Source organism: Panthera leo, chromosome B4 (genome assembly GCF_018350215.1).
Source record: "Panthera leo isolate Ple1 chromosome B4, P.leo_Ple1_pat1.1, whole genome shotgun sequence".
In the NCBI taxonomy this organism is placed as follows: Eukaryota; Metazoa; Chordata; class Mammalia; order Carnivora; family Felidae; genus Panthera; species Panthera leo.
The window spans coordinates 81,433,548-81,505,636 of record NC_056685.1 but is presented as its reverse complement, the minus strand read 5'-3'; the positions used below and the strand labels follow the sequence as shown (position 1 = coordinate 81,505,636).

At 35.2% G+C, this 72,089-nt stretch overlaps 4 protein-coding genes and 2 pseudogenes across 4 annotated transcripts; 1 reads left to right on the top strand and 5 right to left on the bottom strand.

Moving 5' to 3' along the window:
• Positions 1-15,065: 15,065 nt before the first annotated feature.
• On the bottom strand, positions 15,066-16,004 carry LOC122223630 (olfactory receptor 6C2-like). Its single transcript, XM_042944606.1, has one exon. It carries the CDS (start codon positions 16,002-16,004, stop codon positions 15,066-15,068), a length of 939 nt encoding a protein of 312 aa, XP_042800540.1.
• A 15,829-nt stretch (positions 16,005-31,833) lies between these two features.
• Positions 31,834-32,755, bottom strand: LOC122224016 (annotated as a pseudogene).
• Positions 32,756-39,047: 6,292 nt separating this feature from the next.
• On the bottom strand, positions 39,048-39,995 carry LOC122225406 (olfactory receptor 6C2-like). The gene has a single exon (XM_042948315.1). The coding sequence runs from the start codon at positions 39,993-39,995 to the stop codon at positions 39,048-39,050; it is 948 nt and encodes a 315-aa protein (XP_042804249.1).
• An 891-nt stretch (positions 39,996-40,886) lies between these two features.
• Positions 40,887-40,981, bottom strand: LOC122225770 (annotated as a pseudogene).
• Positions 40,982-59,651: 18,670 nt separating this feature from the next.
• LOC122223629 (olfactory receptor 6C70-like) lies at positions 59,652-60,613 on the top strand. Its single transcript, XM_042944605.1, is given in 2 exon segments — positions 59,652-60,468; positions 60,471-60,613. Coding segments are annotated over 2 exon segments (933 nt in total). The 5' UTR covers positions 59,652-59,678.
• Positions 60,614-67,645: 7,032 nt separating this feature from the next.
• LOC122223628 (olfactory receptor 6C76-like) lies at positions 67,646-68,579 on the bottom strand. Its single transcript, XM_042944604.1, is given in 2 exon segments — positions 67,646-67,859; positions 67,861-68,579. Coding segments are annotated over 2 exon segments (933 nt in total).
• Between the last annotated feature and the right edge of the window lie 3,510 nt (positions 68,580-72,089).

Sequence of the window (72,089 nt, the reverse complement as noted above, 5' to 3'; positions counted from 1 at the left end):
TGAGTGTCTGTTTTTGTCACAGTACCAAACTGCGTTGATGATTACAGCTTTGTAATACAGCTTGAAGTCTGGGATTATTATGCCTCCAGCTTTGGTTTTCTTTTTCAAGATTGCTTTGGCTATTTGTGGTCTTTTCTGGTTCCATAAAAATTTTAGGATTATTTGTTGTAGCTCTGTGAAGAATGCTGGTGTTACTTTGATAGGGATTGCGTTGAATATGTAGATTGCTTTGGGTAGTATCGACATTTTAACAATATTCTTCTTATCCAGGAGCATGGAATCTTTTTCCATTTCTTTGTGTCATCTTCAATTTCTTTCATCAGCTTTCTAAAGTTTTCAGTGTATACATTTTTCAGCTCTTTGGTTAGATTTATTCCTAGGTATTTTAGGGTTTTTTGTGCAACTGTAAATGGGACCGATTCCTTGATTTCTCTTTCTGTTGCTTCATTGTTGGTGTAAGGGAATGCAACCGATTTCTGTGCATTGATTTTATATCCTGCAACTTTGCTGAACTCATGAATCAATTCTAGCAGTTTTTTGGTGGAATCTTTTGGGTTTTCCATATAGAGTATCATGTCATCTGCAAAGAGTGAAAGCTTGACCTCCTCTTGGCTGATTTGGATGCCTTTTATTTCTTTGTGTTGTCTGATTGCAGAGGCTAAGACTTCCAATACTATGTTGAATAACAGTGGTGAGAGTGGACATCCCTGTCTTGTTCCTGACCTTAGGGGGAAAGCTCTCAGTTTTTCCCCATTGTGGATGATATTAACGTTGGGTCATTCATATATGGGTTTTATGATCTCGAAGTATGCTCCTTCTATCCCTACTTTGTTGAGGGTTTTTATCAAGAAAAGATGCTGTATTTTGTCAAATGCTTTCTCTGCATCTATTGAGAGGATCATATGGTTCTTGTCCTTTCTTTTATTGATGTGATGAATCACGTTAATTGTTTTGCAGATATTGAACCAGCCCTACATCTCAGGTATAAACCCCGCTTGGTCGTGGTGAATAATTTTTTTAATGTATTGTTGGATCCTGGTGACATTTGCCTATCTTTTTTGGTGGGGTATTCGTGTATGTCCTTTGCCCATTCTTAGATTGGCTTCTTTTCCTATTATGGAGTTGTAACAGTTCTTTATATACTCTGGATATAGTCTCCTATCAAATATGATTTTTGAATATTTTCTTCCATCGAATGGGTTTTCCAGTTTCTGAATGATGTCCCTTCAACAACAGAAAAAATTAATTTGGATGTTGTCAAATTGATTTATGCTTTATTATATCAGTTGTGCTTTTGGTGTTATATCTAAGAAACCATTTTTAACACAAGGTCACAAGGATTTACTCTATGTTTTCTTCTAAGAGTTTTAAAATTTTAGCTTGCTTTACTTATTTATTTATTTGAGAGAGAGACAGCACAAGAATGGGAGAGGAGCAGAGGGAAGGAGGGAGGGAGGGAGAGAGACAGAGAGAGAATCCCAAGCAGGCTCCATGCTGAGTGTGGAGCCCAATGTGGGGATTGATCCCACGACCCTGGGATCATGACCTGAGCCGAAATCAGGAGGTGGACACTCAAATGAGTCACAAAGGTGCCCTTAGAATTTTAGCTTTTACATTTAATTCTATGACTCGTTTTGAGTAAATTTTATATATGCATGAGAAAGATGTCTGAATTCTTTTTTTTTTTTTTTTTTTGGCATATGGATATCCAGTTGTCTAGCATCATTTGTTGCAAATACTATTTTTTTTTTTAAATGATTTGTCATGGTACCTTGTTGTAAATCGGTTGACCATTATAGTGGATTGAATAGCGCCCCTGAAAAAGAGTTGTCCAATTCTAATCTGCAGAACCTGCAATTGTGACCTTCTTTGGAGAAAGCTCTTTGAAGATGCAATTAAGCTAGAAATTTTGACAAGACTCTAGTTCCAATGATTCCAATAATAAGAGAAGAATACACAAAGATACATAGGGAAGGAAGCCATGTGAAGATGGAGGCAGAGGTTAGAAACTATGCTGCTATAAGTCAAAGAATTCCAGGGGCTACTGGAAGCTGAAAGCAGTATGGAAGTATTCTCTCCTTTTTTTTTCTTCCTTGGGACACAGTCTTTGCATGGGGAGGTTTTTTTTGGTTATTAGACAGTATTTTAGAATAAATTAAATTTTGCATAAAGATACATTATGGGCAGAGCATGAAAGGAGTAGTACAAGAACACACAGGAAAGATATGATAGCCAGGATTCCTGCAGAATGTGTGCGGGGGACATTTAAGATATTTTTGGTGTCTATTTTACTTATGTTGCTTGAGGACAATCATTTCTTATTTGTTCTGGATCCCTGTTTTTGTCTTAACTTTTATATAATTTTATATTATTGTGGGGAAAAAATGGAAGCAAAGAAGGGCCAGGAACTCCTGGGAGGGGGAAATAGGCCATAGAACACTCTTTACTGCCGATTAAAGTAGGGCAAAAGGAAGAATATTTGCCAAACACCTGACATTTAGGAGTCACTTTTATTTGCCTTATAGATCTTTGGGAGCTTGACGTGATCTGACTAAATCACTTTCAATGTTAATGGTCTAATATATCAATAAAAGATAGAGATTGTAAGAGTGAATGAAAAAACACGACCCCTGTGAGAAACTTCAAAGTCTTCTGTTCCATTCTTTCTTCCCCTTCACATATTCCTATATGTTGTTTACAAGGAACCAACTGTACATATACATTCAGATGAAGAGTAGGGGGACAAAGAAAACTATATCATGCTACCACTAATCAAAAGTAAGCTGGAGTGGCTATATTAACTTCTGCCCTAATTATTATTATTTCCTTCCATTTGCTTGCTTTGGTTTTGGTTCTTAGAGTGGAAGTTTAGGTTGTTGATATGAGATCTTTCTTATTTTTTAGTATAGGTGTTTATTGCTACAAACTTCTCTGCAAGCCTGCTTGAACTATATCCTGTAAGTTTTGATATGTTGTGTTTTTGCTTTCATTCATCTCAAAAAGTATTTTCTCATTTCTCATGTGATTTATTCTTTAATCTATTGGCTATTTAGGGATGTGTTGTTTACTAATTGTAATTTTTTCAAATTTTCTTCATTTGTTGATTTATAATTTTATTACATTGTATTTGGAGAACATAATTTGTGTCATTTAAATCCTTTTTTTAATACAGTGATTCTTGTGATATTGCTTAGTATATGATCTGTCCTAGAGAATTTCCATATGTGTTTGAGAAGAACGTGTATCTTGATGTTTGGTGGGTGTTAGGTTTAGTTGTTGTATAGTGTTACTCATATCTTCGATTTACTTGATAATCTTTTGCCTAGTTCTATCCATTATTGAAAGTGGAGTATTGAGGTTTCTAACTATTATTTTTGAATTGTCGATTTCTTCTTTCATTTTGTGAGCTTTTGATTCATATATTTTGGGGCTTTTTTGCTTAAGATATGTTCATAAATATCATGTCTTTCTGAAAGGATTTTATCATTATGAAATGTCATTCTTTGACTCTAGTAATAATTTTCATCATAGAGCCTCTTTTGTTTGATATTTAATATAGCCATGCCAGCTCTCTTTCAGGTGGTATATGTTTTTTCAGTCTCTTACTAAGATCTTACTTGGGCTTTGAATCTAAAGTTTGTGTCTTGTAGACAGTATTGAGTTAGACAATTTTTAAAAATGCATTCTGTCAATTTCTGCCTGTTGATTGAGGCTTTATTCCATTATATTTAATATAATTAATGATAAGGCAGGATTTATGTTTATAATTTTACTATTATGTGTCTAGTGTCTTTTTTCTTAATTTGTTCATTAGTCCCTTTTTGCTTTAAATCAATATTTCTCTCTCTAAATATGTATATGTATATGTATATATATATGTATATATATGTATATCTATACATATATAATATGTATAGATATACATATATTATATATGTATATATGTATATATATTATATATGTATATGTATATACATATATATAATATATATACATATATACATATATGTATATTATACATATACATACATACATATATGTATATATTATATATTATATAATATATATTATACAGATATAATATGTATATCTATATGTATATGTGTGTGTGTGTGTGTATATATATATATATATATATATATATATATATATATATATATATATTTATATCTCACATCTTTATCCATTCATCAGTCAATGGACATTATTGTAGATATTGCTGCTGTAAACGTTAGGGTGCATGTATCCCTCCGAATTAGTATTTTTTTATTCTTTGGGCAAATGCCTAGTGCAATTGCTGGATCTATTTTTAGCTTTTTGATGAACCTCTATACTGTTTTCCAAAGTGGATTCACCAGTTTCATTCCTACCAACAGTGCAAGAGAGTTGCCCTTTCTCCACATCGTTACCAACACCTGTTGTTTCTTGTGTTGGTTGATTTTAGCCATTCTGACAGGTATGAGGTGATATTTCATTGTTTTTAAAAAATTTTTAATGTTTATTTTTGACAGAGAGAGAAATTGATTGATTCAGAGCATGAGTGGGGAAGGGCAGAGAGAGAGGGAGACACAGAATCCAAAGCAGGCTCCAGGCTCTGAGCTGTCAGCACAGAGTCCGACATGGGACTTGAACTCACGAATCGTGCGATCATGACCTGAGTTGAAGTCCTACGCTTAACTGAGCCACCCAGGCACCCCTCATTGTAGTTTTGATTTGTATTTCTCTGATGATCAGCCATAAAAAAGAATCAACTCTTGACATTTGCAATGACATGAATGGAGGTAGAGAGTATTATGCTAAATGAAATAAGTTAGTCAAAGACAAATAGCATACAATTTCACTCATGTGGAATTTAAGAAACAAAACAAATGAGCGTAGGGGAAAGAGAGAGAGAGAGAGGGAGAGCCAGGCAAACCAAGCAAAAGATTCTTAACCGTGGAGAACAAACTGATGGTTATCAGAGGGGAGGTGAGTGGGCGATGGGTTAAATGGATGATGGGGATTAAGAAGTATATTTGTTGTGATGAGCACTGGGTGTTGTATTGAAGGGTGAATCACTATATTGTACATTTGAAACTAATATGACACTTATGTTAACTGGACTTTGAATAAAAACTTAAAAAATAAATATTTTTCTAGTATTCCCTTTTAATTCTTTTTTTTCATTATATGTTTTAGATTTATTTTCTTAGTTGTCATCCTGGGAATTACAATGAGCATCTTAACTTTTGCACTCTAATTCCAATAAACCAAATTAATTTCAATAGTATGCAAAACTGTTCAATACATCTCAATACATCTTACCTCAGTACTACTATTATCCTAACATCATATCTTCAGTCATAAAAAGCTTAGAATGCAATTTCATTATTGCTTTATGCAATTGTCTTCATTAAGATAGAAAAGAACTATAAACAAACATAATTTATACTATCCTTTTTATTTCCCTATGTATTTACCATTACTAGTGCTCTTCATTTCTTTGGATTAGTTATTGTCTAATGTCTTCATTTCAACTGGAAGATTTCCTTTTAGTGTTTCTTTTGGGCAGTTCTGTTAGCTACAAATTTTCTGGTTCTGTTTATCTGGGAAATTTCTTTAGATTTGTTGGGAACACATCTCAGCTTTCCTTTGAGAATGTCTATACAGGAATTCAGAGTGTAATTACAGTATAATGTCTTTTGCTAATTTTGGGAAGTTTCCAGCCTTATTTCTTCAAGTACTCTTTCAGTTCTACACTCATTCTCCTCTTTTGGAAATCTGATTGTAGGGATATTAACTGTTTTATTATTACCCTAACAGTCCCTGAGACTCTCTTCAGTTATTTTTCTGTGTTTTCTTCCTATTTTTCAAATTGAGTAAATTATATCAGTCTGTCCTCAGATCTCCAGTTCTCACCTCTGTGATCACTACTCTAGAATTAAGCCCATCCCAGGAAGTTTTTCACCTTGACTATTTATTTATCATACTGTAATTTACATTTGATTTAAAGAGATTTAAAAAAAAAATTTTGTGTGTTTGGTTGTAGAGAATTTGTTATTGCTTGTTGAGGTAATTTCATGATGGCTTTTTAAAAATTATTGTCAGATAAATCCACATCTGACTCATTTCAATGTTAATATTTGCTGCCTCATCACATTTGTGTTGTAATTTTCCTGGTTGTTGGTATGACAAGTGATTTTCTTGTTATATCCTGGGCATATTGGGTATTGTATTATAAGACTCTGGAGCCATTTTATTCTTTTTTTTTTTTTTCAGGCAGTTTCCTTGTTGAAGTGTAGCGTGAGGGCTGGGTGGATGTTCATGTAGTTTCACATTAAGCCCTGCCAGCACCAACCTGGTAAAATTGGTGCATTGAGTCGTATTGCCTTATTGCTGACAAGTGGAGTGGAATCTCAGGTCCCATCTCAGCCCCACTGACACCTTCCCATTGGAAGAAGGGCAGTGACTCTCATAGCCTCATTGCCTGAGTAAGGGTTTATGATTGCCTCACTGCCACCAGGGAAGTGAATGGGAGGTATAGTTCATAACCACTTTGTTGCTATAGCCTGTGGAGAATCCGCTCTCAGTGGGGTTCTGCTGATCAGAGAAAGCTTTTTTTTTTTTTTTTTAAGTTTATTTATTTTGAGAGAGAGCAAGCAGGGGAGAGGCAGAGAGAGAGAGCAAGAGAGAGAATCCCAAACAGGCTCTACGTTGTTAGAGTGAAGACCAGTGCGCGGCTCCAACTCAAATTGTGAGATCATGACCTGAGCCCAAACCAAGAATCAGATGCTTAACTGGCTGAGCCACCAGGCACCTCCAGAGAAAGCTTTTTATAGGCGTTATCTCATAGCTCTATGCCACAGTTATAATTGTTATCACTGTTTGCAGATCAAGAAATCAAATTATAGTTGTGCAAATTGTGTAATGTCGTGCATCTAGAAATTGGTGAAGTTTGGTTTTTTTTTTGATAATTTTATTTTTTATTTTATTATTATTATTTTTTTTAATATATGAAATTTATTGTCAAATTGGTTTTCATACAACACCCAGTGCTCATCCCAAAAGGTGCCCTCCTCAATACCCATCACCCACCCTCCCCTCCCTCCCACCCCCCATCAACCCTCAGTTTGTTCTCAGTTTTTAACAGTCTCTTATGCTTTGGCTCTCTCCCACTCTAACCTCTCTTTTTTTTTTTTCCCTTCCCCTCCCCCATGGGTTTCTGTTACGTTTCTCAGGATCCACATAAGAGTGAAACCATATGGTATCTGTCTTTCTCTGTATGGCTTATTTCACTTAGCATCACACTCTCCAGTTCCATCCATGTTGCTACAAAGGGCCATATTTCATTCTTTCTCATTGCCATGTAGTACTCCATTGTGTATATAAACCACAATTTCTTTATCCATTCATCAGTTGATGGACATTTAGGCTCTTTCCATAATTTGGCTATTGTTGAGAGTGCTGCTATAAACATTGGGGTACAAGTGCCCCTATGCATCAGTACTCCTGTATCCCTTGGATAAATTCCTAGCAGTGCTATTGCTGGGTCATAGGGTAGGTCTATTTTTAATTTTCTGAGGAACCTCCACACTGCTTTCCAGAGCGGCTGCACCAATTTGCATTCCCACCAACAGTGCAAGAGGGTTCCCGTTTCTCCACATCCTCGCCAGCATCTATAGTCTCCTGATTTGTTCATTTTGGCCACTCTGACTGGCGTGAGGTGATATCTGAGTGTGGTTTTGATTTGTATTTCCCTGATAAGGAGCGACGTTGAACATCTTTTCATGTGCCTGTTGGCCATCTGGATGTCTTTTTAGAGAAGTGTCTATTCATGTTTTCTGCCCATCTCTTCACTGGGTTATTTGTTTTTCGGGTGTGGAGTTTGGTGAGCTCTTTATAGATTTTGGATACTAGCCCTTTGTCCGATATGTCATTGGCAAATATCTTTTCCCATTCCGTTGGTTGCCTTTTAGTTTTGTTGGTTGTTTCCTTTGCTGTGCAGAAGCTTTTTATCTTCATAAGGTCCCAGTAATTCACTTTTGCTTTTAATTCCCTTGCCTTTGGGGATGTGTCGAGTAAGAGATTGCTACAGCTGAGGTCAGAGAGGTCTTTTCCTGCTTTCTCCTCTAGGGTTTTGATGGTTTCCTGTCTCACATTCAGGTCCTTTATCCCTTTTGAGTTTATTTTTGTGAATGGTGTGAGAAAGTGGTCTAGTTTCAACCTTCTGCATATTGCTGTCCAGTTCTCCCAGCACCATTTGTTAAAGAGACTGTCTTTTTTCCATTGGATGTTCTTTCCTGCTTTGTTAAAGATGAGTTGGCCATACTTTTGTGGGTCTAGTTCTGGGGTTTCTATTCTATTCCATTGGTCTATGTGTCTGTTTTTGTGCCAATACCATGCTGTCTTGATGATGACAGCTTTGTAGTAATTGGTGAAGTTTGGATTGAAATTAAGGATCCCTGACTCTAGTGGTTGTGCTCTGGTTTTCATAATTGTATAGTTGTATTTCATGAGTGTATATGCAAGATGCTGAATGCAAATCCTGTGTGTTTTCTGACTGCTCTACCACTGGCCATTTCACCATCTATCTCCCTCTCCACTGCCCCTACCCCCAGTCCCTGAGACACAATATTGAAATAAACCAGTTAATAACCCTACAGTGGCCTCAAGGGGTTCAAGTAAAAGGAAGAGTCACACGTTTCGCTATGAATCAAAAGCTAAAAATGATTAAACTAAGTAAGGAAGGAATGTCAAAAGCCAAGATAAGCTGAAAGCTAAGCCTCTTGTACCAAATATTTAGTCACGCTGTGAAAGCAGAGAAAAGATCTTGAAGAAAACTAAAGTGCTATTCCAAATGAACATACAAATGATAAGAAAGAAACAGGTTTATAGCTGATATGGAGAAAGTTTTAGTGGTCTGGATAGAAGGTGAAACCAGCCACAACATTTCCTTAAACCAAAGCATAATCAGAGCAAGGCCCTAATTGTCTTCGATTCCTTGAAGGCTAAGAGGTGAGGAAGCTACAGAAGAAAATGTAGCTAGTTCACATTAGAAAATGTAGACGTTAGTTCATGAAGTTTAGGAAAAGAAGCCATTTCCATAACATAAAAGTGCAGGGTGAAGCAGCAACTACTGATGTGGAATCTTCAGCAAGTTATCCAGAAGGTCTAGCTAAGGTCATTAATGAAGGTGGCTACACTAAACATCAGATTTTCAATGTAGATGAAATAGCCTTATATTGAAAGAAGATACTGTCTAGGATTTTCATAACTAGAGAGGAGAAGCCAATGTCTGGATTTAAAACTTGAAAGGACAGGTTGACTTTCTCTTGTTAGGGGCTAATGTAGCTGGTGACTTGAAGGCTAAGTCAATGATCCATGACCATTCTGAAAATCCTAGGGCTTTTAAGGGTTATGCTAAATCTACTCTGCCTGTGCTCTATGAATGGAACAACAAAGCCTGGATGACGGCACATGTGTTTATTACATGGTTTATGGAATATTTTGAACCCCACTGTTGAGACCTAGGTCTCAGAAAAAAGTTTTCTTTCATAATATTATTGCTCATTGACAATGTATCCAAGAGTTCTGATGGAGATTTACTATAAGGTTAATATTGTTTTCATGCCTTCTAACACAACATACATTTTGAAACCCATGGAACAAGGAGTAATTTTGACTTTCAAGTTTTATCATTCAATACATTTCATAAGGCTTGAGCTGCCATAGAGGATGATTCTTTTTTTTAATTAAAATTTTTTAATGTTTATTTTTGAGAGAGAGTGAGAGTGAATGAGCATGAGCAGGGGAGGGGCAGACAGAGAGAGAGGGTGACACAGAATCTGAGGCAGGTTCCATGCTCTGAGCTGTCAGCACAGAGCCTGATGCAGCACTTGAACTCACAAATGGTGAGATCATGACCTGAGCCAAAGTTGGATGCTTAACTGACTGAACCACCCACCTGCCACGAGAATGATTCTTCTTATGGATCTGGGCAAATTGAAAACCTTCTGGATGGGGCGCGTGGGTGGCTCAGTCGGTTAAGCATCCGACTTCAGCTCAGGTCACGATCTCACGGTCCGTGAGTTTGAGCCCCACGTCGGGCTCTGGGCTGATGGCTCAGAGCCTGGAGGCTGCTTCCCATTCTGTGTCTCCCTCTCTCTCTGCCCCTCCCCCGTTCATGCTCTGTCTCTCTGTCTCAAAAATAAATAAACGTTTAAAAAAAAAAAAAAAAAGAAAACCTTCTGGAAAGGATTCACCATTCTAGATGCCATTAAGAACATTCATGATTCGTGGGAAGACGTCAAAATATCAACATGAATAGGAATTTGGATAAAGTTGATTCTAATCCTCATGGGTGTCTTTGAGAGGTATGAGACTTCAGAGACTTCAGTGGAGGAAGTAACTATAGTTGTAGTGGAAATAACAAGAAAACAAGAATAAGTAGAGCCTGAAGACATAACTAAGTTTCTGCAATCTCATGATAAAACTTTCCTGGATGTAGTTATTTCTTATGGATGAGCAAGGAAAGTGGTTTCTTGAGTGGTTTCTCCAACTCCTTAGAAAGATGCTGTGAAGATCATTGAAATAAAAAGATTTAGAATATTACATAAACTTATTGATAAAGCAGTGGCAAAGTTTGAGAGGATTGACTGTAGTTTTGAAAGTTATACTGTGGGTAAAGTGCTATCAAACAGCATCACATGCCACAGAGAATTGTTTGTGAAAAGAATTAACTGATGTGGCAAACCTCATTTCTTATTGTAAGGAATTGCAATAGTCACCCCAACCATCAGCAACCACCACCCCTATCAGTTAACAGTTATCAATATCAAGGTGAGGCCCTCCAGCAGCAAAAAGATTATAACTCGCTGAAAGCTTAGATGATGGTTAGCTTTTCTTAAAAGCAATAATGTATTTTTATTTATTAAATTTTTTATGAAAATATTTTATGTATATATAGTTGACATACAATATTATGTCAGTTTCAGGTGTACAACATAGTGATTCAATTATTTGAAATTCTTTGTTTGGGTCAATAAGTATTACATATTTGGTCCTCTCTCTGATCTGATTACTTACATAGCAGCTAGCTCAAATATTTCCTATCTTCAATCACTGCATCCTTTGTCATTTTCCAACATCGTTGAATTAAAAGGTTTTTGCTTTAGAGGTCCCAATTAGATGGTTACATGAAGTTTCACTTTGTTACTTTAAAAAGTTTCTTTCTTCATAATTAGGAAAGGCAGGTATCAGTTCCCACTTTGTATCTAGTCCTGCAGCTTAGTTTAAAGAATATAGAAAAGCAAAATAAGGGAAAGAACAGGTCACAGTTTGTCTAAAAGTTAACCTTGGCACTTCAATACCAGGTTAGGGGATGGAGGCACAACACGGCATTTCCAGTGGTGGTATAGAAAGGGATTGTGTTTGCAGCCTAGATATGTTTCCTCAGTTCCTGTCACTACAATTCCAAATAAATAACTCCTTCCAAGTCACCTCATTCAGCCTGCATGTCCTGAGGATGGTATCTTTTCTTCAAGAAATACCACTTTTTTCTCCCAGCTGTTAATATTTCACACTATTAAGAACACTTTCATGATATTGACATTGATATTATGATATAGAGATTAAAAATTGAATTTACATGAAAATGTGAGTTAGAGGGCAGGGTCACCCAATGATAAAACGTCAGCAAATAAGTCTCTCAATGGAGATAAAATTTACATGTTTTAGGCATAGTTTTTGTTTAAAATGAGGGTGAGATTGTGGTAGAGGATGCTTAGGAGGGTTGCCCCAAATTCTATGATGTGTAGATAATGTTCGTTGTCTTAATACATAAAAATAGGTTGTCAGTGACTGTCATATATTTGTCACTCATGTTGAAAGGCACACTTCGTAAATGGTTGTTGAAACCTTTCATAAAATTCACCTTCTGTGAATACAGACTCACACATAGAGCTCACCAGTGTTTCACCACCCACAGAAGATGAACATTTTTTCAGCAGAAAGCCTGTCTCCTCATGAGCCCAGGAAATATTTCTCTACCCTCCTAACCACAAAGCTTATAATAGTTTAAATGGGTAGGTAAAGATCTCTGTTTTGGAAAAATTGATATTCTGATATTTCTAGCAGAGATAAATTTTTCTAAATTGACAAAATTGACCTAATTTTCAGTTAAGTGAAAGAAACAAATATGTCCTTGGTAGTTCTGTCCTAAACATTACTAATAAATCTCTTATGTAAGACCGGGAATCTAGAGGGGGAAGAAACAGAACTGGGGAAAATGTCCTGAGAGACACATATACAAATAACGTTAACATCAGAGGTAGGCCATGTCTATACTAATAAGTAACAGATTGCAAGGCAAAAGTCAACTTTCTTTTATTTTATTTCAATATCATGTTAAATATTTATAAGATGATAAGGATAGTTTTTCTGATTTATTAATCCTGCAAAATGTGTAATTAATGCTTAGTGTAACATATTCAGATAATAAGAAAGAAAAATCTTCTAATGAAAGAAAAGGCAAAGTGATAACTATGTTGATAGTTTTAAGAAATACCTCTCAGATTTTTATGATTCTTTTGTTTTTATATCTCATGGGCCTTTCTATTTCTATTTTTATAATTAATTATTTTTTTGTATACATGTCTGGTTTTTTCCTGATATATTAGGAATAATTGGCAATAAAATTTATATGAAGTGCTTAACTTGATAATTTGATACATATGTATGTTGTAGACGGTTACCAAAATCAAGTTAATTAACACATCCATCACCTTATATAGTTAATCTTTGTGGTGAGAATGCTTAAGATCTACTCTCAGCCAATTTTAAGTGTATAATACAGTATTATTAAATATTATCTATACTATACATTAGATCCTCACAACTTATTTATCCTTTGTAAAATAATTGTTTTGAATTCTGTTTAACAGAACTCATAGATTTTCATTTCTTTGGTCTCAGTTACTGGAACATTACTGCGCTCCCTTGATGGTGTCCTATTTCTTTGCCTTTTCATGTTTCTACTGGCTTTGCACTGATGTCTACAAATCTGAGGGAGCAGCTGCCTCTTGGAACCTTTTAAACTGGCTTTGGTGGGAAAAGACTTGCTCCTCCAAATGGCCATGAGGGTGCCAGCTAGGTGTGTGCAGTGTTTCCACATCCAGGGAGGGTGCAGCAGTGCCTCATAGGGCTGGACACAGAGCAGTGACAATCTAGTCATAGCTGCATCTGAGGCCCCAGGGTGTGGGGTGCAGAGCAGTGACAATCTGACCTTGGTGGTGTTGGTTCACACTGTGACCTAGGACTCAGGGGGCAGAGCATGTGGTAGCAGAAAGGAAGACATGACCTGGTGAAGTCCTCTAAAAGGGATTAATTAAAGACAGACTTTCAGAGATACATACTTTTGAAGAGTAAGATGAAAAAGAGATCAATTATAGGATGTCCCTAAAGAATTAAGAGTGAAATATCAGTTGTAATGTGTGAGAAAGCTACTTTAACTACACATGCACATCTTAAAATACTCATTCAGTTTATTCAACTTATCCAAGCTTGTAAGCGTTTCAAATGTAGTGAGGGTTGTGACTTAGAATGGTAAATTTTTGTACAGGGGGCTAAATTTACTCCCTCAGTTAAGCTTATGGTCTCTGCAAGTGATTGAAGGACCAACATCTACTTGCACAATCCCTTGTAGGGTATCTTGAATATATTTCTTCTGATACAGTTACATTACTTCTACCAATGTACATAAAAAGTCAAGAAAAACAAAATATTACATAGACATATTATATTCCATAATGCCCTCAATGCAATGGACTCCTTGAAAATGGGAGACGGCAATTTAAACACCAGTCATTCAAAAAAAGTGCTTGACAAACATTAAAAGGCTGGAATTTTATTTAAATGATTGCCCCCTCACAGTAGGTATGAGAGGAAGTAACACAGGCACTTTGCTGGAAAGGTTTATAGGACCAGAAGATGTGAAAGAGGGGTGGGTAGTATTAAAACTTCACAACTTTGTATATATTATTTTTAATACTGTTTCCCTCGTATGGTTGTTTTGGGCTAGATTTGAGTTTATGAGTGTCTGAGGAGGAAGATGCCAATAGTCAAGATAGTATCTATACCATTAAATTTAACAGTACATACTTCTAATGGTACTTTAAGGTGGGTCATCATTTCACTCATTTAACCAGAATAGACCTAAGCTGTGAATATGGCCCCCTTGCTAAGTACCAGGGATATTTCTGTGATACTTTACCTGTCAAATCTAGTGACAACTGAGTGGAGGTGGGGGCAGAGGAAAAGATTTATCAGGGTTGCTGTGACTGTCTGTGCTTTGGATGGAGACTTATAGCTGAGATGGGGAATCAACCTCATTCATTACCAATGCAAAGCTTACAAAAGTCATTTAAACATGGGCATCTGACTGATAGGTGGGGAAAAGGCATGAATGGTGAATCACATATTGTATGTTTTACAGGCCAGGTCTAGAAATGGTGCTCATCACTTCCACAGCCATTCTGTTAACTATAACTTGGGTACCTAGAAACACCTAACAGTGTAGAACTATGGCAGAAAAATGTGGTCTACTGTGTTGCTAGGGATAACAACCAGCATGTTTGGCAAACATCAATTTATGTCAGATAGTAAGAGTAAATATCTTCAGAGTTTAGTTTTTATTTTTAATTTTTTAACGTTTATTAATTTTTGAGGGAGAGACAGAGCGTGAGCAGGGAAGGGGCAGAGAGAGAGGGAGACACATGATCTGAAGCAGGCTCCAGGCTCTGAGCTGTCAGCACAGAGCCCGAAATGGGGCTTGAACTCACAAGCCGTGAGATCATGACCTGAGCCGAAGTCACACGCTTAACTGACTGAGCCACCCAGGTGCCCCCAGAGTTTAGTTTTAGTGGAGAGTGAAAAATGGAATAGGGTTCACAGTTAGCAAGCTTAAAAAGAAAGTGAGAGTGTCAGTATGACTGGAGAATAAGTGATACAGAGACAAATAGTATATATATAAAGTTTCAGGTTTTGTGTGTATTCACCTTCCCTTTTGGATTCATTGGCTCATTTCTCCTTTACATCTTTGAGAGGAATGCAATTTTTTTAATTGAGTCATGAAAAGCTTGCTTCACTTGCTTGTTTCTCAGTGTGTAAATAAAGGGATTCAGCATTGGTGAGATAGAAGTAATAAGGAGTGAAATCCCTTTATTAATAGCCACCTCATCCTTGGCTGAAGGTTTGACATAAATGAAGATGCAGCTACCATAAGTAATGGAGACAACAATCATGTGAGAAGAACAAGTGGAAAAGGCCTTTTTTCTTTGCTGGGCAGAGGAAAACTTTAGAATGCTCCTGATGATATATATGTAGGAAAGAACTACACACATGAGGGTGATGATGAATGTCAACACAGCACATACGATAACCATCTGCTCTATCAACCATGTATCTGAGCAAGAGATCTTCAGGATAGGAGATGGATCACAGCAAAAATGATCAATGATGTTTGAATCACAGAATTCCAGGTCCAAACCTAGACTGAGTGGTGGGAGAATGATGATCAGTGCTGCTACCCAACAGAAGAGGATGAAGTTCTTGCAGACTCTGCTGTTCATAATGGTCATGTAATGCAGTGGTTTGCAGATGGCCACATAGCGATCATAGGACATGGTGGCCAGGAGAAAAAACTCTGTTACTGCAAAGAGGTCTGTAAACAACAGTTGACTGACACAAGCATTATAGGTAATGGACTTGTCACCAGATGATATGCTATATAAGAACCTGGGGATACAAGCAGTTGTGAATGAAATTTCTAAGAAGGAGAAATTTTGGAGGAAAAGATACATCTGTGTTTTAAGGTGAGAATCAATCAGAGTGAGGGTGATGATGGTTAGGTTTCCAGATGCACTCAATATGTAGGAAAGAAATAGAAAGACAAAAAGCAAAATTTTCAGTCGAGTGTCGTCTGTCAGTCCCAGCAAGATGAAAGTCGTAAGCGTGGTTTGGTTTCTCATCTTTGATTATTTCTTGTCTCTTGCCCAATCTTCTTGAAACAATAAAGAGGACTATATGAAGAGCTCCAAAGTCCTGGCCAACTTCTAACCTCAAGAGAAGTACATCTAAGAGTGATTCCTATACACTTGGTTAATGGAGAAGTGAGCACATAACACATGGTGATGTTTGAGTGCCTCTTTGTGTCACACAACTAACTATTCATATTTAAATCACATATTTCCTACTGCTGCTTCTAATAAATCTACAACTTAGCTAGACCTGGTGTCAGTTGAACATATCATCTTAAAAACATCATTAAAAAAATTCCTCTCATTATAAGTTGCTTTTGGATCAACAATTCTGCCCTCCCCATATTTTCCATCTGCAGACATGCATGCTTCTAGCAGAGAAGACTTAAAAACTAACAATGATCATTGGTCAAATAATCCCAGTACTAAAATTTACATATGTATTAGTTATTAAACTGGCAATGAATATTTATCACATAGTTTATCCTGTGTCAGCTTATTTAGTTCATCTTCTTGGAAGTGTGTTTTTGTTGGATATATTTTCTTAAGATTCATTTAAGTGTGTTAACAGTCCAATTTTTTTGAGGTTTTCCCCATAGAAATTTTACTTTAAATGTACATATTTAATATTTTTAATATTTACCTTTGGCTGTATTTTCTTTCTACTTTTAGAATATATTATCTACTTAATATATATTGTAGGATATCCTTGTTCTCCAAAGAATTTCTCCTCCAGTTACAAGCTGAAGTCTGGATTTGTATCATCTCATTCATTACTTCTAGGTTTCTTCAACAGTGATGGATGGCCCTAAAGCACTCAAGCTGCTACAGTTTCATATTCTCTAGATCTTGAGAACTTTTATTCCTCTTTCCCCATCAATGGTTTCTCATTTAGAGCAGATTCTTGTTATTAAAATTTGAAACTGAATTTCCACTGTTTCTTTCTAAACACATTTGACAGTGACAAATCACTCCTTGCATGTATTGAACGGTAATGTGTTTGATTCAAAATTATTACAGAGAAGTAAGGGAACATTAGGAGTATGTTTATAGAGCTGAAGAGCCATAGCCCCAACTTTTTTGTTTTTGCCTACCTTGTTTCAGCTAGAAATAACTTATGGTAAATCACATGTACCAATATCACATGTACAAAGAAGTTTTAGCCTTTTAATTATACTTCCACGTTGTCATTTAAATTTCACCTATGTGATGTCTCCTCTGTCTTATCAACCATTTATACATCAACTCATCTGATTTTTGCACCATTTAAACTACTCTAGTCAAGGTCAACACTAGCTTCCCTCTTGTTTCACTCATTAAACACAATTCAGCCTTCATTTAGCTCAAACTCTTTGCTGCATATGAGACTATAAACTGCTACCTTATGAAAGTCATTACAGCTTAATACCTGCCAACTCATATTTCCTTGAATTTCTTCCTACTACTTTGTCTATTCTTTTTCATTCTCTCTCATGGCTTCCTTTCCTTCTCCAATCCGTTTGGTTATTGATCCATCTGAAATCTCTTTTCTAGAAAATCCTTTCTCTCACTCTGTCTCTTATGAATAAGTTGAATCTTATAAAAAGGTGACTTCAAATAGACTGATGATTCCCAACTTTGTATCTGCAGGGAAAATATACCTTAGGTGTTCTGACTTCAACATTCAGTTTATTCTTGGACATCTAGATCAGATTTGGAGGGTTTGAATTTAGACTTTTTCTTTTTCCTTTTTGAGTATCCTTGAGTGATTTGCTTAACGTCTTTATCTTGTGCTTTTTTTTTTATGTGCAAAATTCAGGTAAAAATAATATTTACATCTTAGGGTTATACTGATAAATTTAGATACTATAGATAAAATATCTATAACTGCATTTGGAATATGGCAAATAGTCATTACTATTAACTATATTGAGCATTCTTATTTTGTTATTTTATTGTGTCTTATTGAGAGTCCTGTGGATGTGCACATTTCAAGATTTTAAATGTGCCTCTCACTATTGCATTTCCTTCCCTGTCAATCCTAAGTCTCATCCAAGGACAATCTTTATTGTTCCTTTTTTCTTTACTCCCATTTTCAGTTTATCACTAGGTCTTGCCATTTTGGCTATCTTCGGAATTTGTTTCTTTTATTCTTTCACTCACAATACTAATTTTACTCTGGGTGTTTTTATCTTATTGAAACATTGCAAAAGCATATTAATATATACTTAACATATATCTTTGCATTCAAAATTTAAAATCAATATAATTAGAATCATTTTTTAAAAATCCCAAATATGATTAATTCTCCCTTATGTGTTGTAGAAAAATGTTTCTGAAAGATTATTAACTGACATTAACCCTATACTAGATATTTCCTTAAAACTCTTGATCTGTCTCTCAATTATATGAAAGTTAATTTATTTTGGCTTTAGGTAAGAATTATGAAGAGTAGAAGAAGGAACATATTTAGGGATTTTGAGTTTCAAATGCATCAAGCATTTAGATTAATGGAATCTTTTCATGCAATAAAGATTTTATTCCATGGGTAATGAGTAAGGACAAGGCTTCTCATACTTAGAGAATTTAGGAAATTTGTTTAGCAGGGGATAAAAGAGTTAGGGGATAGGTTAGAGAATTTGATGGTTCTGAATGAGATCTCTATGTTTGGGGCTCTCTGCTATCTTCCACTGATATGGAGCCAGAATAACAGAAGGAAAGAAAATGAGATAGACTTCTGCAGGGTTTTTTCCTTGAAGAGCTCTCAGGAGGAAAATAATAGGAAATAATTAGTTGCTCCTTGAACACAGGCTATAAGGACTTTAGAAAGTCACATAGTATTCCCAGTCTCAAGATGGTGTAGAATTAGAAGAAGGGTGTTCATATGCTTAATAGTGGCAGGAAACTAAAAAAAAACGTTCAGTCCTTCATAAATTTTCCTGTATTGCAATTTGCTGTAGAGATATAAAAGTGTCTTAAGGCTTATACAGAGAACCACTGAACTGTAAGAGTTCTATGGGAAGAGGGACAAGAGATCCCACAGCAGAAAAGCACAGAATAGGTATTTGAGGATATGAAGAGATGATGGATATTTTGATAATGTCAACTCTGATGGATACTGACATTTCTTTACCTCTTAATACACTCAAAGTGCACAGATGTACCAGAATTAGGATGAAGCTGGGTTGAGGGCGACAGCACAGATATATGTTAATGATTCACTAGAATGAGGTGGTGGGGTTGTTAGGTAGGGAGGGAAGACACTGATGTTAAGTTGAATTAAAAAAATGAATTTTTATTTTTTTCAGAGTTTGCAAGTAGAATTTTTGTTATCTCAAATAATTAAAATTACTCAAGCCATAATTTTAATCCTTTCTATCACTCCCTTTTACCTTCATCATAAAATTTATGCTTCTCAGTGAGCATATGGAGATCTTTCTAATATTTCCAGTATTAATACAATTTATCTAATTTCTTCTATTCTAGTGTACTTTTACTGGATGCTATCTTACTCCCCATAGTATGTATATACCTCTATGATATACAATGGAATATTAGGCATAAAAATGAAATCTTGACATTTGCAGCAACATGGATGTACCTACAGGGTATAATGTTAAGTGAAATAAGTCAGTCACAGGAAAACAAATTACCATATGATTTCACTCATATGTGGAATTTAAGAAACAATAAGTGAATAAACAAAGAAAAAAGAAACAAAAAAACTCTTAAATACAGAGACCAAACTGGTGATTGCCAGAGGAAAGGTGGGTGAGGCCTGGGTGAAGTAGGTAAAAGGGATTAAGAGTACAGTTACCTTGATGGGCACTGAGAAATGTATAGAATTGTGGAATCATTATATTGTAAAACTGAAGCCAACATAGCACTGCTAATTATACTTTAATGAAAAAAAGGATAGTATATCATAGTGATAAAGAGTACAGTCTACAGAGTCAGGCTGCTGGTTTCACATTTCCTGATTCAATTAGCTTCACTTATTTACTAGCAGTTCCTATAAAAAGCCATGCTAAAAATTATCTGTGGAAAAACAAGGTATTTTCTTTAAACTGAGCAAGTTTTAAAATGATTTTATGTATAAGATCATTAACATATAAGCTGATTGGGGTAAAAATTAACTGATTTTTTTGAGACTGCCTTTAACATTATGCAGGTGTGACTGATTCTATTGTCTTCCTGTGGGCTAATGTCTAGTAAGAGGATGTTTGCTTCCTGTGCTTTATACACTGTCTTTGAAATAAGAGTATGCTGTTCCCCCTTCTCCTTTCCTTTATAGCATTAGTTTCCTCCATAATACCTACTTTCATGGAATTATTGTGCGTACTGATTGAGATAATTCATGCAGAGTGCCTGGCAGATAATAAGTTAAAGCCACTACCTCTTTTCTCTCCTTCATTTTCTTCCTCCTCCTCTTTTTTTTTTGTTCCATAACTTCCTCTAATACTTATGCGAATGTGTGAGGGCACTAATCAATGGCATTACAACTATTGTGTTTTCTTTTCTGAATTCTTTATAAAGCTTGTGAATTTTGGTGCCTCTGATAACCTGTTCAATGTTCTGTAAAGAAATACTAAGAGCAGAGTTCAGAGAGGCTGCAATTTTGGACATGAGGTAACAGGTATTTCACATTTCTTTCTCAACTATCATTAGGTAATTAATTAAATGAGCAGTTATTTTGTAAATAGAGTCTATATCTTTTGTTTTCCCTCTATTCCAAGGATGAAAAGGATTTCCTAGGTAAAAATTTGTTGATGAATGTTTTTACTTATTCTAGCAATCTGTACCCAATGAGAAACCTAGAGGTGTGCTTTTCTAAGGTCTGGTGAATTGAAGCATGGTATTTCTATTAAGACAGTAACAAATAACAGCATCAGACTCCTACAGATAGGAAATTACCTTGAATTATATGCATCTCTGCAGAAAAGGAGCACTAATCATGCTCAGGGGGAGAAATAACTGATAATCAAGTACCCTTTTAGACAGAATCATATAGGAACTGACCCTTTTGAACCAAACTGAGAACATTCTTAAAGCTCTCAGTGCTTCACTGTGGCGCTAACTCAGAGCATTGTCCCAGATTCCCAAACTCTCCTTTCATTCTAATCACCAATTTATTTTCTGTGATCTTGGAATATTAAGTGAGTGTTCTGGTAAACCGCTTTAATTTAGGTGTATTTTCAATTTAGTGTAGTTCAAAGAATATTTGTATTTAGAAATTTTTTTTCTTTCAATGTTTGTTTATTTTTGAGAGACAGAGCATGAGTGGGGGAGGAGCAGAGAGAGAGGGAGACAGAGAATCTGAAACAGGCTCCAGGCTCTGAGCTGCCAGCACAGAGCCCAATGCGGGGCTCAAACCCATGAACTGTGAGATCATGATCTGAGCCAAAGTTGGATGCTTAACCGACTGAGCCACCCAGGCACCCTGGAATATTTGTATTTATAATTAGCTCATTGATCACTATAGACAACATTGCTAATAATTTGGCACTGTGATGAAGGCACAATTACAACTTGGTATAATATATATTTGTTGGTAAGTGTGATGTTGTGGGTCAGGTCACTTCTGTTTGTTCCTACTGTTTTTATGACTACTCATGAATTAATTAAAAACATGTACTGAGAACCTATGGTATGATTGATACTGTTATAAGCACTAAGGCCAAAATGAGTGAAAAAGTACTGACTCATCTCTACTGATGTGTGTATTAAATATTTCCAGTGAGTTCAATCCCTTAAAATTTAATTTTTCTAAAATAAAATAATATTACAAATAACTACTTATAACATTATAAATAACTATTTGGTTTTTTTTCAGAGATATCCAAATTAATTTATTTCCATCTCATATTTCAATAGACAAGTCTGATTTTTTTGCAGAGACCAAGGAGCTAGAATGTTAATTGAAGAAAAACTGAAATTACCAAATAAAAATATACTTACTCTTTGTGGAAGGTAATCATGACTTTAGATGACTCTATGATCCTGATGGTTCCAAAGATGAAACTGAAATTATAAGTGGAGTCAAATATGTGCACAAATGCCCCTCTCATGGAGACATACACATTCACAGACAATGTTTTACTGCAGGTAGTATTCTCTGAGTTGCCCAGAAACTCTTGTTAAAAATTCTATTCCACTTTAGTGACACCTGGGTGACTCAGTCGGTTGAGCATCCTACTTTGGCTCAGGTCATGATCTTAAGGTTGGTGAGTTCAAGCCCCACATGGGGCTTGCTCTTGTCAGCACAGAGCCCACTTCAGATTCTCTGTCCACTTCTTTTTGCCTGTCCCCCACGTATTCTCTCTTAAAAATAAATAAAAACATTAAAAAAAAAGACCAAAAGAAAATATTCTATTCCACGTTAAACCTAGGAAAAAATTTCTTATATAGCAAACCCGAAAAAAAAGTCATTTATTTTAAATGATGAGAAATCTAAGGTGATTTTTAGAAGATTTTGGTGGATGATTTCTGATTTCTCTGGGCAAAAATAGACTTTTACACAGTGAAGTAACATAAATGTTTTATTATCTCAGACTCATTTGGATGTGCAGGAGCTCTCTATGTGGGTAAATAAAGGGTCCTAGGTAACCAAGGTTCAAATATGACTAATGATTATAATATATGCTGAATTTTGGCAAAATACCTAATAGAGGCAGCAGTGGGAATCATGTCCTTGGAGACAATAAGGTGAAACAATTTTATTAGATACATTCTGAGTGCAAAACAATACTTTTCTGATGAAACGGTATTTCTGGCTACTCTTCAACTCATAGATAACAAAATGTTAACAAAAGACAAAATTGCTTTAGGTCTGTACTTTAAGTGGAAAAATGTATAAATATACTTGAAAGTAGTATATATATAATCAATTTCTCAATTTATTGTAAATACTTTTGCATGGTAAAAATATAGATTTGCATCACAATATACTCTTTATGGACCAAGCTTTATTTGAAAAAGCTTCCCATATTTAACTATTATAAAGTTATATGTTAAAAATCTTATTTAAAAAAATAAAAATCTTATTGTATATAAATATCATCTATTTCTTTAATTACCAGCATTATTATCAGAAGAGGAATTTCTGAGGCAAAGGCCACTTATATTTTAGAATTTTGAGAGGCACCTGGGTTGCTCGGTTAAGTGTCCAGCTTTGGCTCAGGTCACGATCTCACGGTTTGTGGGTTCGAGCCTTGCATCGAGCTCTGTGCTGATAGCTCAGAGCCTGGAGCCTGCTTCAGATTCTGTGTCTCCCTCTCTCTCTGTCCCTCCCTGACTCACTCGCTGTCTCTCAAAAATGAATAAACATGAAACAAAATTAGAATTTTGAAGTGTATTGTCACACTTTGCTTCCAATGTGTAATGCCACATAACATTCACAAAAGTGTATGGGTCCCTCGCCACTGTTGGGATTGTAAGGGAATTCCATCCTTATTTGGTTGATTTCTGAGTCAATTAGAGAAAGTAGGCAATTAAATGGTTATTAAAGTATCAGTTTTGTTACAGATAGAGATGTTAAAAATATGACTTTGGACATTCCAATAAGAAATCACTGTTTAGTTTAGTCATATCTATCAGGTATTGCTAGATCCAAATCTGTCCCATCAACCAGCGTGGGTAACTTTTATCGAATGACTTCAAGCAGTCTGAAATCTAGTTGTAGAAAAGACAACTTAAAAGAGGAAAGGGAATAGGATAGATCTAGCATACCCAGATCCTTGTTCAAGATCTACTTGTCAGATAAGTCTTGTCAACAACAGGGGAAGGATAGGTATGAGACAGGCCAAGAGAATTGCACACATGAATTACTGAAAAAAATCTTCAAACTTTAGAAATAAAGCAGGAAAATGCCTGTCTTTGCAATGTCATTTTATAGACTCATCTAAAAATTATTTAATTATACAGGAAAATATACTTTGTTATTTACTCTTTGCTTAAAGTCCACATACCTTGAAATGACACATTGACTATAGATTTCTGTTCAGTGGAAAAGATATTCCAAAGATTGCAGTTTTATGGCACTATAGGATATTAATCTGTTCAGTATCTAGTAGATACTGAACAGTAGTCTTGATTATAGTGTTTATTCCTTTAAAATATTTTTTAATGTTTATTTATTTTGAGGGAGAGAGAGATACAAGCAGGGGAGGAGCAGAGAGGGAGACACAGAATCTGATGCAGGCTCCAGGTTCTGAGCTGTCAGCACAGAGCCTGATGTGGCGTGACAACTCACAAACTGTGAGATCATGACCTGAGCTTAAGTCGGACGCTTAACTGACTGAGCCACTCAGGCACTCTTTAAATTCTCCTTTTAAACAAAGTTACTATCTTACTGGTTTAACTAGTTGAATAAAATATTTTGCAAGTGTTTGTTGAATAATTGTATGAATCATGTATTTTTTAAGTTTTTGAGAATTATTCTTAATGCATTTCCACATGAAGATAATTATGAAGAGTAGGGAGTATATATTTCTTCCTAATATTCATCATATTCACTATATTTCTAAGATATTCTTTTAACCAATTGACTTAAAATTAAGCCTCTGGTTAACAAAGCATATGCTTATACCCCTTAAGAGAGAAATCAGCTCTCTTTAAGGCAGAACATTCCACCTTCCCAGTTACACTTTCCCATTGCCAGTTCCTTTGAACATCTTTCTGGGCCTATGTCGAACATTTTGGAATTGACTTCAAGTCAGAGTACCAAATAAATATATTAGTAAGGCCACCCTAAACCTATAATTGAAAACTTACCTTCTAACATTTTCCCTGTATCAAGTATTTAGGTATGTTATCTTTTTTCTTTTTAATTAATTAAATGTAAGACAGGAAATCATCAAATCATTTTAGGCAATTAATTAATTTAGATTCAAGTTAGTTAACATATAGTGTAGTATTGGTTTCCGGAGTAGAATTTAGTGATTCATCACTTACATATAACACGCAGTGCTCATCACAAGTGCCCTGTTTAATGCCCATTACCCATTTAGCCCATATCCCCACCTACCTTCCTTCCAGCAACTTTCAGTTCTCTATAATTAAGAGGCTCTTATGGTTTGCCTTTCTCTCTATGTTTTTGTCTTATTTTTGCATCTGTGTTCATCAAGGATATTGGCCTGTAGTTCTCTTTTTATGTAGACTCTATTTGGTTTTAGGATCAGGGTAATGCTGGCCTCATAGAATGTGTTTTAGGAAGTTTTTCTTCTATTTCTATTTGTGGAAGAGTTTGAGAAGAATAGGCATTAATTCTTCCTTAAATGTTTGGTAGAATTTGCCTGTGAAGACATGCGGCCCTGGACTTTTATTGGTTGGGAATTTTTTTGATTACTGATTCAGTTTCTTTGTTGGTTACCAGTGTGCTCAAGTTTTCTGTTTCTTCTTGTTTCAGTTTTGGTAGTTTATATGTTTTGAAGAATTTGTACGTTTCTTCCAGGTTTTCCAATTTGTTGACATGTGATTTTTACATTATATTCTGTTATAATTGTTTGCATTTCTGTGGTGTTGGTTGTTATTTCTCCTCTCTCACATGTGGCTTTATTTGGATCCTTTCTCTTTTCTTTTTTAATGAATCTGGCTAGAGGTTTATCAATTTTATTAATTTTTTCAAAGAACCAGCTCCTGGTTGCATTGATCTGTTCTGTTGGGTGTGTGTGTGTGTGTGTGTGTGTGTGTGTGTGTGTGTGTGTGTGTTTTATTTTCGAGATCATTTATTTCTGCTCTAATTTTTATTATTTCCTTTCTTCTGCTGGATTTCAACTTTGTTGTTGTTCTTCTAGCTCCTTTAGATGTAAAGTTAGGTTGTTAATTGAGATTTTTCTTCCTTCCTGAGTTAGGCATGTATTGCTATATACTTCCCTCTTGGGACCGTGTTTGGTGTTCCCAAAACTGTTGTGGACTGTTGTGTTTTTTTGTTTCTTTGTATTTTTAAGTTATTTCTTTGTTTTCCTGGTTGACCAATTCATTGTTTGGTAGCAGTTCTTTACCCTCCAGTGTATTTGTGGCTTTTCCAAATCTTTTCTTGTGGTTAACTTCTAGATTCATAGCATTATGGTCAGAAAAGTTATGTGGTATGATTTCAATATATTTGTATTTTTTGAGGCCTGTTTTGTGACCTAATGTGTGAACTCTTCTGGAGAATGTTCCATGTGCACTTAAAGTATTTTGCTGTTTTAGAATGGAATGGAATGGAATGTTTTAGAATTTAGAATGGAATGTTCTGAATGTAATACACACATCAGTAGAAATGGGTCAGTACCTGTTTACTCTTTTTGATCTTAGTACTCATAGCAATATCGATCATATCATAGGTTCTCAATACATATGTTTTGAATTAATTCATCATAGAAACCGTCATAGAACCGGAACAAACAGAAGTGACCTGCCCCACAACATCACGCTTACCAACAAATATATATTTATACCAAGTTGTAACTGTGCCTTCATTAGAGTGCCAAATTTTTAGCATTTTATAAGTCCATCTGGTCCAGTGTGTCATTCAAAGCTGTTGTTTCCTTGTTGATTTCCTGCTTAGATGAAATGTCCACTGATGTAAGTGGAATATTAAAGTCCTTTACTATTACTGTGTTTTATCAATTACTTCCTTTTTGTTTGTTTATATATTTGAGTGCTCCATGTTGGATGCATAGATATTTACTATTGCTACGTCTTCTTGTTGGATTGTCTCCTGTATGATTATATAATGCCCTTCTTTGTCTCTTTTTACAGTCTTTGTTTTAAAGTCTAGTTTGTCTGGGGGTGCCTGGGTGGTTCAGTCAGTTAAGTGACCGACTTCGGCTGAGGTCATGATCTCATGGTTCGTGGGTTTGTGCACTGCGTCGGGCTCTGTGCTGACAGCTCAGAGCCTAGAGCCTGCTTCAGATTCTGTGTCTCCCTCTCTCTCTGCCCCTCCCCTGCTTGTGCTCTGTCTCTCTCTCTCTCAAAAAAAAATAAATAAAAATGTTAAAAAAAAATTAAAGTCTAGTTTGTCTGATATAAGTTTTGCTATTTGGACTTTCTTTTAACCTACGTTTGCATGATAAGTGTTTCCCTGCTCCCTCTCTTTCAATTTGCAGGTATCTTTAGGTCTAAAATGAGTCTTATAGGGAGTACCTAGATGGGGCTTCCTGCATTTTGACATGCTATGTCTTTTTATTGGAGCATTTAATCCATTTACATTCAAAGTAATTATTGATAATACATTTGTTGGCATTTTATTACTTGTTTTGTCATTGTTTCTGGAGGTTTTCTGTAATCTTTTCTAGTCTTTGTCACTTTTAGTCTCTCCTTCCCCTTAAGCCAAGGCCTAATTCAGAGTAAGGTCCTAACTGTCTTCAATTCTCTGATGGCTGAAAGAGGTGAGGAAGCTGCAAAGAAAAAGTTTGACCCTAGCAGAGGTTAGTTCATGAAGTTTAGGAAAGGAAGCCATCTCTATAACATAAAAGTGCAGGGTGAAGCAGCAACTACTGAAGTGGAAGCTTCAGCAAGTTATCGAGAAGGTCTAGCTAAGATAATTAATGAAGGTGGCTACACTAAACATCAGATTTTCAATGTAGATGAAACAGCCTCATATTGAAAGAAGATGCTGTCTAGGATTTTCAAAACTAGAAAGGAAAAGCCAATGTCTGGGTTCAAAGCTTTAAAGGACAGGTTGACTCTTTTATTAGGGGCTAATGAAGGTGGTAACTTGAAGTCAAAGGCAATGATCACTGACCATTCTGAAAATCCTAAGGCCCTTAAGAATTATGCTAAATGTACTCTGCGTGTACTCTATAAATGGTACAATAAAGCCTGGATGAGAGCACATGGATTTGCAATACGTTTTACTGAATATTTTGAACATATTGTTGAAACCTAGTGCTCAGAAAAAAAAGGTTTCTTTTAAAATATTACTGCTCATTGACAGTGTATCTGGTCACCCAGGAACTCTAATGGACATTTCCAGTGAGATTAATACTGTTTTCATGCCTGCTAACGCAATATCCATTTTGCAGCCCATGAATCAGGGAGTAGTTTTAAATTTCAAGTCTTTAAGAAATACATCTCATGAAGCTTGGGCTGCCATAGAGAATGATTCTTCTGATGGATCTTGCCAAATTGAAAACCTTCTGGAAAGGATTCACCATTCTAGATGCCATTAAGAACATTTGTGCTTCATGGTAAAAGGTCAAGATATCAACATGAACAGAAGTTTTAATAGATGTTGATTGTTTTGAGGGGTATGAGCCTTCAGCAGAGAAAATAACTGTGGATGTGGTGGAAATAACAAGAGAACTATAATTAGAAGTGGAACCTGAAGATGTTACACAGTTGCTGCAATCCGATGATAAAACTTAACTAGACATAGAGTTGCTTCTTATGGATGAGCAAAGAAAGTGTTTGTTTACTTGAGAGAGAGAGAGAGAGAGAGAGAGAGCGCGCAAGCAGGGGAGGGGCAGAGAGAGTGAGAGGGAGAGAGAGAGAATCCCGAGCAGGTTCCACACTGACAGCACAGAGCCAGACATGGGGTTCGAACTCATGAACTGTGAGATCGTGACCTGAGCCAAAACCAAGAGCTGGAGGCTTAACCAACTGAGCCACCCAGATACCCCAAAAGTGGTTTTTGAGATGGAAGCTACTCCTAAGGATGATGCTGTAAGGATAGTTGAAATGAGAACAAAGGATTTAGAATATTACATAAACTTAGGTGATAAAGCAATGGCGGATTTTGAGAGTATCGACTCCCGATTTTGAAAGAAGTTATGGGTGAAAAGTGCTATCAAATAACATCACATGCTATAGAGAAATTATGAAAGGAAAAAAGTCAATTGATGTGGCAAACTTTATTGTCGTTCTACTTTAAGAAATTGCAACAGTCACCCCAACCTTCAACAACCACCACCCTGATCAGTCAGCTGCCATCAACACTGAGGTAAGACCCTCTATCAGCAAAAAGATTATGACTCTCTGGGAGCAGTGATGATCGTTAGCATTTTTTAGCAATAAAGTATTTTTAAATTAAGGCATATACAGTGTTTTAGACCTAATGCTATTGCACACTTAATAGACCAGAGAATAATGTAAACATAACTCTTATGTACACTGGGAAACCAAAAATTCATCTGACTCACTTTATTATGGTACTTGCTTTATACAGTGGTCTGGAACTGAATCCACAATATCTCCAAGGTATCCCTGTATATTACCTTTACCAGAGACCTTTAAAATTTCAACTTGGAGGATTCCCTGTAGTATTTTTTTTGTAGGGAAGATCAAGTGGTAATGATTTTTCTTATGTTATGCTCATTTGGAAAGTCTTAATTTCTCCTTGATTTTTCAAAGGACACTTTTGCTGAATATAGTATCATTGTTGCCAGTTTTTTCTTTCACAATTTTGAATATACAGTCTCACTCCCTTCTGGCCTGCAAAGTATCTGCTGAGAAATGCCTCGATAATCTGTTAGGAGCTCTCTTGTGTCTGACAATATTTTGCTCTTGCTGCTCTCTAGATTCTCTCTTTAACTTTTGACAGTTTGTTTATAATGTCTGTCAGGGTGGGTCTCTTTGAGTATCTTATGTAGACTTCTTCAAGCTTCTAAAATTTGTGTGCCCATTTCTTTTTTTCAGATTTGGAAAGTTTTCAGCCATTATTTCTTCAAATTTGCTCTCTGCCCTTTCATCTCTCTTCTCCTTCTGGGACTCTCATAACGTATGTATTTGTCCACCTGATGGTGTCTCATAAATCCTTTGGACTCTCTTCACTTTTCTTCATTCTATTTTCGTTTTTGCTCCCTGACTCAAACATTTTTTATTGCAGCATATTGACACACAATGTTACATTAATTTCAAGTGTACAACATAGTCATTCAACAAGTCTATATATTGTGCTATGCTCACCACAAGTGTAGCTACCATCTATCACCATTTAATGCTATTATAATGCCATTCACTATATTCCCTATACTGTGCCTTTTATTCCTGTGATTTATTCATTCTGTAGCTTGAAGTCTGTATCTCCAAGTTCACTGATTCATTCTTCTGCTTGAATAAGATTACTATTTAACCACCCTAGATAATTTTTAAAAATTCAGTTGTTATATTATTCAGGTCCAAAATTTCTGTTTGGCTCTTTTTATAGTTTCTGTCTTTTTGTTGATATTTTCACTGTTGTTCATGAATCCTTTTCCTGATTTCATTTAGTTGTCTGTATTCTTATTCAGCATCTCAACACTGTTATTTTGAATTGTTGGGTAATTCAGCATGTTTCCTTAGGGTCACTTGTTGGAGATTTAGTTTGGTCTTTGAGCCATCATTCCCTGTTTTTTATTTACTTACTTACTTGTTTATTTAGTATTGTGCTCTTAAAATTTGGACGTTTGATGTTTATTTATTTTTGACAGAGAGAGGGGGAGAGGGAGAGAAGCAGAGAGAGATGGAGACAGAATCAGAAGCAGGGTCCAGGCTCTGAGCTGTCAGCACAGAACCTGATGCAGGGCTTGAACCCATGAACCGTGAGATCATGACCTAGGCCGAAGTTGGACAGTTAATTGACTGAGCTGCCCAACTGCCCCAAACTTGGGCATTTGAAAAAGAATGGAGTTTGGAGTTTGGATGAAAGATGCTAACATTTTTGTATATGTATAAAATGTCTATGGAAGGACATATAAAAGGACACATAGTGAATGGCTCTATGGCAGGCTGAATAGCAGGGGAAAATGGTGAGGAAGAGACTTATGTCATACTGTTTATAATTTTATTTAAAATTTTATTTTATTAACACTTGCATGTAGTCCATGTGAAAAAAGAGGGATGAAATAAAATGTATACCATAAAAAAAGAATGAAATTATCTCCAGCAATACAGATCAATATCAACTATTTTAAGTAACTTCATTCAGATATAATTCATATAATACATGACTACTAGAGGAAATAGGAAATGAAGATCAGAGTAGTGCGTGACTGATCAAGGAAAATTTACTGAAAGAGATCATTTCTAGCTTGTTCTTGGAAGACATTTTGCTAGTCATAATTATCAACTTAAAAATAATGATGCCTAGGAGTGCCTGAGTGTCCCAGTTGGTTGGGTGGTCTGACTGTGGCTCAGGTCATGGTCTTGTGGTTCATGAGTTCGAGCCCTGTGCTGGGCTCTGTGCTGACAGCTCAGAGCCTGGAGTCTGCTTCAGATTCTCTTGTCTCCCTCCCACTCGTGCTATATCTCTCTCTCAAAAAAATAAATAAATTTAAAAAATGATGCCTCAAATGTATTTCATTCACATTCATATTACGTGTTGGTGGGAACCAGAGGAAATATACAATGATAAACAAGTATACACTAATACACTGAAAACGATATGACATTTGATGAAGGACATTAAGGAAAGTACAAATAAATGGAAAGATATGTTCATGGACTGGAAGTCTTAATAATGTTAAAATTTCCATACTATGAATGGACAGTGATCTGTAGTGATCTACAGAGTCACTGGAATCCCTATCAAAATCTCAATGGTACTTTTCTAAACATAAAAAAAGAAGAAAATTGTCATTAAAAAAATCTCCTATGGAATGGGAAAAAATACTTGCAAACCTAGTATCTGATAAAGGGTTAATCTCCAAAATATGTAGGGGACTTTTACAACTCAGTTGCCACAAACTCATTATATTACTTTAATGAGGAAAGGCACATATTTATTGTCTTTCATACAATAAAAGGGAAGGTAATGATATGAGGGTAGATTTCATAATGAACATTAAAAGTTTTTTGAAAGAAGCCTACACTGACAAATTTTGGATGCAGCCAAGTTGACTAGACTATTAAGAGGAAGAATTTCTGAGTGTCTTCATTCTTACTTTGATAGGGATTTCATTCTTTTGATTGAATTCTTGAAACCTTGCTTCACTTGCTTGTTTCTCAGGATATAAATAAAAGGGACCACAGAATTAATGAGTACTGATACTCCTTTATTAATGGTCACTCCTTCTTTTGCTGAAAACAATCTAGATGAAGATATAGCCACCACTGGTGATAGAAATTGCAATTATGTAGGAAGAGCAGATGGAAAAGTTTTTTTTTGTTTTTTCTGTTGAGGAGAAGGAAACCTGAAGATAGTCTGGATGATGTAAATACAAAGCTGCACCACAGAAATGAGGGCCATGATTAATGTTAGTGAAGCACAGGTAATGATCATTTTCTCTATGTACTATGTATCTTAACATGAAGTTTTTAGGAGAGAGGATGCATCAGAGCCAAAATGACCAATGACAGTGGAGTTACAAAATTCTACCTGAAAGTCCACACAACATCGAGTAAACACAACAATAAATCAGTCAGGCAACAGCCAAGGATAAGGATAGTACAGACCCTTTGGTTCATGATGGTCATATAATGCAGGGGTATACATTAACCACAAAATGATATGTGACATGGCAACCGGGAGAAAAAATTACATTGCTCCAAAAATTATGACAAATATATTTGAGTAGCACAAGCATTGTAAGTAGTGGTATTATCACCAGTGGATATGCTATAAAGGAATCTGGGAACATAAACACTTGTGAGTGAGACTTCTAAGAATGAGAAATTTCTGAGATAAAATACATGGGAATTTTAAAATGAGAATCAATAAATGAAAGCATGATGATAGTCCAATTCCCTATTATTCTCAACATGTATGTGATAAGTAGAAAAATAAAAAGAACCTTCATCTCTGAATTATCAGTCAATCCCAAAAGGATGAATTGGTTTCAGCATGCTGTATAGTTTCTCATTACTAACTTCTGACTTCTCTCCAATCTGCAAGGACAATTTGAGAAATTGAATTTGATGAGAAGAGGGGTCTCTCAATACCACATGGTAATGAATAATGGGTGAAACATAAAGTCATGCCAGATGATATGTGATTTTTTTTTTTTTTTTACTTCTTTCACTTAATCATGTACATTGTCAGTATAATTTTGGCCCTGTCTTTGTTGCAATTAGCAAAAAGAGATTTGCTTAATAACCCTTGCTATTGAATTACATATGAAGCACAGCATTCTTCCACTTCTTTGGTTGTTTTTTCTTTCTAGGAAGAGTGAGCTAGATTAAATGAACACTCTAAGGCAACCTTTTCGCTTTTTCTTCACCTTTCATTATTTTACTTCATTTGATTGACTTACCTGATTGGTACACTTGGGCAAAAACAGAAGAATATTTCTGGCTCAGGTCCCCACTTCACCTAATGGAATGGGTATCCTTCAGTCTCTTTTTAACTTCTCCAGGACAGTTTTCATACTTGTGGACACTGCCCTAACCCAGTGTGGTCTTCGTAGTACTGTAATTACTATTAGAATTTAAACTTGATGGCAAATATAAGTGTTGTTCCTCAATCCTCAAATTTATTCACATTTGAAATGCAGATACTGAGATGGTAGTGATGTTTTCATAATTTGGATCATCACCTTATCTAGAATTTGCCTTCTCTCACCATTATTTGAGTTGGACACATTTTTTCTGTTTTTCTGTTTTCTTACTTAAAGTGATCCAGAAGAGATTCTTCCAGTTAAAAGTCATCTCTTGGCTTTGGGCCCTTTCTCTTGGATCTTGAAACTTTTCTACAAGTATTGATACTTCACAACATATCCTAGGAATCTTTGCACATGTAGATTATTTTGATTCTCATCCAGGAAGAAATGTTGGATCCAGGCTAAAAGTATCATCACAGAAATTGCATACTTTCAGATAGCTTGCCTCAAATTGAAATTTAATGTTACTTTAGTTTTAGTGTCACTGAGGCAAAAATCATAAGCACATTATTTTTTTTATTCTCTCTTAAGCTCCATCCAGTCTACCTGTTACAGTCTCCACTTCAATGCCACCATCTCAATCTCTCATTCACTGCCCGATTCACAACAATAAGGTTCACTGTAATAGCAGAGATTTATGACTATATTTTCTCTTTTTCATGTCTGTACTTTGATTACCTAAACTTTAAGCATCTCTAAGATTACTAATTTCGGTGTCCTATATTCCTCTCCTCATACAGGTAAGTAGAATTCTAAGAAAATGTATTTACCACAGAAAGACGATTAATCATAAAGATGAGCATAATTGATCACACCAGTGTATGATAAAAATTCCATCATGTTGCCGATAATCACTTTTCTGTTTCTTGGTTATTCCATTTTCCTATCCTTCTCCAGCCATACTACCTATAGCATCTGTTCTCTAGGTTTTTACAACCAGTATGCCTATGCTCTTAAAAATATAATCATATTTTATATCCATTACATTTTAAGAAATTTAATAAGATTCGGTGAAGGAAGATAATAGTATTATTAATTACATGCTATTAAGAAATGAGTGGATTGATAGTTATGAATCAAAGATAGTCTTTAAATTTTGAATAATTTGACTTGGGGGTCTGTTGTGTACAACTCTTTGGCTTTTAAGTATGGTTGTCTGTATCCATCCATCCATCTTTTTTTTTTTTTTTTTTTTTTTTCTATTCTGAGTGAGTAATACTGCCACTTCATCTTTCATGATTACTCAGCAAACCCCTTTACTGGTTTCTGGTGAAAACTTGCCTCCAAAGGCAGTAAGATTAATTTGGATAGTGAGATAATTTAAGCTTGACATAATTTTGAATTAGGCCAAGTAAGCCCCTTGTATTTTCAGTCAACCCCTTTCTGTAACTTTTTTTCACTTTGCTTGTTTGGCCTGAGACAGGGAACTTCGCTGGGGATCATGCTTTTTAATCTTCCTTTACCATATTTATTTGGGGGTTTCATTTTTTCGTACTAACCCAGATGCAGAATAAAAATAAACAATAAGCTTACTAAATTGTAGGTCCTGCTTTATTTTCGCTAATGCCATTTTTGACTGCTTAGTGTTTCTTTAGAGAAGAAAGGAAGCCAGATGTTGGGGACTCTAACATACACAAAGTGGGATAATGACCGATACACAGCTTTCCTCAGATATTGCTAACTCATTTGTATTAGTAGCTACAGATGTTTCCAATGTTCAACCAGTGGTCCCGGGACTGTAGATTTTTCTTTATGAAGACAATAACTCATCCTGTAGCTCTGGGATTTATTGGCTTGATCACAAAAGGGGGTATTGGACTTGACTAATGGAAAAGACCACATGTTAGGATAATTATACCCTAGAATTTATTGCTGAGCCACTCAAGGAATGATAAAAAGGCTAATTTGTGTTGTAGGATAGGATTATCTCTCTATTCCATCCATCAACTATTTGGCAATCTCCTGAATCTGCTCAATATCCAAGGATTCACAATAATTATTAGGAGGAAATACAGGCAAATATGATGCTCAGAGTGATGAGTAATTTGTTGTTTATCATTCCAATTTTGCATTTTTTTGGTAAAAGATAAGATTTTTGACCTTTTATTTTTATCAGCTGTTGTGATATATACTGAAGGACTGAAGAATTTTCATTCACTCCAGCAAGATTTTATTCTAAAGTGTTCTTCCCCATTCCTCTGCTCAATCCAAATCTACCAACCAATAGCTACTAAACCATGGCTCCAGGCTTGCAACCCCTTCATTCTATCCCATGATTAACACAGATCAGTTTACTCGTACTTTGTGAGAATTTGAGTGGCAAAAACTTTTCAGTAAATAAGTGAACTTTGAGCCATTTCAAAAATCTTCCCTGTAAATCTTTAGCCTTCTTTCTCATCTCATAACGGTTGTCTTGAGTTGTCCTTATGTTAAAACCTTTAAATAGAAGTGTAGGCTAATAGGTTTTGATTTTTTCTTTCTTCATATTGTTTGGCGATAAGGAGGTGGGAAGAAAGATAATGCTGGTAATCTTATATTTACTAATAGGCAAAGCCAGCTTTGCTCATAATGTAACTTACTTACAGGTCAAGTGCCATTTGGAAATAGCTTAAAAGTACTGTGAATTCACCTCATGAAATTTCCAAATTTCTACACAAAAATTAAAGGACAAGCACAAAATATGCCCCCAAATGAACGCTACTCCAACCTAGCAACATTTAATCATTTTTTTCTTCCTGAAAATTTTCAAAGTAGTTATTAAAACTTAAAGTGTAATACTTAGTTTTCTGACAGTAATTCATAGCTTCTGTTGAAAGTTTCACCCAAAATGACCTTGGGACCTGAGTGCAAGTAAAAGTTACAATGAAAGATTTTTAGTAGAGGTGTATACATACAGTGACTATGTGTTTTCAGAAAACTACATTCGCAAAAGCCCTAAGAATGCAGAGATCTTAAAAATGTTTTATTCAGGTACCGTCACTGGAAATTGTTTCCCATTGCAAAGTTAGGAAATAACTTTTTACATTTAGTAGGTTACAGGGAAGTAAAACTGACACAGAGGGAAAGGAATACCAAAAATGGATTATGGAAGATTTGATGGCCTGATCTTTTTGAACGTGGAGATAGGGTACCTGTAATTTTTAAACTATCAATGACTTCTATTATATTTGTTCAATATGCTATGGGTGCATAAGAATCAAGTGAAAAATAAACAAGAGTGCCCTTTGTGATTACTATATTAGAGCTGGTAATGAATCTTCTAATGAACTAGGACACACAACAAAAATACATGTAGCAGTGGGACCATTTCCTAAGAGACATAGTAGCATACCATAGCATTAAATATATAAAGAACCACAACAATAATATTAAAACAAAGTAAATGCCTGACTTCTCTTCTAAGGCAATCGGATGTAAGAATTTGTTATAAATAGTGCTTTTATGATCATTCAAGTATATATTATGTTTTCCTCCTTGATTTTGGTATGGTGGATTTTTTCTTTTTTTAATTAAAAGTTTACTTTGATATAATTATAGATTCACATGCACTTATAATAGATAACACAGAATAAATCATGCATGTTCTTTCCAGTTTCTTGCAATGGTCACATCTTATGAGACACATCAGGACATTGGCAATCACACAATCTAAGTATAAGAAAGTTTCCCTCATTTTGCTCTTTTGTAGTCATTGAAACCTCCATTTTCCTTACCCATTCCATCACTGGCATGCACTAATTTGTTCTCCATTTCTGTAATTTTGGTATTATATAAGCAAGTTAATAGAGTACATGACTGTTGGGATTGGCTTTTTCACTTGGCATAATTCCCTGGAGATTAATCCAAGCTGTTGTATCAGTAACTTGTTTCTTTATACTACTATGTATGATGTCCTTCTGGAGAGAACAGTCCTGGTGGCCTTCCATCCTGGGAATGAAACTGCTTTCAGTTTCTTACTGCTCCATCCGTTTCCTTCAGGACATTCTTATGGCGCCTCTGGCTTCTTCTCCAACACTGTGGCTTGATTTTCAATTGCACATATAGAACTTGGGGAGTTGTGAATAAGGATTTTTTTTTTCAGGGGAAGTTGAGGTGAGGTTGAAGATTTATAGGAATTGGTGGGCTGAACAAAATTTTCTATTAAATGGCAAATAAGTGAATTCCCCATTTGTTATAAAACATTGATGTAGTTCTAACTTGAGTTGTTAGTGTGAGATATAGGTGGACAGAAGGCACAGGCTTCTTTACATTTTCATCCTTTCAAGTACAGTCATGGACAAAGAGGGAAATTGTAGAGGGATGGATGAATTCGATTTTCCTGGCTGGCCAACAAGTTTAAAAGTTACCTTCTAGAGATATCTGGGTAGATGAAGACAATGTAGCTGCATAGCAACCTGCCTCTCATTATTTCTTCCCAAATGATACAAAAAATAGAAAAGTAAATTCTACACCAGAGGTGGGCAGACTTTTTCTGTAAAAGGCTAGATAGTAAATATTTTTGGCTTTTGGGGCCATGAGGTCTCTGTTAAGCTACTCAAATCTGCCATTAAGAGCAGCCATAGATAACATGCAGATGAGTGGGGGTGGACATGTTTCAATAAAGGTTTATTTACTAGACCCAGTGGTGGATAGATTTTACCCTCAGCTCTTATTTTTCTCACTCTTGCTCTAAACTGTGGCCCTTACTGCTGAGGTACTCCTAAGTGGCTTTCCTGGTGTTCAGCTAGACGTCTGTGGTTTGAAGACATATTAACAAGGTCTTTTCACTTTTTCTGGGCCCAGACTCCAAGCCCACAGACTACTCAGCCTCTAGTATCTTTGTTGAACTCTCAGCCTTATTACTCATGTGCAAACATGGACTACACTTGTTCCTCAGCCAAGGCATAAATGGGAAACTTCTGCCCAGATTCCAGCTCAGTGTAGTCTTGACCTGAGGATAGTAACCACTTCAGCTGATTTGATCTTTGCCAACTCAATTCAGAGAGACAATCATGTTGAGGTTAGTCTCTGTGTCACACTGTAGACTAAGCTAGTGTTAATTGTGGATACGTTTATTGAAATCTCTCTTTCTAAAAAGGTACAGTTTTGAGTTTCTTGTTGTCAAATTTCTTCATAAAATTGATTCAGTTTCATGATGATTTAAAGCAGAGAACATGGGCTCAAATTAGTTACTCTGACAGAGCTGGAAGCAAAAGTCTTCTTTTTAATCTTGTTTTATTTTGTGTGTGTGTGCGTGTGGGTATGAGTGCTTGCAAGTTGTTGTCAAGCAGTTGTGGTCAAAACTTTTCTCCTCTTTCTTGATGAAAATCTAAATATTCTAGCTTGCTTATGTCTTTAGTATATCATATTTGTTTCCAGATTCCTAGTATTTATTTTCTTACTTTGGTTGCAATATGTTTTAATTTTACTTGATAGGCCCATTTTGAGTTATTTTATTTTAGAGTTTATCTTAATACCTTAAAACATAGATGAAACATTTTTTCTATATTTCAAATGTTTCCTTTGGCATATTTACATATGCAAATTGAAGGAGTTTAGAAAAACTATTGATCCAAAGATTTCTCAGGACTCATAGACACTGTATTTCACATTTCATATAATCAATCTCTTTTTGAATAATATTAGAAAAGCTTAGAAATGGAAGAAGATTTTATTTCTTGGAAACGAAATCTCATGTTCCTTCAATTGAAGAAGTAAGTCAACCTGACTGAACTAGTTAGAACTTCCAGAAAAAAATGCTAAGGAACAAATCATTGTTTTCATTAATTTTTCAAATTCAATGTGCTCTTACTTGTAAGGTAAATGCAATTTTTTTAATTGTGTCATTGAAAGCTTGTTTCACTTGCTTGTTCCTCAAAGTATAAATGAAAGGGTTCAACAAAGGAGCAACAGATGTAGTAAGCACGGATACCCCTTTATTGATGCCCACCTGTTCTTTGGCTGAAGGCTTGATATAGATGAAAATACAGCTGCCGTATGTGATGGAAATAACAATCATGTGAGATGAACAAGTGGAGAAAGCTTTTTTCCTTTGGGAAGCAGAAGGGAATCTTAGAATTGTCCTGATGATATATATGTAGGAAAGAATGACACCAATCAGTGTAATAATGAATATCAATACTGCACAGATTATAACTGTCTGTTCTATAAGCCACGTATCTGAGCATGAAATCTTAAAAAGAGGAAATGGGTCACAGCCAAAATGGTCAATGGCATTGGAGTCACAGAATTCCAGCTGGAGGCCCATACTGAGTGGTGTGACGATGATCATCAACCCAGAGATCCAGCAACAGAAGACAAAGATGGTACAGAATTTGTTGTTCATGATGGTCATGTAATGAAGGGGTTTGCAGATGGCCACATAGCGGTCATAGGACATGGCTGCCAGGAGAAAAAATTCTGTGGCCCCCAAAACCCCAATAAGAAATACTTGGCTAACACAAGCATTATAGGTAATCGTTTTATCTCCAGTTGATAAGCTGTACAAGAATCTGGGAATACATACTGTTGTGAATAAGATTTCTAAAATGGAGAAATTTCGAAGAAAAACATACATAGGTGTTTTAAGATGAAAATCCATGAATGTAAGAATGATAATGGTCAGATTTCCAGTCATGCTCAGCACATAGGTGAGAAATAAGAAGATAAAAAGGAGAACTTGCAGCTGTGGGTCCTCTGTAAGTCCCAACAAGATGAATGTTGTTATTGCTGTGTGATTTCTCATTGCTACCTTTGATGTTTTAAGCAATCTACGTGTAAAACTAAAACGTCAAAGAGGAAGTGTCTAAACAGAAAACAAGACAGAAATCAATGAAACAGAAAACAAAAGGCAAGAGTGAAGTTTAAAGGAATCAAGAGCTGATTTTTAGAAAGGATAAATAACATTCATACAACTGTTGTGAAAAAAAGGAAAAGATAAGATTTATCAGGAATGAGAGCAATGATAACATTACATATTATAAAGCTGTTAAGATAAAAATGAAATATTTTGAAAACATCTGCAGAGTAGATTTGATAACTTAAATGAATTCTTTGAAAGGTACAATTTACCAAAGCTAATTCAAGATGAAATATCTAACCTAGATAGCCCTGTATCTATTGAAGTAAACAAACATATAGTTAAATCATCTCACAAAGAGAACTCCAGGCTCAGGTGGCTTAATTGTAGATTTCTACTGAAAATTTAAGCCAAAAACACCAGTTCTATATAATTCCTTTCATAAAGTTGATTGTTGAAAGCAAAAATTATAACATTATCTAATGGAGTTTCTGATGTATATAAACATAATATAAATGATAATCACAATAAAAAGGGAAGAGTTCAGGGTCCTATATAGTAATATATTTTCTAAATTCTACCTCCATTGGTAAGATATTGATTCAAGTTTGTGAAATGTTTACTGTTTATAAGTCACAAACTTTTAAGAAATGATATAGTCAAAAACATATAAATTAAAATGACTACACTAAAGTGGTTAATTTTAGTCCAGAAAATAGGAAACAAAAGAAAGAACAACAATGGGGACAAACAAAAATCAAGTAACAAAATGATAAACAGAAGTCGAAACATAAATGATTACATTATATAAAATAATCAAAACATACCACACTGATTAAAAGGTAGAGATTATAAAATGTATTTTGATGTATATCTTAAATTGATAAGAACAGATACTACACTTGATCTTAGCCAAAAGGCCAAGAAGCAATAAGATGTGTTTAAAAATCACCCACCTAGATGCTATATTTAAACACCTCACTTCAAATATTACTTCTGTAAAGAATAGAACAATGAGTACCATGTGAACCATAATCAAGAGAATGTTGGAGTAGCTATGTTAGTATTACCACCAAAGAAAATTAACAAGCGTATAGAGGAAATTACATATTATCTGATAAATAAGCCAATTCACTAAGAACACCAAGAGATTCTATTTATGTATTTAACAGAGCATCAAAATATAAAAAGAATAAACTGGCATAAATGAAAGAAGAAACATAAATTGGCAATCATAGTTGGAGATTGTCTTACTAATTGATGGAACTAGTTGGTTTAAAGTCAATAAAGGCATAGAAAAACTATACAATTTATTTATTTTGAGAGGTGGGGAGAGGAATAGAGAGAGAGAGGGAGAGGGAATCCCGAGCAGGGTCTGCACTGTCAGTGCAGAGCCTGACGTGGGACTCAATCTCAGGAACTGCAAGATTATGACCTGAGTCAAAATCAAGACTGAGATGCTTAACCAAGTGAGCCACCCAGGTACTCCTCCATCTCCTTTTATTAGGCAAGTATTACTATGATAGCAAAACCAAACAAAGATATTACATAAAAAGGAAAACTACTGAATGATATCGTCTACTGGTAAGATAGAAATTTTCCACAAAAGAATAGTAAATCAAGCTCATTATACTCAATAACTTTATGAGAATAACACATCATGAGAAGGTGACGTTTATCGCAGGAATTCAATGTTGGTTCAATATTTATGTATGTATGTATGTTTTATTTATTTTCAAGACAGAGAGAAACAGTGCATGAGCAGGGGAGGGGCAGAGAGAGAGAGGGAGACACAGAATCTGAAGCAGGCTCCAGGCTCTGAGCTGTCAGCATAGAGCCCGACATGGGGCTCGACCCCACAAATGGTGAGACCATGACCTGAACTGAAGTCGGACACTCAGCCAACTGAGCCACCCAGGCACCCTTTTATTTATTTATTTTTTAAGTTTTTATTTAAATCCTAGTTAGTTAACATAAGTGTAATATTAGTTTCAGGAGTAGAATTTAGTGATTCATTACTTACATATAACAACTAGTGCTCATCACAAGTTCCCTCCTTAATATCCATCACCCATCTAGCCCATCCCCTGCCCATGGTTCAGTATATTTTAAATCAATGTATTCTCCATAATAACAGAAAAAGGGAGAATGAATAATTTCTTCTGAATAGTTTCAGGAAAAAATCTTTGACAAAATTCTACACTTATTTAGGTTAAAAATTTCTTGGAGCACCTGTGTGGAGCTGTTAGTTAAGTATCCAACTCTTGGATCTCAGCTCAGGTCATGATCTCATAATTCATGAGCCCAAGCCTCACTTGAGATTCTCTCTCTCCTTCTCTCTGACAATCCCCCACTTGGGATCTCTCAATCAAAAATAAAGAAACTTAAAAAAAATTAAAAAATTTCTCAGTAAAGTAGAAGCAGAGAAAACTATCTCAATGTGAAAAGGACACCTACTTATAAAAAACAAAACAAAACTTCTGCTAATATCAAATATAAGGAGAAAAGCCTAAAAACTTTCCTCTAAAATCATGAACTATGCAAACATGACTACTTCATAGTTCATATTCAACAATGTGCTGGAGTTCCTAGCCAATAAAATAAGGTGAGAAAAAATGGTGACATTGTGATTAGAAATAAAGGAGTTAAATCATGTTCCCTTGATAACATGATTGGGTAGATATAGAATCCTAAGTAATCTACAAAATATCCTTTAATGAGTAAGTGAGTTTAGCAAAAGCAAAAGATAGAGTGTCAATATAAGTGTGTATATATCTGTATATGTATACGAACAATAAGCATTTGACCTTGAAATTTTTTATTTATTTGTTTTTTGAACTCAAAAATATTTAAAGATGTCATTTATAGCACCATTTAAACATGAAATACTTGGGCATAATATGAACAAATTATAATATAGCAATACAATGGAAACTTTAAAACACTGACATTGAGATATGAATAAACATAGAACTCATTGGAATAGAACAATGTATATTGAAATAGAGTATCGTAAGGCAAACTGAGGAGAAAAATAATGTCTTCTCACAAATGGTGCTACTACAATAAGATATACATATGGATAAAAATGAACACAATGAAAAATAAACTTGAAATAGATTATAGACTTAATAAAAAATGATTTCTCAAAAGATACTGTTAAAAAATGAAAAGAAATGCCCTGTATTAAGAGAAGAAATTTATAAAACATACATCTGACAAAGGTCATGTATTTAGTGTGTGTATATATAATATATATAGAGAAAACATATATGAAAAAATATTGTGGGTATATTTTATATATATGAAATGTATATTATTTTAATATATGTATGCATAATATGATAAAGATACAAAATAACATCTATATGCACATACTCATATACACATACTTAACTAAAAAAATGGTCATATATGAACATATACTTCACATAGGAAGATTCATGAATATCAAATGTGCACATGAAAAGATGCTCAACATCATTAGTCATTAAGGAAATAAAAACTAAATGATAATAAGACATTGCTAAACATTGGTTAGAATAGTAAAAATTAAACGTACTAACAATAGCAAGTGTGGTAAAAATGAGGTAATTGAAATTTTCGTATATTTCTGGTGGAAATATAAAATAGTAAAACTACTTTTTTAGTTTTATAGTTTATTATAAAATTAAAAATGTATCTATTATATAATACGGTAAACCCATCCCTAAGAATTTACCTAAGAGGAAAAAAAAATATGTTCTTAGAAAGATTTAATAATTGCAACTTTATTCATAATAACCAAAAGAGGAATGTAATACAAGTAAACATTGAGAAGTGGAAAAATGGTATATTTTTACATGGAATGCTACATAGCAACAAAAAGAATAAAGAATTCATATATGTGATAATGTGGATAAATCTTAAAGTAGTATCAAGGGAAAATATATACACATTAAAGAGAAAATACTTTAAGATTTAATTTAATCAGAAAAGACAAACCAAATCTATTATGAAGGATTAACTGGGAAAGAGCACACACATTTACAAGTGATAGAAATTTGGGTATCTTGAATGCATTAGTAGTTATAAAGAGGTATATACACATTTGTCAAAACTCAATGGAATGCTACACTTAAGTGCATTTTATTGTATATATGTAAGTTATACTTGAATAAAAGTGATTTAAATAAGACCAGTCACATAGTGGGGGAAGATATTTGTAATCATTAAGGACTGTAATAAGAATTTATAAAATTTATTACAAACCAATAGGAAAACAAAACCCAACCTAATAACAATTAGACTACTTTCTTCACTAAAAAGCATATCTAAAGGCCAGTGAACATGTGAAGTGTGAACTTTCTATTACTTAGGGAAAAAGAAATTAAATTCACAGCTACTGCACAACCATGAGAATAAGTGACATTAAACAGATGGACCATACCAAGTATCTTGAAGATTAGAGTGTACATTCATATAAACACTATGAGAACTTTTTGAATATATTTATTAAGCTGATGTCCAGATAACTGTGAAACAGGAAATTATGATCCTAGGTATTTACGCAATCAAAATGTATACATATGTATGCAAAATATATGGTTGTTTAAGAAAGGTTTAGCCTCATTATTCTCAATAATCCAAAAACTTGAAATATAAAAATGTCCATTAATGACATGAATCAGTTTTTAAATTGTGATATATTCATAAAATGGACGAGTATAGTAATGAAGATAAAACTAATATTGCTACATGCAATAGCATGAAAAGTTCTCACAAACATAATTTTGAATGAAGATACGAGACACAAAAGAATACGTAGAGTATGATCATTTACGCGAATTTCACAAATAAGCAAAACTTAACTCTGGAGTTAGAAATCAGGATAGTGTCTCTATTCAGGGAGGATTGTGAGGGTATGGACTAGGTCTAGGTTTAGGTTATAAGGCTTAAATGATGCCATTCGTGTGCAATATACAGAACTTTGCCCTTATGATTTGTTCACTTTTCTGTAATGTTAAACTATTGCAAAATTTAACAATTAAAAAAAAGGCAAACCCTGAGATTTCACCATTTTATCCGACACTTTAGTGTTCTATAATAGTTCCTTATTTCTATACTTCTTAGTAATGCACCAAACCCTTTTACATACATTCAGCTTATTAAAATATGAGGCAATGCTTGTCACAAGTTGTATTCATTAGCCTAGCTCAGGTTAACATCCAGCCAATCACTGAATTTCAAAGACCATGCCATTTAAGTGAATTAATGTATCTGTGTGTGTGTGTGTGTGTGTGTGTGTGTGTGTGTGTGTGTGTATGTACACATCTTTATTCAGTCTCCTCTCCTCTACCCCTCTATCTTTCATTCATTACTCAGGCTGCCAAAACCTGGCATCTTTATCCACTAATGTACTATCACCACTCTTGCTCAATTCATTATTATTACTCTGCTTTTAGAAGGCCTCCTTCCATCCTATTGCTCACATCTGGATAAGGCTATTTAGACTCTACATCCTTAATATGTTATTAAAAAAAAAAGTTCATCTCTTCCATTCCTACTTTAGATCACTTTGATCTCATATTCGATATGAAGCATTCATACTCTAATTGGACTTCCTGTCTCCTGTTTTGATCATTTTAATTCTCACTGCACCTAGAGTAAGTTCTGAGACACCATCTCAATTCCTATAGACTAGGCTGGCTACATCTCCACCGTATTCCTATATCCATCATCCCTACATCAGAGCTGTATTGAATGACTTATTTACTGTTTGTCATCCTATTAGACTGTGACACTCTTGACAGAGCCCATCTTATTCTCAGTAGTAGACTCAGATCTTATCACATTTCCTGGAATATAATAGTTTCTCTGTATGTTAATTAAACACATAGATATCTACAAAGACCAGAATATATCCTCTACTTATATTTTAAGATTCTACTTCACAGAAGTCCTTTAATTCCTGTGGTTCATATGGAAGATACTACACTAATGTTGAAAGATCTTCCTTCCATATAAAAATTTGTATCATGCTCCCCTAACCCTTCAGTGCCCCATTTTTTGAGTATTAGAATATAGTCTCTCAGGCTGGGCGTTTCATCGACTCTGCCTGGTCAGAGTTCCATGGGACATTTCATTTAAATTCTAATGTAGACCATGTGAAAAAAAATAGACATCATAAAAAAATAAGAATGAGGTAATGAGGTCTTTAAAAAGTTCTAGATATGAGCTAATGATAGTTTTCTATAATATTCTATTTACCTGAACTTGTTGCTAGGAAGTCCCTTAATTGTATGGGGTTACTCTTTGATTTTACTGACTATATATAGGGCAAACTACTGAGACTGTAGTTCAGTTAGAATGGACTTAGCATTTCTGTTGTATGGTGTGGTGTGAGATAGCTAGTTTCAACCAAAGCCTGCTTCTGGGTTCCTTCTTTGACAAAACGGTCTTGGATGGACCTATGTAACCAAAAGTAGCATTCAGAATCTCTAGACACTATCAGAGAGGATGAATGCTGAATTATGCTTATGGGCAAAAAACTTTGTCTAAATGCGGTTATTCTATTCTCTTCTGCAGAGGCACACCTGAAACACCTGTAGTAGCTCAAATAAGAAGCACAGAATTGTTACCCAAAACCCACCTTCCTTTCTTCTTCCAGTCATGCTTCCTTCATTCCCTATTGTAGCCTCCAGTAAAAGTCCCTGCTGACCCTGGATATCATCCTAGGATGCAGAATAACCCTTTGCCTTCTATTTACCTGCTTCAGAAACATGCCTCAGAAACATTCTGACAAATTAATTATATTGCAGATGTAACTTATTAATTTTTAACATGCCTAGACATCAAAACTGTTTAAAAAAACAAGATCTTTTTTAGTTGAAGAGATGTATTTGTACAATTGAGATGGCGTGTGTGTGTGTGTGTGTGTGTGTGTGTGTGTGTGTGTGTGAGTGTGTGTATGTGCATGTGCTGGCAGTTAGGGCAATAGATACTGCATTATATGCTTATCAAATGTGACCATTTTATTGTTCACATATTTAACCAATTCATAAAGCAGGCTTAGAAATCTCTTCATTTGCTTCCATGATTAATATTCTCGAGAAAGAAATAACATTCAAGAAATGAAATTAATTTCTCATACCCTTATGAACTATCCAAATTTTTAATACACACATGCATTTATAAAAATGAATGTTTGTATATAAATGTGTATATATGGAAATATATATATACACACACACATGCACACACACACACTTAGGAAAGTGACAGGAAATATTTTGATTACTTTTTCAAATTTCGTAATAGAAAAAATTGATTTGAGAAATATGAACATACTTACAGTTTAGTCTCTCATTCAGGCCCCAGTTTTCTTTCCACACAGATCCTCAGTGGAACTCACAATAAATAAGAATTATCAGTAGTGACATGGATATAATGTAGTCATGCTTTCTCACTGTCACTCAAAGGTAACAGTAGAAACGCATACACAACCTATATCAATTTTTATATCCTTAGGTCTAACATTTATCACAAATTACAGTATCTGCCTAAATTAGAAAAGGAGCTATTTCTGCATAATCTGATTAGCTATATAGAAGGAAAGACTAGTAAACAGGCAAGGAAAACCAGAAATTCTTTGATTTTTGAAAAGTCGATGATGTGACCAATTTTAGTGTGGGGTGGTTTCCTTAAAGTTTCACCAAGAAATGATTGAAGATGCTTTACATAGGCAACCTGTTATGTAGGTAAGATCACCTAAGTTAAAAAAAAAAAAACAAAAAACAAGTGTCCTTGGTGAGCCTACTTTGAAGTCACTAATGAATGGACAATGTAATTGGTATAGAAAAGTAAAAGAAAACAAAAGCTGACTGATTCACCTAGGAATAGGGACATGTCCTTGGAGATTGGAAGATGCATTAATAACACAAGGTCAGGGTGTATTATCAGTGTATTAAGTCTTTGCCAAAATGATGATCTGAATAATATTATGTTCTTTTGTTCACTTTAATTCACATTTTGTTGACTGCTCATGATATATAGCAATTTTCAAATGTTTATTGGCAATTTATGCTTTATTTATGAGTATAATACTACTATTCTTTCAATGTTATTTTAACAAAAGTGATACCTTATTCTTTTCTAAGATATTTTTACATATTCAGGATATTAAGTTTATGCATGTCTTAAAGTGTTACAAATCCTATTTAATGGTTTGTTATTTAACATTTAATATAATTTAGGGTGTTGCTGGTATAAAGAAAATTGGGTTAATATGTAGTAAAATATATATCTTTTGTTTTATTATTTTTGAACCTGTTGTCATTACTTGAGAGGCTTTACTGATTCTGATCTTATCATATATTTACTTATATTTTCTTCCAGTAGCTTTATGACCTATTTACATTAGCTTCTATAATGTATCTGGATTATATGAGGATATAAAATTTTCCCCCAAATAATTAAACAGTTTTTTTAATGCCATTTTAGGGGTTGAGAAAGATACAATCTGGCAGAAAAACCTGTGGTAATATTTTGCACATAAAATGCTAATTTTTATCAGTATGTTAATGTGTATGTGTATTTTGTATTTTATAATATTTATTTATTTTTGAGAGAGAGGGAGAGAGAAGGAGTGCGAGAGGGGAAGAGAGAGAGGGAGACACAGAATCTAAGCTGTCAGCACAGAGCCCAATGCGGGGCTCGAACCCATGGACCATGAGATCATGAGCTGAGCTGAAGTTGGACATTTAACCATCCGAGCCACCCAGGTGCCCCAGTATGTTAATAATATATTAACTAAGGTTGAAGAATTTGAAAAAACAGCCTATCACGAATTGATGTTCAACACTATTTTCTCATATGCTAGAAATTTAATGTCAGCATCTTTGCTTACTAAAATAGTTAGTAAAATGTAAAAATTTAAAAAAAGGTGGTTTTAACCAGAAAAGTGGCAATGTAAATAGTGAGATGTAGTTAAATTCCGCCAAATAGATGGAACATGAGACTGAATAACAGAACTTTGGGAATAAGTGTAGAAAGAAGAGAGAAAAGATCAAAAGATTGAATGAACCTTGGGCCAATCCAACATGCAGAAGTCAGAAAAAGAAGGACGGATCCATAGAGAATTTGTCCTTCAAGAAGTCTCCCGTGTCATTTGTAATGTACCGCTTGGTTTTGAACATAATCTGTCAGAATGCTTTCTAGGATCTTTTAAAGGACAAAGCCAGGGTAAAAAACACATGAAGAAATCATTAGTTGACATTGCTGCCTGTAATTCTAATCCAACACTGCTGAATTATTTTCCCATTCATATTTGATTCTTCTACCCCCTTTTTTCTACAGTAAGATTCCTAGTTGTCAACATCAACATATTTATTAATTTGCCCAGTGCTAAAATTTTTACAAGATGAAATCAGAATTTCTCCATCAGTACCACCAGTGATAACAAAGATTCATTTGTTAATTCTTTTACTCTTTAGAACATATCCCATGAGTAGTCAAGGATCAGAGCATGATATTTTCAAGAGTTACACACTAAATTCTTTTTGTTTCTTTGCTTTTTACCCCTGTGGTTTGTTCAATGTAAATTACTGTTACTTCATTTGTTTCTGTTTTGTTCAATTATAATTTTTCCCATAATATGGTCCCTTAAACTTTAAAATATAGTTGAAAAATTAAAATTTTATTTTAAAGGTATACTCAAAAGAGCTTCATGAGTTCATTTCATTTCTTGAAAAAGTTTTTTGGATTTATGGTATAAGAATGTCAATTTTTCAATCATGTATTTATTCATTCAAAAAAAGGTTCAGTACTCATATCCTAGCTATGGAATCAGGCGTTAGATTATTGATTATTTTCCAAATTCTCATCTATCTATTATCTATCTATATATCTATCTATCATCTATCATCTATTATCTATCTATTCCCATCTATCTTCTATCCATCTAACCATCCATCCATCTATCTATCATCATCATCTATCATTATCTGCCTGTCATCTAACTATCCATTAACCTAATTGGAAATATTGCATAATGGTTAAAAAACTACACTTGGAATTAAAGCTCTAATTGCACTCCTGTCTCTATAATTTCTAAACTTGTAATGAGTGTAAGCAAGTAAAATTATTTCCCTAATTCTCAGTTTTTTCAACAACCGAAAAATTCATTATTATGTATACTTTGCCTCTTATCATGATTACATTGAAAACATATATACAATTAGCATAGTACTTCTGCATAGTAGAAATTCAATAAATGATAGGTGCTACAATGATTAGTAACTCTACAAAAAGTTTCAACTTAAAAAAAAACAAGTTTGAACTTAGGTGTACATTGTCAAATCACTGAAGAAAATATTCATTCTCAAATTACGATGTGCAAAACTCTATTTCTTTTCTTAATATTGAACACAATTGCTTGTTAAAAAAGAGATAAGTAGGAGTAGTATTTGAGTTAGGTACCCATATGCTGCTCTTCTAGTGATAGATTTACATGTTCGAAAGAAAACACTCAAAAAGCAATTAATTTAGCACATATTATTATGTATGATCCAAAATAATCTGCTAGTTTACAGCATGATTGTCTTGCTTATTGTCTACATGCTTGTTTTAATGTGACAACTCAAACAGTTGTCTATCATCATGCTTGAAACAATAAAGACAAAGGCCATCTGGTGTTTTGTAGGCTCTTCTGAGTATTTTTTCATCTTTCTTATTTCTCCTTAGAGACACTCTCCCCTTAGATTTCCTGTAGAAATGTGTTCATTCCTTTTAGATCATTTGAAACTAATAAGTATTTCCCAAGTTTCAAGCTAATCATCTCAGCTATTGTAATCTTCATGAATGATTGCCAAGTGGGATTAGTGGACACACATCTTATAATTTGCATGATTTATTTATTTATTTATTTTTTGTTACTATTTATTTATTTATTTTTTCAATATATGAAATTTATTGTCAAAATGGCTTCCATACAACACCCAGTGCTCATCCCAAAAGGTGCCCTCCTCAACACCCATCACCCACCCTCCCATCCCTCCCATCCCTCCCATCCCTCCCATCCCTCCCACCACCCATCAACCCTCAGTTTGTTCTCAGTTTTTAAGAGTCTCTTATGCTTTGGCTCTCTCCCACTCTAACCTCTTTTTTTTTTTCCCCTTCCCCTCCCCCATGGGTTTCTGTTAAGTTTCTCAGGATCCACATAAGAGTGAAAACATATGGTATCTGTCTTTCTCTGTATAGCTTATTTCACTTAGCATCACACTCTCCAGTTCCATCCACGTTGCTACAAAGGGCCATATTTCGTTCTTTCTCATTGCCCTGTAGTACTCCATTGTGTATATAAACCACAATTTCTTTATCCATTCATCAGTTGATGGACATTTAGGCTCTTCCCATAATTTGGCTATTGTTGAGAGTGCTGCTATAAACATTGGGGTACTAGTGCCCCTATGCATCAGCACTCCTGTATCCCTTGGATAAATTCCTAGCAGTGCTATTGCTGGGTCATAGGGTAGGTCTATTTTTAATTTTCTGAGGAACCTCCACACTGCTTTCCAGAGCAGCTGCACCAATTTGCATTCCCACCCACAGTGCAAGAGGGTTCCCGTTTCTCCACATCCTCGCCAGCATCTATAGTCTCCTGATTTGTTCATTTTGGCCACTCTGACTGGCGTGAGGTGATACCTGAGTGTGGTTTTGATTTGTATTTTCCTGATAAGGAGCGACGTTGAGCATCTTTTCATGTGCCTGTTGGCCATCCGGATGTCCTCTTTAGAGAAGTGTCTATTCATGTTTTCTGCCCATTTCTTCACTGGGTTATTTGTTTTTCGGGTGTGGAGTTTGGGGAGCTCTTTCTAGATTTTGGATACTAGCCCTTTGTCCAATATGTCATTTGCAAATATCTTTGCCCATTCTGTTGGTTGCCTTTTAGTTTTGTTGATTGTTTCCTTTGCAGTGCAGAAGCTTTTTATCTTCATAAGGTCCCAGTAATTCATTTTTGCTTTTAATTCCCTTGCCTTTGGGGATGTGTCGAGTAAGAGATTGCTACGGCTGAGGTCAGAGAGGTCTTTTCCTGCTTTCTCCTCTAGGGTTTTGATGGTTTCCTGTCTCACATTCAGGTCCTTTATCCATTTTGAGTTTATTTTTGTGAATGGTGTGAGAAAGTGGTCTAGTTTCAATCTTCTGCATGTTGCTGTCCAGTTCTCCCAGCACCATTTGTTAAAGAGACTGTCTTTTTTCCATTGGATGTTCTTTCCTGCTTTGTCAAAGATGAGTTGGCCATACGTTTGTGGTCTAGTTCTGGGGTTTCTATTCTATTCCATTGGTCTATGTGTCTGTTTTTGTGCCAATACCATGCTGTCTTGATGATGACAGCTTTGTAGTATAGGCTAAAGTCTGGGATTGTGATGCCTCCTGCTTTGGTCTTCTTCAAAATTACTTTGGCTATTCGGGGCCTTTTGTGGTTCCATATGAATTTTAGGATTGCTTGTTCTAGCTTCGAGAAAAATGCTGGTGCAATTTTGATTGGGATTGCATTGAATGTGTAGATAGCTTTGGGTAGTATTGACATTTTGACAATATTTATTTTTCCAATCCATGAGCAGGGAATGTCTTTCCATTTCTTTATATCTTCTTCAATTACCTTCATAAGCTTTCTATAGTTTTCAGCATACAGATCTTGTACATCTTTGGTTAGATTTATTCCTAGGTATTTTATGCTTCTTGGTGCAATTGTGAATGGGATCAGTTTCTTCATTTGTCTTTCTGTTGCTTCATTGTTAGTGTATAAGAATGTAACTGATTTCTGTACATTGATTTTGTATCCTGCAACTTTGCTAAATTCATGTATCAGTTCTAGCAGACTTTTGGTGGAGTGTATTGGATTTTCCATGTATAGTATCATGTCATCTGCAAAAAGTGAAAGCTTGACTTCATCTTTGCCAATTTTGATGCCTTTGATTTCCTTTTGTTGTCTGATTGCTGATGCTAGAACTTCCAACACTATGTTAAACAACAGCAGTGAGAGTGGACATCCCTTTCGTGTTCCTGAACTCAGGGAAAAAGCTCTCAGTTTTTCCCCATTGAGGATGATGTTAGGTGTGGGCTTTTCATAAATGGCTTTTATGATCTTTAAGTATGTTCCTTCTATCCCAACTTTCTCAAGGTTTTTATTAAGAAAGGGTGCTGAATTCTGTCAAAGGCCTTTTCTGCATCAATTGACAGGATCATATGGTTCTTATCTTTTCTTTTATTAATGTGATGTATCACGTTGATTGATTTGCGAATGTTGAACCAGCCCTGCATCCCAGGAATGAATCCCACTTGATCATGGTGAATAATTCTTTTTATATGCTGTTGAATTCCATTTGCTAGTATCTTATTGAGAATTTTTGCATCCATATTCATCAGGGATATTGGCCCGTAGTTCTCTTTTTTCACTGGGTCTCTGTCTGGTTTGGGAATTAAAGTAATACTGGCTTCATAGAATGAGTCTGGAAGTTTTCCTTCCCTTTCTATTTCTTGGAATAGCTTGAGAAGGATAGGTATTATCTCTGCTTTAAACGTCTGGTAGAACTCCCCTGGGAAGCCATCTGGTCCTGGACTCTTATTTGTTGGGAGAGTTTTGATAACCGATTCAATTTCTTCGCTGGTTATGGGTCTGTTCAAGCTTTCTATTTCCTCCTGATTGAGTTTTGGAAGAGTGTGGGTGTTTAGGAATTTGTCCATTTCTTCCAGGTTGTCCAATTTGTTGGCATATAATTTTTCATAGTATTCCCTGATAATTGCTTCTATCTCTGAGGGATTGGTTGTAATAATTCCATTTTCATTCATGATTTTATCTGTTTCGGTCATCTCCCTTTTATTTTTGAGAAGCCTGGCTAGAGGTTTGTCACTTTTGTTTATTTTTTCAAAAAACCAACTCTTGGTTTCGTTGATCTGCTCTACAGTTTTTTTAGATTCTATATTGTTTATTTCTGCTCTGATCTTTATTATTTCTCTTCTTCTGCTGGGTTTAGGGTGTCTTTGCTGTTCTGCTTCTATTTCCTTTAGGTGTGCTGTTAGATTTTGTATCTGGGATTTTTCTTGTTTCTGGGGATAGGCCTGGATTGCAATGTATTTTCCTCTCAGGACTGCGTTCACTGCGTCCCAAAGCATTTGGATTGTTGTATTTTCATTTTCGTTTGTTTCCATATATTTTTTAATTTCTTCTCTAATTGCCTGGTTGACCCATTCATTCTTTAGTAGAGTGTTCTTTAACCTCCATGCTTTGGGAGGTTTTCCAGACTTTTTCCTGTGGTTGATTTCAAGCTTCATAGCATTGTGGTCTGAAAGTATGCATGGTATAATTTCAATTCTTGTATACTTATGAAGGGCTGTTTTGTGACCCAGTATATGATCTATCTTGGAGAATGTTCCATGTGCACTCGAGAAGAAAGTATATTCTGTTGCTTTGGGATGTAGAGTTCTAAATATATCTGTCAAGTCCATCTCATCCAATGTATCTTTCAGGGCCCTTGTTTCTTTATTGACTGTGTGTCTAGATGATCTATCCATTTCTGTAAGTGGGGTATTAAAGTCCCCTGCAATTACCACATTCTTATCAATAAGGTTGCTTATGTTTATGAGTAGTTGTTTTATATATTTGGGGGCTCCCGTATTCGGTGCATAGACATTTATAACTGTTACCTCTTCCTGATGGATAGACCCTGTAATTATTATATAATACCCTTCTTCATCTCTTGTTACAACCTTTAATTTAAAGTCTAGTTTGTCTGATATAAGTATGGCTACTCCAGCTTTCTTTTGGCTTCCAGTAGCATGATAAATAGTTCTCCATCCCCTCACTCTCAAGCTGAAGGTGTCCTCAGGTCTAAAATGAGTCTCTTGTAGACAGCAAATAGATGGGTCTTGTTTTTTTATCTATTCTGATAGCCTATGTCTTTTGGTTGGCACATTTAGTCCATTTACATTCAGTGTTATTATAGAAAGATACGGGTTTAGAGTCATTGTGATGTCTGTATGTTTTATGCTTGTAGCGATGTCTCTGGTACTTTGTCTCACAGGATTCCCCTTAGGGTCTCTTGTAGGGCTGGTTTAGTGGTGACAAATTCCTTCAGTTTTTGTTTGTTTGGGAAGACCTTTATCTCTCCTTCTATTCTAAATGACAGACTTGCTGGATAAAGGATTCTCGGCTGCATATTTTTTCTGTTCATCACACTGAAGATCTCTTGCCATGCCTTTCTGGCTTGCCAAGTTTCAGTAGAGAGATCTGTCACGAGTCTTATCAGTCTCCCTTTATATGTTAGGGCATGTTTATCCCTTGCTGCTTTCAGAATTTTCTCTTTATCCTCTTTATCTCTTTATTCTCTTTATCTCTGTATCCTGCTTTCTCTTTATCCTTGATCCTTGAAGATCGATTCAAGTTACATCTGAAGGGAGTTCTCTGTGCCTCTTGGATTTCAATGCCTTTTTCCTTCCCCAGTTCAGGGAAGTTCTCAGCTATTATTTCTTCAAGTACCCCTTCAGCACCTTTCCCTCTCTCTTCCTCCTGTGGGATACCAGTTATGCGTATATTATTTCTTTTTAGTGTATCACTTAGTTCTCTAATTTTCCCCTCATACTCCTGGATTTTTTTCTCTCTCTTTCTCTCAGCTTCCTCTTTTTCCATAACTTTATCTTCTAGTTCACCTATTCTCTCCTCTGCCTCTTCAAGCCGAGCCGTCGTGGTTTCCATATTGTTTTGCATTTCGTTTAAAGCGCTTTTCAGCTCCTCGTGACTGTTCCTTAGTCCCTTGATCTCTGTAGCAAGAGATTCTCTGCTGTCCTCTATACTGTTTTCAAGCCCAGCGATTAATTTTATGACTATTATTCTAAATTCACTTTCTGTTATATTATTTAAATCCTTTTTGATCAGTTCATTAGCTGTTGTTATTTCCTGGAGATTCTTCTGAGGGGAATTCTTCCGTTTGGTCATTTTGGATAGTCCCTGGAGTGGTGAGGACCCGCAGGGCACTTCCCCCGTGCTGTGGTGTATAACTGGAGTTGGTGGGCGGGGCCACAGTCAGACCTGATGTCTGCCCCCAGCTACCGCTGGGGTCACAGTCAGACTGGTGTGTGCCTTCTCTTCCCCTCTCCTAGGGGTGGGATTCACTGTGGGGTGGTGTGGCCCGTCTGGGCTACTTGTACACTGCCAGGCTTGTGGTGCTGGGGATCTGGCATATTAGCTGGGGTGAGTAGGCAAGGTGCATGGGGGCAGGAGGGGTAGGCTTAGCTCGCTTCTCCTAGGTGATCCACTTCAGGAGGGGCCCTGTGGCAGCGGGAGGGAGTCAGACCCGCTGACGGAGGGTTGGCTCTGCAGAAGCACCACGTTAGGTGTTTGTGCCGAGGGAGCAAGTTCCCTGACAGGAACTGGTTCCCTTTGGGATTTTGGCTGGGGGATGGGTGAGGGAGATGGAGCTGGCGAGGGAGATGGAGCTGGTGAGCGCCTTTGTTCCCTGCCAAACGAGCTCTGTCCTCCCGGGGCTCAGCAACTCTCCCTCCCTTTGTCCTCCAGCCTTCCCGCTTTCTGAGCAGAGCTGTTAACTTATGACCTTCTAGATACTAAGTTCCGGTTGCTGTGGGAACACACTCCGTCTGGCCCCTCCGCTTTTGCCAGCCAGACTCGGGGCTCTGCTTGGCCGGCGGGCTGCCCCTCCACCCCGGCTCCCTCCCGCCAGTCCCTGGAGCGCACACCGCCTTGCCGCCCTTCCTATCCTCTTCCGTGGGCCTCTAGTCTGCGCTTGGCTCCGGAGACTCCGTACTGCTAATCCTCTGGCGGTTTTCTGGGTTATTTAGGCAGGTGTAGGTGGAATCTAAGTGATCAGCAGGACGCGGTGAGCCCAGCGTCCTCCTATGCCGCCATCTTCCTCCAATCTCTTTGCATGATATTTAAAAAGAGGAGTTTACAAAAATCTTTATTACCCAGGGCATAGTACCATATGTTTAGATATATTGACAGTGCAGAAAAATCATATTCTTAAAATATTTGCACTATATATCTCTGCTTTGAATCAATATGAGGATATTTTATATTAATTTTTCTGCCTACAAAATTAAATATTGTTTCCCAGTGAGTATGTTTGCCTTTCATTATGGTCGATCCCATAGTAGTTTCCAGAAAAAAAAGACCAACATGTACTGCTTATGGTAAGTAAAATAATGGTGCTTCTTTCAAAAATATAAGAATAATTACAAATACTATGTAAGTTCCATACAGATAAGAAGCAATGATTTAAAAGTGATATTTTGTTATTACTCCTTGCATAAAGCATTATTTATTCCTCATTTTCTAAACCCATAAATACAAGAGCTTGACATTTGATTTATACACTTGGACCTGCATTTCTAATACTCTAGTGGTATAAACCAGACACTGTACTACAATATTGTAGAGGGATTGAAGAGTATCCTAGTGTTCTCTAGAGAAAGAGTGCCTGAACAACTCTACAAGTCAGTCAAATGTAACAGAGTTGGAGGATATTTTTCTTGGAGAATTGGCTTCACATATGTTAATATGCTTTTTTTAAATAGGAAAAATAGCTCTTTTGGAGGTGCTAATTCTGATGAACACTTTGAGCAATGAAAACTTATCATTGATAATTAGTGGGGTTTGTGAATTTTTTTTTTTTGAATTAAAAAAAAAAAATTTTTTTTAACGTTTATTTATTTTTGAGACAGAGAGAGACACAGCATGAACGCGGGAGGGACAGAGAGAGAGGGAGACACAGAATCGGAAGCAGGCTCCAGGCTCTGAGCCATCAGCCCAGAGCCCGACGCGGGGCTGGAACTTGCGGACCGCGAGATCGTGACCTGAGCTGAAGTCGGATGCTTTAACCGACTGAGCCACCCAGGTGCCCCGGTTTGTGAATTTTTATATGAGGTAATTGGCAAAATCACGTAAAAGGAAAAATATTATGTATTCAATAATAAAAAGAATGACTTCACAACAGGTAAAGATATTGATTGGCAGAATTAAGGGTGTAGTTTGAATATTTTTATTTAAAATAAAGAATACATATGATATGGTTTTTTTTTTCCTCTCTGCCAGTGCTTATGTTCTAAGTTTATTTGGGAATAGCTTACTTATTTAGCAATTATTTAGCAAGTTGATAACAAAGATTTCCTCAGGTTAAGAGGAATGTAAAATGCATCACTAGATTTATTTTAATTGAAATATGCCTCTACAATAAGTAACCAATTAGTGTTTTGAATTCACAGTACTTTTTATTTTGCTTTTATAAAATAATAAATTAGAGAAGTTTGAAAAAAACATGTTTTTTATGGTTTTTATGGTAGGATGTGTTACTAAGAATGACTGAATTCTTGATGAAAAATATAAATGCCCTATAATTTAACAACTTACTGAAATTCCTTTATTTTTAATTACTATTATTTTTGTATATGTTTGCAGAAATCATACTTTCATGTATCCTATATAGACATTTATAAAAATGGGGTCAATTTGTATAAACTTTTTTGCAATTTTGCATCTAAAGTTACATTTAGAATATTTCTAAAGGGACTATATTCATCAATGTCCTCACTTCAAAATGAAATTATCTGCATGAATAAAATTATTTAAAGAATTGATTATTTTAAAATATTTAGATCGCTTTCTACTTTTCACTCAAACTACGCCATGACATATGGCTTATATGTAAGATGGAAATTGAATTGCCTTTTGAGAGAGGTAAATATCCCATTATATATTCTCAATATTTTTTTTGCTTTTTAGAAATTTGTGGTTTTTTTCACATTGCTGAACTTGTAGTAGTTTCAATTTATTATTTTGAATATTCTTTAAATATTCATTTTTTAAACTTTTTTAAAAAAAATAAGTGTTTATTTATTTTTGAGAATGAGAGAGCAGGGGCAGAGAGAGAGAGGGAGACAAAGAATCTGAAGCAGGCTCCAGGCTCCAAGCTGTCAGCACAGAGCCCCATGTGGGGCTCGAACCTATGATTCCTGAGATCATGACCTGAGCCAAAGTCTCATGCTTAACCGACTGAGCGGCCAGGCACCCCTTACGTTTTTTTTCTTTTGTCATTTTCTATGTCTTTATCAGTAGTTCATAGAAAAGTTGAAAGAGGTGATAATGGGGCTCTAAGCAAATACAACTTTTAATATGAAATCTAAAATTTCAGAATTTAACTGTAGGTCTTAATTCATTATACTGGCATATTTTATATCTACAAAGTCAATAATTAAAAATGAATTAATTAATTTTGAATCTGGAACCAAGATTGTATTTAATGTATTTAAAGAAATGGATGAATTTGAATTAGTTACAACTGAGTTGGAAGTTTGTAAGTAAGGGCAAAAAAGTATTACGGATTTTGCAGGTCAATTTTCAAAACCGAGTTGACTTCTATAATGCTTTTTAAAAATAGTTTCTGTTGCATGGTTCTAGATTGTATCTTTAGCCTCTTAGAGTTTTACCTTATAAGTGGGTATATTTGTGAATATGGAACCTTTTATATATCATTGTCTACGTATAAAGCTCGATAGTATAAAGCTACGTATAAAACTCAGATAGTTTCTTATTATTGTACCTTTTTATTTCTAGAATTTGTTTGACATCACAAAAGAGAAATGAAGCACCATACAAAACAGATAAAGTTTATCCTTCTGGGACTGACAGATTATTCTCAGTTAAAGATTGTAATTTTTTTATTTCTACTTCTAAATTACATGTTGAGTATGATAGGAAACTTAACCATCATTGCCCTCACACTACTGGATTCTCATCTCAAGACCCCAATGTATTTCTTCCTACGTAATTTCTCTTTCCTGGAAATTTCATTCACAAGTGCTTGTTTCCCCAGATTCCTAATCAGCATTGTAACCAGAGAAAAGACCATTTCCTATAATGATTGTATATCTCAGTTATTTTTCTACATATTATTGGGGATTATAGAATTTTTCCTTCTGGCAGCTATGTCCTATGACCGCTATGTTGCCATCTGTAAACCTTTGCATTATACATCTATCATGAACAGCAGAATTTGTCATCAGCTTGTACTCAGTTCTTGGGTAACTGAATTCCTGGTCACTTTCCCTCCACTGATCTTAATTCTTAACCTGGATTTCTGTGCCTCAAACATCATTGATCATTTCATTTGTGACATTTCTCCTGTCCTGCAACTTTCTTGCTCAGACACACATTTACTAGAACTGACTGCTTTTTTCTTAGCTGTGATGATCCTCATTGTCACATTGTTCTTAGTAATCCTTTCTTACTCTTATATCATCAAGAAAATTCTAAAATTCCCTTCAATTAAGCAAAAGAAAAAAGCCCTTTCTACCTGCTCTTCTCACATGATTATTGTATCCATCAGTTATGGTAGTTGTATATTTATGTACATAAAGCCATCTGCAAATGAGTTACTTCAAGCAAAGGAGTAGCTGTGCTCAATACTTCAGTTACCCCTTTGTTGAATCCATTCATTTATACTCTGAGAAACAAGTAAGTTAAACAAACCTTCAGAGACATACTTAGAAAGATACTCTCTGCTTCAGACAAGTAATACTGTTTTTGAAATAATTAATATGAAAACATAAAAAAAACAGTGAACAAAAACTGTTTAGACACTTCTAGTTTAAGAAATGATCTTTTGGCACAAAAACAGACACTCAGATCAATGGAACAGAATAGAGAATAGAGAACCTTTCTTCCCCCTACCCACACCCCCATGTTCATTTGTTTCTTAAATTATACATATGAGTGAAATCATATGGTATTTGTCTTTCTCTGACAGACTTATTTTGCTTAGTATAATACTCTCTAGGTCCATCCACATTGTTGCAAATGGCAAGTTTTCATTCTTTTTTATGGCTGAGTAATATTCCATTGTACATATATACCACAGCTTCCTTATCCATTCTTCAGCTGTTGGACATTGGGCTGTCTACATAATTTGGCTATGTTGATAATGCTGCTATAAACAAACATCAGGGTGCATATATCCTCTTGAATTAGTATTTTTGTATCCTTAAGAAACCATTATTCTAGAATTATGGAGAAGCTTAAAAAAGAGTATATGTTATTGAGCTTTTATAGATCTTTTCTATAATCTGACTTCTCCTTGCTAGTATACATTAAAAGTAATTATAACTCAAGCAGAACAGTTTAGTATCTAAACCATGTAGTTTTGAATACTGGCTCAGCTACCTGAAAACTGATTCTTTAAGATATGTGTATGAGACAGTTTCCCTGTTGGCTTTGCAACAGAAGTATTCTTCAGGGGCTAACTTGATATAATTATACTTGACTCTATACGATAGAGAATTATTGATCAGTGCCCTTCACAATTATGTTAAAACCTATGAGCTAGTCATAAATAAAGTAATGATGATGTCTGTAATTTAAATTCTCTTTAATTAATAAGGAATTAACAGGCATGTCTGAATAAGAGGGAGATGTTGTAGCTGCTTAATTGTAGTATGGAAATCATGCACCTTAGTTTTCTCCAGTCTGTGGAATTCCTAAGTCTTTCCTTGTTTTTCATGACCTTAATGTATTTAAAGAGTACTGATTAGGTGTTTGGTAGAAAGCCTGCCAATTTGGTTTGTCTAATGTTTTCTCATGTTTATATTGAGGCTGTACATTTTTGTGGAGAATGCCATGGAGGTGGTATCCCCTTTTTAGGGTATTGTATCAGGGAGTATATGATATCTACATCCTATTACTGATGTTAAATTTGTCAACTTGGTTAATGAGTGTCTTCCAGTTCTTTCTATCATAAAGTTCTCCTTTGAAATTATTAAGTATTTTTGTGAAGAAACTTTGATATGTGTTGCTGTGGTTGTAAATTGTGGCAGAGGGACAACATTCTATAATTTTATGATTAATTCTCAGTCTTTTAAGTGGGCCTGTGTTCTTTGGCCTTCGTAAGTGTTTCTCATAAAAATCTTTTCCCTTGGAGTACAGGCCTTTGTGTGAAGAATATTCTGGGATTATTTCAGAATAGTTACTCTTCCCTATCCTTGCCTGAGTCAGGGGGAGATCTTGGTTTTTCAGCTTGAGAAACTGGTGGGATTAGTTGGAGGCAAAACCTAAACAAATGTGGGGACCCCCTTTCACAATGATCTTCAGTATCTTCTAATTCTCATGGTGGTAAACACTCCATCTCCAGCAATTTGCCAAAATGACTATAAGTAGAACCATTACCTACATACAGTTCCAGTGATTTATATTCCATGAAAGTAGATCTCAACTGTGACTCTGGACTTTCCAGTCTCTTCAGATTTCAGGGTGTTGTTTCTGTGCAATTTCACTTCTAAAATGGGTAAAGTTCAAGTAAGTTATTGACTTTGATAAAGCAGAAGTGATGACTTTCAAATGCTAAGTGATGGAACTGAAGCCGGAAGTCCATAGGGTTTTCTATAAAGGTGCTTATGTTGTCTGCATAAATGAAGTCAGTTTTGCTTCTTCCTATTTAATATGAATACTTTCTTCCTTCCTTTATTTTACTTTATTACATAAATTAGAATCTACAGTACAATATTTAGTAGATGTAGCAAGAGTGACCATCTTGATCTTACTCATTTTCTTAGGATGAGATCATTCAGACTTTCATAATGAAGTAGTATGTTAGCTATAGTATTTCTTTCCTTTTTCTTTTGTTTTTTACTATATTTTGGATGTCCTTTGGTATCGTAGACTCTAGGTCTAGAGTTCTTTCTTGTCTAGCAAGAAAGTGGGACGCAGGATTAAAATCAGGGAGATGGCTAATGTCCAAGAGAAGACAAAGAGCCCAGATTAAGGGTCTTTGCTCTGTTTTTATTATCAGAAGGTTTACAAAACATGGTGATAGATATGCACAAAGAGACAATGAGACTGTAAACATTAACTCATGGATGTGAAGAAAAGGGGGTTTTGAAGAAATGTGGGGTTAGGGATTTGGGTAAAACAAAATCCTGGCGCTGGGTAGATGGTTGTTAAGGGCAGACATGAGGCTCTGCCTCTGTTTACCTTAAATGGCCTAGGGGATAGGGAGGGGGACAAAACAGAAGAGACTCATAAATATGGAGAACAAACTGGAGGGGTTGTGGGAGGGTGATGGGCTAAATGGGTAAGGGGCACTAAGGAATCTACTCCTGATATCATTGTTGCACTATATGCTAACTAATTTGGTTGTAAATTAAAAAAAAATAATAATAAAACAAGATAAATTAAAAAAAGAAAACAAAACATGCTGCCTCAGGGTCAACAAGGCACCTTTCTTTTGCTAATAAGTGCCACTCCATGCAACTTCACCCTGCTGTGGTCTATAGCCCTGTTTACCTGTTTACCTAATTTGGTCCTTCCTTCCTGTGAAAACAGCTTTCAGCTATAGTACTAAATTGGGGGGTGTTTCCGCCCTGAATACCTCATCTCCTTTACCTCATATATCTTTGTTCTATTTTGGGGCCTTTGCCCCGCCCTCTCTATACCTGTTTACCTAATCTTGTTTTCCCAAACTTGGGTGTGAGGATTCTATGGTTTTGTAATTCTTTATGCCTTGTTAACCCCATCAGTGCAGGCTCAGGGAATTCCTAAGCTTGTTCCCCACAGTTTGGTATTTGTCATTCATTAGATATACTTGCTGAGAGGTTTTTTTGTTTTTTTGTTTTGTTTTGTTTTGTTTTTTTTTTGTTTTTACATTGTAATATTTAAGGTGTACAATGTAATGATTCAACACTTATATACAACACCCAGTGCTCATCACAACAAATACACTCTAAGAGTTTTTATTAGATATGCATACTGACCATTTCAGTTGTTCTTCTGCAACTATTGAGAAAAATTCCACTTGACCAGAATTAAACTTTTTCTATATTGCTAGGCTTATTTGCCATTTATTTTTAAATATTTACAACTTACTCATGTATGAGATTAGTTATCTATAATGTCTATTTTCTGATTTTGCTCTTAGGATAAGGATAATTTTATTTTCATAGGATGAGTTGGAAAGTATTCCCTACTCTAATATATCCTGGGGGAGCAGTGTGTAATTATTAGTATTGCTTCCTTAAATATTTTTTGGAAATTACTGGTGAATAAGGAATTTTCTTTATGGAATATTTCTTTTCTTTCTTAATGTTTATTTATTTTTGAGAGAGAGAGCATGAGCAGGGGAGGAGCAGACAGAGAGGGAGACACAGAATCTGAAGTGGGCTCCAGGCTCTGAGCTGTCAGCACAAAACCTGACACAGGGCTTGAACTACAAGATCATGACCTGAGCCGAAGTCAGTCACTTAACCTACCGAGCCACTCAGATGCCCCATCTTTGTGGAATATTTCTTAATTATAAGTTCAATTTCTACAACAGATATAGACCTATCATATCTTTTTTTTTTTCCCCCTTGACTGACATTTTATTGTTCTTGTCTTTCAAGGGATTTTCCATTTCTTTTATATTTTTTAATTAGTTGACCTAAATTTGTTCAAAAATCTCCATGTTATTGTTCACTAAGAATGTCTGATACTGGTCTTCTCTGATACTGATCTTCTCTGATACTGGTAATTTGTATCTTTTCTGTGTTTTTCATCTTCAATCTGCCTATAAATTTATCAATTTTGATGATATTTTTTGGAAATCATATTTAGTTTTATTGATATTTTCTTATTGTTTTGTTTTCTATTTCACTGATTTTCACATTGATCTTTATTATTCCCTTTCATCTGGCTACTCTGAATTTTCTCTACTATTTTGATAGTTGATTGAAATGGATACTGGGGTTGTTGATCTGAGAATTTTGTTCTTTTTTTTCTTTAATGTTTATTTTTGAGAGAGAGAGAGAGAGAGAGAGAGAACAAGCAGGGGAGGAGCAGAGAGAGAGGGAGACACAGAATCTGAAACAGGCTCCAGGGTCTGAGCTGTCAGCACAGAGCCTGACGTGGGGCTCGAACTCACAAACCGTGAGATCATGACCTGAGCCAAAGCCGGATGTTCAACTGACTGAGCCACCCAGGCACCTCATGTTCTTTTCTAATTTTAGAGTCTTAAGTTTCTTTTTAAGTTATGCTTTACCTGCATCCCACAAATTTTGTTATAATTTTGTTTACATGGCATTTTATTTTTTCTTTGATTTCCTTCAACCCATGGGTCATATATGTGTTATTCAGTTTCCAAATAATAGTGGGTTTTCCAGATATCTTACCATAATTGATTTCTAAGTTAATTACATAGTGTTCAGTAAACATACTCTGCATGACTTGAATATTGTAAACTTATTATGACTTTTTGTCACTCAGATTATGATCTATTATGGTAATGTTTTGTGTAATACTGGAAAGAATATTCTGTTGATGTTGGATGGAACATTCTGAATATGTAAAATTGGTAAATTTCATTGATAAGGTTGTTCAAGATTTCCATAACCTTCAACCTTTTCTCTCAATTACTGAGTGTGTAGAAACTTCTGACTGTAATTGTGAATTTGAGTGCTACAGTGTTAAATCAGCTGCATTTGTCAAACTATGGCTGATTTGCAAACTTAAATTAGTTATGGAGATGAGTTTGGTAAAAATTGGTGAAATCATTCTGTGAAAATCAATTGGTTACATAGAATTTCCAATGAAGTTCATTGTATGTTTCATTATTATTTGTAAATTATATTAGTAAAATTTATAATATGCCTGTGTATTTTTTTCTGATAATTTGTTTTAAATACAAACACACTAGTTCTCTCTCTGCCTGTATGCATTGAATGATTTGGACTTTATTGAGCACCACACTGATTGAGTCATATCTGCATCAATAGATGCAAATTAAGTATTTAGATTTACATAGAATCCAACTCCAAAGCAACAACTGAAAAATGAAAAACTTTGTAAAACAAAGAGGGAAACAAGAACATAATTCTGGAATAGCTGGATAATTCACATTTCTGATGCCTAAGAAGAGAGTACACTGTACTTTCCAATTCTAATTAAAGTTACTATCAAATTGAGTAAAACAGTTTTTACCAGCAGATGTAGTAAATGTTTTTGTTGAGACACAATTGTAAATATTATACAGATGTTTTAGACATTCATGCTTTCAGGTAGAATTTAGCTTTCAACTGTTTTTGATTATGTGTAACTCTGTTTCTATAAACACTTATTAGAAGAACTCATTCTTTTTACGGTGAGAAAAGGGAACTCAAGCATTGAAAATTCAAATAAACAGTGAGGAAAAGTGTTCTGATGGTAAGTTAAATGATTTCATGTGTTCATGCATTGCTTGAGGAAGAAGAGAGGAAAGAAGCAGATAGACAAATATTAATTTTTCTTAAAATATAGAGCAATAATTAAAATTTTCTTATAGGAAAGATTTATTGTGTAAGGTTTGGATGGTGCAAGCATGCTTAAATCCATATCCTTCAATGTCTGCAAAAATTCTGAAAGAAAGGTTTTTATATTTTTTATTTTTAAATTATTTTTAAATTATTATTTTTTAATGTCTATTTTTGAGAGAGAGAGAGAGAGCACAAGCAGGGGAGGGGCAGAGAGACAGGGAGACACAGCATCTAAAGCAGGCTTCAGGCTCTGAACTGTCATCACAGAGCCTGATGCAGGGCTCGAACCCACAAACTGTGAGATCATGACCTGAACTGAAGTCGGATGCCACCCAGGTACCCCTATATTTTTCATTTTTAAAAGAATGAAAGCATATGAACACTGGAAAACATTTTGGGGTACCATCATTGTACCAGAAATTTTGAGAACTACCTGAGAGAAAGAAAGCATATGGTTTAATTTCCAAAAAAACAAAACAAAAGAGAGGACATTGGATCATAGGAAACCAAAGGCATACCTGACTCTTTCTAAGAGAGCCTCAGATAAGCTCCAGACTCAGCATTAGTAAATTAAAAGAACATAATGGGCTGTGTAACAATCATCAGGGTAGTTCATTCAAGATGCTTTGTGGTGAAAATATTGAGATCTTACAGAAATGGTAATGCCATACTTCTAATAACTTTCAAATTTAGTCCAAAAAGGACATTATCAATGCTTATGCACTGGGAGAAATAACTTTTTAGAATTGCTTAGGGGTGCCTGGGTGGCTCCGTCTGTTAAACATCCGACTGCTGACTTTGGTTCGGGTCATGATCTCAAGGTTGGTCGAGCCCCATGTCAGTCTCTGTGCTGACAGCAGGAAGCCTGCTTGGGATTCTCTGTCTCCCTCTCTCTCTGACCCACCCCCACTCACGCTCATGTGCATGCATTATCTCTCTCTCTCTCTCTCTCTCTCTCTCTCTCTCTCTCAAAGGAAAAAAGAATTGCTTAGAATTTTATTTAGCATCTGTTTGGTGTGCAAAGGGAAAGTTCTTCAATGATTAAAACTAAATATTGGCATTGTTAAATGCTATTTGCATTCATGTGACATCAAATCACTCATCCTCAGAAAATTTTCAGGGCATGTAAATGTAAAAAGATAGTCGAACCACGTAAGGTCAAAATAGGATAAATGGAGAACAAAAGCTGAAGGAAAGGAAGTTGAATATTGTAGTGGGTGGAGAAACGTAACAATGTTAATATTGTGTTAGTCATAAGATTCCATTTAAAGTTCAAGTCATGAATATCTTAATGATTAAGATTTATTTGAGAAGCATTTGTTGACTAAGTTCTTGAAGGACTGCTTTACCTGCTGGTTCCTTAGGGAGTAAATAAAAGGATTTAGCATTGGGGCAACAGAAGTATTGAGCACTGCTATACCCTTGGTCAAAGCCACTCCTTCTTTTGCTGAAGTTTTGATGTACATGAAAATGCAACTTCCATAAGAAATGGAAACTACAATCATGTGAGGAACAAGTGGAAAAGGCCTTTTTCCTTTGCTCAGGCGAGGGGATTCTCAGAATTGTTTTAAGGATGAATACATAGGAAAGAATCACTAATATTAAAGTCACCATGAGTGTGAATACTGCTAGGAAGAATCCCAGGAGCTCTAGGAATGCTGTGTCCGTGCAGGAGATCAACAGCATAGGAGAAGAGTCACAGGTGAAATGGTCAATGATGTTGGAGTCACAGAAATCCAGTTGAAGTCCCATTATGACAGGTGGAAAGATAATGAGAAATCCAGCCAGCCAAGAGCTAATTACAAGCTGGTTGCAAATTCTGCTGTTTATTATTGTTGTGTAATGCAATGGCTTACAGATAGCTATATACCGATCATAAGACATAGCAGTCAGAAGAAAAAATTCTGTCGAGCCAAGGAGTATAAAGAAAAACACCTGGACCATGCAAGAATTATAGGAAATAGTCATATCCCCTGTTATAATGCTGGCCAGAAATCTAGGAATGCAAACTGTTGTGAATGCGATTTCTAGAAAAGAGAAATTCCTAAGGAAGAAATACATCGGAGTTTTAAGGTGAGGATCTATCAGAGTGAGGGTGATAATTGTCAGGTTTCCAGTTATACTCAGTATATATGTGAAAAATAGAAATAGAAAAATCAAAACATTTAGCTTTGGGTCATTTGTTAATCCAAGAAGAATGAAGTCTTTTACAGATGTTTGATTTTTCATTTCTTATTGCTGACTTCTCCCAGGTCTATAAATGCAAACAAGAAACAATGATTTGTGTGAGTCCAGTATTATTTTTTATCACTTCTGTGTGATAGTTAAGAAATATATAAGATATGTAACAGACCAATAAATTAGCCACCAAATTGTACTGAATTCTGAAAATCTGTATGAGCCAGGACAAATAAACTTATATCTAGTATCTTCTTTGTAGATCACTAGCCATTTAAAATTGACTGAGTCACTTGACATCTGTATATGAAAATATACTTGAATGTGTTTTGTTTTCTTTTAAAAATCTTATAAGTGTATATGAAAACTATAAAAAATATTTTATTTCTATTAAAATATTTTACCAATGACTACATGTTCTAATAATTTTTCTCAAAATAAAACAATTGAAGTTTCCTTTTTTAAATAGTTTCTACAAGTTTTTCAAGATGTTTCATGTCAGTCCTGCCTATACAGAGAATTACCAACTTAAAAGAATCAGGGCTATAAAACAAAAAATTTATATAATCCTAAGCAAAGTAAGAATTAAACATTTCCCTTTCTGAATTAAATAATAAGCTATTACTTTTTAGAAGACAAACTTGAGTGATTTAAGTTATAAATTGATTAGAAAATGGAAAAAAAATGAGGTAAGAAATGAAAAATATACTTACAGTTATATAATCCCACGTGGTAAAAATGTAACTGCTCAAATACAAATGTTCTGTTGCCTTACTTTACTTTTTTTTTTAAATTTTTTTTAACATTTATTTATTTTTGAGACAGAGACAGAGCATGAACGGGGGAGGGTCAGAGAGAGGGGAGACACAGAATCTGAAACAGGCTCCAGGCTCTGAGCTGTCAGCACAGAGTCCGAAGCGGGGCTCAAACTCACGGACCGTGAGATCATGACCTGAGCCAAAGTCGGCTGCCTAACCGACTGAGCCACCCAGGCGCCCCTGTTGCCTTACTTTAATTGAGGGTCAGTGTTGGAGGCTTTACTTTTGGAGCATTTTATAGACTTCACAATTTGTTTTTGCCTTTAATTTTATGATGCAAGAACATATTTCTGTACCATGTAGGTGGAATTTGGCAGGATGATCCTGGTCACATAGAGTGAGATGGAACGTACTGAAGAATAAATTCAGGAGAAAGTAAAGTCAGGGAGGCCCTGATAGAAAGTTGACACAGTCCCAGTTGCAGGTAGAAGGTGCAAGTATTCAAGAGGTTCTGTAACAGGTGATCCAGAAAAGAGTTGGTGACACACATGGTGGAACTAGCTCTATGGTTAGTCCCACGTAGTCAATCCATGTTAAGTCTGGAAGACCGAGACTCAAGGTATTGCAAAAAATTTTCATTGGGTAGCAGTGTCTCTGGCACTAACTCATTGTTTAGGAGTAGAACTAGAGAGGTGGAGAAGGGAGAGCCAGCAGCAAAACAGACCCCTGCTCTAAGTTTCTGCCTGGTTACACAGCAGAACTAGAGACTAAACTTTCCTGGAATGTGGGTAAGACTCTCAAAATAAAGAAAAAGTAGTTACAGTGAAATAGGGGTGACAAAGTTGTCCATTTTGCTCATTAATTAAGTAAAGCTCTTTGTTCATAAGAAGGAAAGGCTCAAACCATGAGTGAAAATCAACGTATAACAGCTATAGGAAAGAGGTGAGCTGCTTGGGAATGGATAAAAATTTGTGAGACAGAAAATCCTTGAAACTTAAGAAACTATCTTAAATTGCACAATCCAAGACCACGCATTAAAATCCCTTGTTTTCCAAAATTTCCATAGAAACAATATCCTTCCTAACCCTAGATCCTAGGAAGACCTACTAATATAACATTTACCTGACTCACAGTAACTTTTATAAAATAAACATGAGTTCATTTTTGTAAACTTTTTATTACCTTCCTGTGGTTTTCTAACCATTGTTACTAAAACAAACAGGTATCTTTTTTTCTAAAAATAGTCACAAGGGATCACTTTGGTATGCTGATGAAATGTAATTTCAAAAATTAATCATCTTTCTTGATGTTCAAAAAAAGTAGTCACAGGGGATTCAAAAAAAGTAGTCATAGGGGATTCTTGTAGGAAAACAATTAAAATGTCTCCGGAGAGAGATGTTCCTGATGAATGTACCCTAAAGTTTAGTTGAATAATTTTGATTAGGTATCCTTGGGAAATGATTTAAAAAAAAAAAAAACACATTCCATTTCAGAGGGGTATATAAGTGCAAAGAATAGCAGTGAGGAAAAAGCAGTCTTAGAATTCTTTAGGATTTCCTATCGTCAATGTTATTTTATTTTGACCTTAGATAAATGTCTGTTGAGGTACTATAATCCAATTACGTAATTACATGTAAACTTGTGAAGAAACAGAAAACAGCAAGAATAAAGGGCTACAAGTGTATAAAATGTGCTATTCAAATATTTTGTTAATAAAAGTATATTGAGAATAAACAAACTATTGGGACTACACCAAAATAAAAAGCTTTTGCACAGTGAAGGAAACCATCAACAAAATGAAAAGGCAACCTCCTGAATGGTAGAAGGTATTTGCAAATGATAAATCTAATAAGAGGTAATATCCACAATATATAAAGAAATTATACAAAGTCAACATCTACAAAAGAACAAGGAATCAATAAAAAATGAGCAGGGGATCTGAGTAGGCATTTTTCCAAAGAAGACATAGAGATGGCCAAAGACACATGAAAAGGTGCTCAACATCATTAATCATCAGGGAAATGTAAATCAAAACCACAATGAGGTATCACCTTACAACTATCAGAATGGCTAGAATCAAAAAGGCAAGAAATAACAAGTGTTGGTGAGAATGTGGAAGAGAAAGGGAACCGTTATGCACTGTTGGTGGGAATGTAAAATTGTTGCAGCCATTGTGGAAAACAACATGGAAGTCCATCAAAAATTTAAAAATAAAAATACTGTATGATCCAGTAATCTTCAGAAAGATATATGCACCTCTATACTTATTGCAGCATTATTTACATTCACCAAGATGTGGAAGTAACCCAGTGTCCTTTGATAGGTAAATGGATAAAAAAAGATGTGGCATATATATAATGGAATACTGCTCAGCCATATGAAAGAATGAGATCTTGCCATCTGCAACAACATGGATGGACTTACAGGTTATTATGCTAAGTGAAATAAGTTAGAGAAAGACAAATACTGTATTTTACTTGTATGTGGAATCTAAAAAAAAATGAACAAACAACAACAAAAAAAATAGACTCTTAAATGCAGAGAACAAACTGATTGGTGCCAGAGGGGAGGTGAATGGGGGGAATGAGTGAAGTAGGTAAAGGGGATTAAGAGGTACAAACTTTCAGTTATATAAGTCAAATAGGTGAAAAATACAGCATATGGAATGTAGTTAATATTATTGTGATAATATTATCCAGTATAGTACTTACTTTGGTGAACAATGGGTAATGTATAGAATTTTTGAATCACTATGTTGTACACCTGAAACTAATATAACATCGAATGTTACTTCTGCTTCAAT

Bases quoted from the DNA above. Each gene is read 5' to 3' on its own strand.
- LOC122223630 (XM_042944606.1), bottom strand. From the start codon at position 16,004: ATGAGAAACCAAACCACGCTTACGACTTTCATCTTGCTGGGACTGACA.
- LOC122225406 (XM_042948315.1), bottom strand. From the start codon at position 39,995: ATGAGAAATCACACAGCAATAACAACATTCATCTTGTTGGGACTTACA.